The sequence below is a fragment of the Parasteatoda tepidariorum genome, chromosome 1 (assembly GCF_982258835.1).
Source record: "Parasteatoda tepidariorum strain Cologne lab strain chromosome 1, Ptep-v5.0, whole genome shotgun sequence".
NCBI classification, from domain to species: domain Eukaryota; kingdom Metazoa; phylum Arthropoda; class Arachnida; order Araneae; family Theridiidae; genus Parasteatoda; species Parasteatoda tepidariorum.
The window spans coordinates 113497647-113569735 of NC_141755.1; the positions used below are offsets into that span (position 1 = coordinate 113497647).

The 72089-nt window shown below is 29.5% G+C and overlaps 1 protein-coding gene and 1 long non-coding RNA gene across 2 annotated transcripts in view; both read left to right on the plus strand.

Annotated features, from left to right (window-relative positions):
* The first annotated feature begins 2888 nt into the window (after positions 1-2888).
* Positions 2889-37916, plus strand: LOC107444116 (putative ATP-dependent RNA helicase DDX5). Its single transcript, XM_087150541.1, has 15 exons — positions 2889-3225; positions 4614-4688; positions 6459-6702; positions 9011-9107; positions 10299-10432; positions 12676-12750; positions 14228-14366; positions 17337-17497; positions 18341-18513; positions 22042-22090; positions 23190-23254; positions 24596-24657; positions 30994-31050; positions 34235-34471; positions 37788-37916. Exons 1-15 carry the CDS (start codon positions 3209-3211, stop codon positions 37853-37855), a joined length of 1653 nt encoding a protein of 550 aa, XP_087006667.1. The 5' UTR covers positions 2889-3208; the 3' UTR covers positions 37856-37916.
* Positions 37917-70187: 32271 nt separating this feature from the next.
* Positions 70188-72089, plus strand: part of LOC147816741 (uncharacterized) — a 6952-nt gene continuing 5050 nt past the window's right edge. The window contains exon 1 of the long non-coding RNA XR_015428917.1: positions 70188-70888. This is a non-coding gene — a long non-coding RNA (uncharacterized LOC147816741). The remainder of the gene's footprint in view (positions 70889-72089) is intronic.

Below are 72089 nucleotides of genomic sequence, written 5' to 3' on the forward strand. Positions count from 1 at the left end.
GAAGCTATGTAGTAGCACAATCGCCGTGTAAGCGTGGTCCAACGGCTAAGACCATGTGCTTGTGAAATACGCCTGGAGCGAGAGAGGAAGGGTTCGAACCCCGGGTGTGGTCGATTTTTAAAATTTTTTCTTTTGTTTATTTTGCATTATATTATTTATTTAATGTGCTTTTCGATAAATTAAAGGATCCTATGTAAAAAAAAAATTTTCTTTTATTCGGGAATCTTCAAATAATGCTTAAAAACTGGAGAAATCCCGGAAAATAAGTTAATTTATATTATTTATTTTTTTTAAACTCGTTCTACAATATTTTCGCTTTAGTTTAGCATACGAAATGTGTTCTAAGTATAAAATCAATTGTCTTTCTTAGTGAAAGAACGCATAATGGACTAAAAAATAAAATAAAATAAAATGGCGGGAAAAAGTTTCAAATTTCAAGACGGCTTAACTCCCTTTAATATTAAGTTATAATTTTAAAACTCGAACCGAAGTTGGTCCTCTACAAACCAAAACACCCTTCCAAAGTATATTTTTATAGATCGATTAGGGGGGTCGTTATGGCTCCTTAAATCTTTTGTTTAGCTAGCCGGGAGAGGGTACTTGAAGCTATGTAGTAGCACAATCGCCGTGAAAGCGTGGTTAAACGGCTAAGACCATGTGCTTGTGAAATACGCGTGGAGCGTGAGAGGAAGGGTTCGAACCCCGGGTGTGGGCGATTTTTAAAATTTTTTCTTTTGTTTATTTTGCATTATATTATTTATTTAATGTGCTTTCCGATAAATTAAAGGATCCTATGTAAAAAAAATAATTTTCTTTTATTCGGGAATCTTCAAATAATGCTTGAAAACTGGAAAAATCCCAGAAAATATGTTTATTTATATTATTTTTTTTTAAACTCGTTTTACAATATTTTCACTATAGTTTAGCATACGAAATGTGTTCTATGTATAAAATCAATTGTATTTCTTAGTGCAAGAACGCATAATGGAATTAAAAAAAAAATATATATAAAATGGCGGGGAAAAGTTTCAATTTCAAGACCGCTTAACTCCCTTGAATATTAAGTTATAATTTTAAAACTCGAACCGAAGTTGGTCCTCTACGAGCCTAAACACCCCTCCAAAATATCTTTTTATAGATCGATTAGGGGGGTCGCTATGTCTCCTTAAATCTTTTGTTTAGCTAGTCGGGAGAGGTTGCTTGAAGCTATGCAGTAGCACGATCGCCGAGTAAGCGTGGTCAAACGGCTACGACCATGTGCTTGTGAAATACGCCTGGAGCGAGAGAGGAAGGGTTCGAACCCCGGGTGTGGTCTATTTTTAAAATTTTCTCTTTTGTTTATATTACGTTAAAATATTTATTTAATGTGCTTTTCGATAAATTAAAGGATCCTATATAAAAAAATAATTTTCTTTTATCCGGGAATCTTCAAATAATGCTTAAAAACTGGAAATATCCCTGAAAATAAGTTTATTTATATTATATTATTTTTTTAAACTCGTTTTACAATATTTTCACTATAGTTTAGCATACGAAATGAAATGTGTTCTATGTATAAAATCAATTGTCTTTCTTAGTGAAAGAACGCATAATGGAATAAAAAATAAAATAAAATAAAATTGCGAGGAAAAAGTATCGAATTTCAAGACCGCTTAATTCCCTTTAATAATAAGTTATAATTTTAAAACTCGAACCGAAGGTGGTCCTCTACAAGCCTAAACGCCCCTCCAAAGTATCTTTTTATAGATCGATCAGGGGGGTAACTATGGCTCCTTAAATCTTTTGTTTAGCTAGCCGGGAGAGGGTACTTGAAGCTTTGTAGTAGCACGATCGCCATGTAAGCGTGGTTCAACGACTAAGATCATGTGCTTGTGAAATACGCCTGGAGGAAAAGGGGAAGGGTTTGAACCCGGGCTGTGGTCGATTTTGAAATTTTTTTCTTTTTTTTTTCTCTTTTGTTTTTTTACTTTATATTATTTACTTAATGTGTGTTTCGATAAATTAAAGGATCCTATATAAAAAAAAATAATTTTCTTTTATTCGGGAATCTTCAAATAACGCTTGAAAACTGGAAAAATCCCGGAAAATTAGTTTATTTATATTATATTATTTTTTTTAACTCGTTTTACAATATTATCACGATAGTTTGGCATACGAAATCTGCTCTATGTATAAAATCAATTGTCTTTCTTAGTGCAAGCTTGCGCAAAGGAATAAAAAATAAAATATGATAAAATGGCGGGAAAAAGTTTCAAATTTCAAGACCGCTTAACTCCCTTTAATATTAAGTTATAATTTTAAAACTCGAACCGAAGGTGGGCCTCTACAAGCCGAAACACCCCTCCAAAGTATATTTTTATAGATCGATTATGGGGGTCGCTATGACTCCTTAAATCTTTTGTTTAGCTAGCCGGGAGAGGGTACTTGAAGCTTTGTAGTAGCACGATCGCCGTAGAAGCCATGTCCAACGGCTAAGACCATGTGCTTGTGAAATACGCCACGAGCGAGAGGGGAAGGGTTCGAGCCCCGGCTGTGGTCGATTTTTAAAAATTTTTCTTTTTTTCTTCTCTTTTGTTTATATTACATTATATTATTTATTTAATGTGTTTTTCGATATATTAAAGGATCCTATATAAAGAAAAATAATTTTATTTTATTCGGGAATCTTCAAATAACGCTTAAAAACTGGAAAAATCAGTTGAGACTAGTGATGTCGAAGTTCACCCTGACATCCGTTTGGTTTAGTGATTGATCTTTCTATCTTTATGTCCTTGTGTGAGTATACACAAGCAAAGGAGTGGATACAAGTTTCTATATTCATTGTCTACGATGTGTTTCGATTGGTTTGAATAAATTATCAAACCGAGCACGCGCATTAGTAAAAATGTGCCAAGCAAAAATGCCATTCTAGTATGCGTTACTAATCGATTAAGTGATAAATATGAAAACGATGGGGCAATTGAGCAATTAAATGTCTCTATTTATTAAAAATTCGGTCAGCCAAGCAACAGCTATTCACTTCTAAAAATGTAAATTCCTAGGGTCCATCATGTTACAAACCTAATTATAGAGCCACAGAGCTATAAGCTAAGGCAAAGATCCCTTCGCACTTTTCTACAACAATTCTACAATCATCTAAAGCCTGTACCAAAGTCAATACTTGACTTAACTTATTCGTGTAAAATATAAAATCTAGTTATATAAAGAAATGCTGCGACATTCATGGTGTGTTATTTTCTTTATTTATCTCTATAATTATTTTTACTATTTTACAAAGTACTTTTAATAAGCTTGTTATGGCTGTAAAGCGATGATGTGAACAATGTGTCTTTTTCCTGAATAGAAAAAAATAAGCTCTGTATAATCTTGTTTCTTGAATTCGTAATTATTTTCATCAGGGGGTTTATCATAAATTTAACTTTATGCATTTTTCTTATCATATTTTGCATATTTCAATCTTCATTTTATTATGTTGTGATTACAAAAATTTTAAAAATTAGTGCTTATATAATACAATGCTTCAGCTTATTTTTTTAATTGCTGTGCTCTTAATGTGAAAAAAAATTATCCAACTTTGACTCCATTTGAGTTTTATTAATTACATGAATCTAGCTTACATTGTGCATAGGAATTTTAAAAATAATTTTTTTTTCTATAAAAGTTGGTGTTTAAATAAAAAAAATCCTCAACTTAGTTGCATTTTTGTCGATTACTCAACCTAATTAAAAAATAACCATTTGCAACATGATTTACATTTATTATGTATAATGAGTCAAAATTTGAAGTAAATCAGTTATAAATTGTACTAGTCAGAGATGCAGCAAGTAAGAGAAACAAAGTTCCCAGTAAATTGAATTTAAAGTTTTGTGATCCTTGTACGAAAATCAATTCAGTATTTTGATACAATAATTTTGAAAGGATATTACTGTAGAAAAATACAATACTTTTTTTTTAATTTTATTTTTACTGTATTTTATTTCTTTAAGTAGAGCAAATTATGCTTTTTTTTTAGTTTGCTATTTGCAAAAGTAATCTGAGTTCTGTATATTGTTCTGTGGAAGAATAAAAGAATGTACTAATTTTTAACTGCTCAATTTTTTTACAAAAACCTTGGAAAGTGTTTATATTTACCTGGAAAATAACCTTATAATTGTCACTAACAGTAATCAGTTATGGATATTCGAGTTAAAAAATTCTAACATCTATTACTTTTATAAAATTCCTCTTTTTAATGAAATTTTTCCATGTTCCCATTTTCATTCTATTATGTTTTTGCCCTTAAACTGTAATATTTGACATTACAAATAAATAAAATAAAAAAATCCAAGTTTTCTGATGAAAAATAACATTATAAGATTAAATATGATATGAATTTTCATTAAAATTTATTTGATATACCTGGAAAAGTCTTAATTTTTGTTCTGAAATTGAGTGGAAATCGTGAGAAAAGGAAAACAAATATATTTACTTCCCTAAGAAAAAATCTTTCTGCAAGAACTCAATAACACTTCGTGGCAATGTTGCTGTGTTGTCACAATTCTGCCATGGGGAAATATAAATGTTTTGTCTCTGTTTATTTAATTTCACTATGTTAATCTTGTATTTTTTTCCAGTTTCCATGCTTGCAATGTCGTTGAGCTGTGTAAATTTTCTTCTTTACTATCAAAGCATATAGTCTTGGACAAAAGGTAAGCCTTCTTATGTTTCTCATTTTTATTTTTAGTTATATTTATCTAATAATTGTTTTCATTTTATTTGAAAACAGTTATTTAAAAGCTGGGATACCTTTAAAAAAATTACATACTTTATTATGGGAAGAGTGAAATAAAAATGGTGAATTCAGTCCATTCTGTGCCCGGGGGTAATATAGGGGACAAGTAGGTACCTATCCAACACGTCCTAGAAGAGAGGAAGCCTTAGCACGGATCTATTTAGTAGTCCGGCATAACGAACATAACAGCGCATTGGAGAAAAAATAAGAAAGATGTCGCTATGTTTGGATTACAAAACTGCATAGTGGAGGGAAGCTACAAAAGATGTTACGTTTAGATTACTAAAAATTGTGTGTAGCGTCTTTAAAAAGTGCTTATTTTCGTTTTTTAAAAGCCCTTAAAGAGGCTTTTTACATGGGGTGTTTTTAAAAAGTGCTTAATTTTCCCTTTTTGAAAATGTGATTTTTTTTTTCTTAACCATGTCAATTTTCACTGCATATTATGCAAAAGCATAGTTTTCACATTGTTCTATTCAAGATTTTCACTATTCATTCAACCACAATCCAGGGTTTAAGCTGAGTCTAAAAATTCATTAGCAAAAAAGCTAAAATCTGAAAAAAAGTTTTAGCAAAATGCTAAAATGCCATTAGGCTTATAAAATTACTTTATATCAAACAAGTACTGTAAGTTATCTGACAAAGAATAGCTTAATGTACAAGAATATCAAAAACAATACCTATAACAAGAAAAAACGCATTTATTATTTATCAAAACATTTTGGTTTATAATTAACAATCTTCCTTTCTTTCATGTTTGCCCATTTTACAGATGCTTCTTGAAAGTTAAATGCACTTTCAGGGCCCTCAATATTAATCATTAACAAATTGTTTACATGGTTGATTAACAACCTGTTTCGAATATTAGTTTTAATCAAATTAAGGCAGCTAAAGCCCCTTTCATAGTCAACAGTGTGCATTGGTATTGTTGCACAATACTCTATAACAGAAGTTATTAATGGGTACTGTTCAGACACATCATTGGTATATAAAATCTTGTCTGATCAATCCTTCTTGTTTGATCAAGTTTTTTTCATGGATGTTAGCGTCATGGTTTTTCGCGGAAGCTTTTTTTTAAATGGAATTTAGTAAAATCCTTTAGCAAAAATGCGAAAATGCTTTGTTGAATTTTAGCATTTTTGAGGGGTCTTTTCGCATTTTGCGAAAAAAGCTACCGCAGCGGAAACCCTGCCACAATCCATTTCGATGTACCATTGGTCCATAACCTATGAAAACGCCTAGTATTTTCCATGTTTGATGAAATACTTGTGAATCCGCATGTGCGTCTACCTAGCTGGGGTCGATGAGATTCTTGTAAGATAATTTCAGGCTTTGTTTTCCACCCGCTGAAATTGAACCGAAAAATCTCTTGATCCTATGGTGACTAATATAATCAATAAAAGGAGTTCTTTGTCAGAAACTAGTTATTTTATCATGATCATGTAAATTCTTTGAGAATTATTTTGTCCGTGTATATAGTGCTCAAAAAGTACTTAAAAGGTGCTTATTTTTTGTTGAGAGATTTGGCTACACACTCTGCTGAAGGGTTAAATTTCTTGCTTATTGTAACCTGCACAGAGGTCCTCTAGGAGGTATTGACTCATCCCAGGTCAATCCTTTGCAATAACATTTTATAAAATATGTTTCATTAACTAAGAATGTAACTTTATCAAAATTTCAATAATTTCAGATGTTTCCACAAATATGATGAAGATAATTCTTCTCGTAACAGTGGTTTTAAAAGGAGACAGTTTAATAAGCCTGGTTTCAAATACAACAAACAATCTGTGAACAGAAACTTTTTAAACGAAAATTCTAGATTCAATCAAAGTTTGGGACAAGAGTTAAAGCAAGCTACATTTAACGAATGTGATTTGGAGCCTATTGAAAAGTATCTGTATGTTGAACATGCCAATGTCACTCAACGATCTGATGTAAGTAATTATCAAGATTACATTTTTAGCTGTCAAAACTGATTTTTGAAAAATATCAAAAATAGATTAAAACAGTAAAAAACAAGTTTTTGAAGTAACAAGTTTAAAAGACCAGTTTAATAACTGTGGGAAACCTTTGATGATAGTCATAAAATCTTGCTTTATGTAATTTTCTTTGCAACATCTTTTAAACATTAAAACTTTACAAATGTATGAATATATAATCTATTTTATATGGAATATTAATGTGTTTATTGTCACAATACAGTGAAATAGGTCTTTTCTTACTACAAAATTCTGAGACAAATTGGACAGAGATGAAAGGTTAAAAATAAACAGGTTATGTAACCAAACGAAATATTCTGTATTTTTGTTTTAATGTATAATGCTTATGTGGGTAGGTAAATTTAGAGCTATATTTTAGTTGTAATGATTAACACATGAGTAAGCTTTATTTTATTTTATAAATAGATATCAATCAGACAATGTTATTTGTGATTTAATCTTTTTTTTAAAAAAAATCTTTGGTATACTTCTTTCAATTATACATGCCTTATGAGTTTTTCCCTCCATTTTTCTAATCTTTTGCTTTGGTTTTTATTCATTTTATAAGTTAATGTTAGAGTAAAGGACTCAAAACCAAACTTTGAAATCAGTAGTCAAAACTAAGCCGTTGCAACTATCATCATTTGTGGTTTTCGTCTCCATGTAACGCAAATATGGGTTAGTTCCATCACAACATCATCAGCTAAGCATTTTTTGAAGGGGGTACCACCCTGCTTGCCCTTTGATCCCCGTAAATATCACACTTTTTGTAAAAATAACCCATTCCCGAATAACACATTCCATTTTGGAGAAAATTAATTCACTGTTTAAATTTATAATTACACATGGGTAAAATTATATGTGTTTATAGGTTTAATTCTAAATACTATTACAAATATTTAATTTCTTGGGATTATTCTCAACTTGTTAAATTTTTACAAGTATCTCTTTTTTCAGGAGGGGATATTAATAAATTTTTGAAAAACTAATTTTTTTAATAAATAACTTTTTATTAAAAAAAATGCACCTTTAACTGTTCATTTTCTCATTTTACTTTAAATTATACAAAAAGACTTTCAGGGTATTTCTTAATTAATCATTTTTTTTGGGTAGGGGGGGGTTACATTTTTTTAAAAATATGCATAGAGATTATCTTTTAACATGCCTTTATTTATTTTTATAAACAATAAATTTTTCTCCTATTTAGATGAGATAGAATTACTTTTTGAAACATATACTTAAAAAAAAGAGTACGACGGTAATTTAAAAATTGTTGAGGATAAAATTAAGTTATTACATAATATTGCACATTTTGATGCATTTTTACAGTGTTAAGTAAGAGCCCTGCCTGTTTTGATCCTAGGAAGAACTCCGCTATCATAGTCGCTACTTTTTATTTTTCTGCTGTAATGTGCTTGTTTAATTAGTGACTGTAATAAAAATCCACTAATTTGTATTCAATTTAATGTAGTAAACTTTTAACTTAATTTCATTTCATTTATCAGCTATTTACACTAGCTTATGTATAAATGATGCGCAGTTAAAAAAAATAAACTACTTTAAATGATACAAATTCGTTTAGGTATTTAAGACTAAAAAATCTATATTGCGTGAAAAATAGTATTTAATTATTTATTTAGAAACATATTTTTATTTGTTTTATTATTTACTTATTGATTTATCTATTTTATTTACTGATGTATTTTTTTTCTAATTTTTATGTTTGAACTGGCAGACAATCACAGCTGTGGAGTTGACGTTAAAAATTGTGATTGTCTACTTTTCCTGTTAGTTACAAGATATTGGTTCAACAAAAAAGTTTTTGCTCTAATGACAATTATTTTGATAAACATTTATAATTTTTTCTACTAAATTATTTTGCTAATTATTTAAACTAGTTTATTAAACTAATTAACTTAAAATTGAATATTATTTATAAAAAATAAATAGATTTGCATAAATTGAAATACATAATTTGATTACATAAATTGATTGCATAAATGGTTTACATAAACTGAAATGAAATAAATTGAAAAAATTGAAATTGAATATTTACTTAGTTCTAATAAATTAATACTTCCTAAGAATCTATGAAAATTTTGTCAAGCTTAAGTAGGATCCCTTGCTCTGATTCATTTAAACAAATATTCTATTTGTAACAAATATCTTTTTTCATTACTTGAGAAGTGTCAATGTTACATTCTTTACTTTTTTATGTTCTTGCAAAAACAATAAGTAAATAAATATTACTTGTTAATTTTAGGAAGAAACTGCATTTTATAGAAAAGATTCCAACATCACAATTACTGGATCAGATGTTCCCAAACCGATATTAAATTTTGAAGAATTGTGCTTGCCTGGTAATTTTTAAATAATATTTCCTTTTCTATTTAAAATCCAGACTTATACTTTATTATTTTAGTTCTTTTTTGTACAGAGTATTGAAAAACTGTAAAGAAAAGAATATATGTGTGCGTGCAGGGATGTATGCATCTGTGAAGATTGAAAATTATTATGACAACAGGCCATTCTTCTTGGCCGTGCAAGCCCAAACAGTCCCTACAAGTTTTTTATTTATTTTCCCATCAGAATCTATTAGATGTTTGTTGTTTCCAATAAGTCACTTTTAATATTTTTAAATCTTTCTGAACTTTGTCAACCATCTGAGTTCTCTGTTTTTATCTAATGTTCAATGGTAACAAACCCTATGTTATGAATTTGTTCACATTAAAGCCAAAAAAAAAGTTAAATTCAAGCAGCTTTTTAGTTGAATTAATCAGAAAAGACAGAATTTTTTGGCAATTGAAATCAAGCTAATTATTTTTTTTTTAATTATTGATTTAAATCAATTGATTTTTTTTTTTAAAAAAATCTGTTGATTTAAAAAGAATTGAAGGATTTATGTAGAAAATATTTTTCTAATCTGATTGTATTGATATTGGGGATTTTTTTTTTCTTACTTCCCTGTTTAAATTAATTTATTCATCATTTGAAATCTAACTGACAAATATAGCATAAATAATGCTGTTACATAACAGCCAACTCTCTGGTAAATTTTGTTTTCAAATTTCTCATGGTTTGGTCAAAAAAATTCTGGTTTTTATGCGTTTTAGATAATTTTCTAAAATTAGGATTCCTCTAATTTCTAAAATATCGATGCTTGTTTGAGTATTTTTAAAGAAAAAGTATTAGTGCTAAATAATGAAATAAGCATTGTGCACTGTTACCAATTTACCAAATAACATCTAAAATGAATGGAATGTCTTTTATCTTTCAATGTTAGGTGTTCAAAAATATAAAGAACATTAACCATACTTTAGTTTATTTATTGTCAATCATAAATGATAATCATTAAATAATTTAGATGCTACACATTTCTATTCATATTTTTTTCCCTTTGTGTAGATTTCTATAAACTATGCCATTATAATTTATTATTAACTAATAAGTTAATAATAAATTTATGAAATAATTTATAATTAATATTAAATTAAATAATAAAAAAGTTGCTTATTTTTCCTTTGATGCTTAAGTATGTCAAATTATTTCAGAAAATTTGAAGCGAGTAATTCTCGGTCAGGGTTATTCTGAGCCCACTGCCATACAAGCTCAGGGATGGCCTATTGCGATGAGTGGTAGAGATATGGTTGGAATTTCTCAAACAGGATCAGGAAAAACTTTAGTTGTATGTTATTTTTTTATTTATAGATTAATTTGTAACATTTTTATCATTCTGTATGTTTTAAAGTACAGTCAGCCCTGCTTAAAGGAATACCATTGGTTCCAGCCAAATCTATTCAATTAAGCGGGTTATTCGATTAAAAAGGGAGTGCTTTATTCAATCTTAAATTATACATTTATGAGAAATTTTATTTTAGGATATTTAATGCATAGTGTAGTGTTTTGATTAAGTAGACTATATTTTATGATCAATAAACAATTGTAATTAAAATTGTCTGTGTTAGCATCATAAAATATAAATGTCATTAAAGTTTGTTTGAGTAGGCAATGATTTTTCTACTTAAAAGAAAGGCACACTGTACACTAGTGTGTTAGGTTTTTGAAACCTTTTCTTATCAAAGCTACTAGTGCACCCACCAGCAGGGGACTGTAAGTCTTGATATCATATATCAATACAATAGTGTGAGGAGCACTGAAAAAAAAAATTTTTACAAGAAATTTACAACAAATAAAACAGAACACATTAAGTAAAAATATCACATAAAAACAGAAAATAAAAAGTAAAGAAAAACTGATTAAAACATAAAGCGAGTAGCAAATTCAAATTAGCTTACACGAACGGAAAATTTTTCAAGAATGATTTAAAATATTTTCGGAGCAAGATTTCCAGATAATGAAATGAAAACAGAAGTGCAAATTGATTTAAAATCGTAAATAGAGGTGTTTTGTTTTATAGTGTGTTCTTACTGAAGTGCGTTTGATTTGTTAGTTACCAAGGATGCCCCCAAAAATAGATGTGCGCGAGCTAATATTATACTGGATAGTTTAAAGAAGCTAACAATTAAAAACTTAAGGAAATTAACTTTTATTTAAGAAAAAAATAAAATAGAAAAGAGAAAGAAACATGAATTGCTCATGGTAAAAATTATATAAATTAACAAAGTTTTTTTAGTAAATTTATTTGCAATAATATACAATGAACTCAATGATTTAATGTAGAATTTAATTACTTTAGTTGGGTATCCATTGTTTTTTTTTATCAAATTTTAAAAGAGTTTATCTATTTGCTTTTTGGATAAATAAACATTACTACATGTTCTTTAAATTCTATTCATTTCATTAAAAATGGTGTTTAAGTAGGTGTTATTAGTAACATTAGAATTCCTAGAAAAAAAGATCCTGGAAATCAAAAGTCGCAATAGAATTAATTTTATTATGTTTAATAAATTCTAAAATCTGTTGATTATTAGTGATAATTAAAAAAAACTTTCTGTAAAAATATTGTGAGTTTTATTTAAATAGTTAGAGAAAATGGTGCCAGGTTTACATAGGTAAGTATTAGACCCACATGTGATTGTTCTAGTTTTTTATAGGAAATCTGTGAAATTTAGGACTGATAATTAAGTAAGGAAATTGTATATTGCTAATTTTAATTTTTAACTTCTTATATAAAGCTAAAATTTTCTTGAATTGAAATTAGCAATATACAATTTCCTTACTTAATTATCAGTCCTTAAATTTCCAAAATTCCGATAAAATTTAGAACAATCACATGTGGGTCTACTACTTACCTAACTAAACCTGTCACCATATTCTCTAACTACTTAAATAAAATTATTAACAATATTGTTAAAGAATAGTTTTTCTTGGATTATCACTGATGATCACCCAATTATAGAATTTATTAAACATAATAAAACTAATTCTATGTGACTTTTGATTTCCAGGATCTTTTTAATAGCATTCTCCTTTCTGAACTAAAAGATGTCCTTTTGAACTATTACTAAGATTTTAAAAATATCCTTAATTACAACTTTGATTATTGGGAAATTCTAGTTCATTTTTGCCTTTTTAATAATTATCCTTACAATGGAAAAAATATTTTTCTTCAAATTGATGGAATATCACAAGGATCTAATTTTTCGTCTGTCTTAGCTAACTTATTTTTGCATTATTATGAAAAAAAATTATACTCTTAATATTACATTTGTTTTTGGATTTATTGACGATTTAATTATCTTTAATTTTCAAGATTTTACTGTGTTATTAAATAATATTTACCCCAAGGAATTAATCTTGCTTCGTCATCAGTACAATTATTACAGTTTTTTTTGGATCATTGGGGCATTTTTCATAGCATTAGACCATTGATATGTATTATTTTGCATTTTTGGTCAATCATCTAAAGTATTTTATGGATATCATCTATACTAATTAAGTGTATTTCATATTTTTGTTCTTTCATAGTTTATGATTCCTGCTGTGGTGCATGCTCTTAATCAACCCTCGTTTAAAACAAACTGCAATGAATGTTCTCCACAGGTAAATCCGTATTTGTTTTCTTTATTGTAAGTGATATAAAAACCCAATTTTCTTTTATGATTTATTTTTTCAATCACTTAACATTTCAACCAACAATCGTTGTTGCATCTTTTGTTTTCCTGTACACATCTTATTTTAACCAGATCCTATAATGTTGATGACACCCTAGCAGATTCCCATGTTCAGAAATGCTACTGACTATAAAAGAAATAGACAAAAGATGTGATAACGATTGTTGGTTTAATAAATGTTAAGTGATTGAAAAAGAAGAAAACATTTCACTTCTTGTGCTAATGCGGAATTGTTACTGTTTGATAAAACGCCTCAAACATCATGCATGATCTGTTTGAATTAATTTACATAAATAGACTATTCTTGCTTTTTTCCAGGCTGTTCCATATTTTCTATTTAAGAAAAATTCATAATAAAATATTAAGGAGGGGTTATATTTCATTTCATTCGACCATTTATTTGCACATGAATGAACAGGGACCACAGACCTCTTATTATTCCTTCTTTTCCTTTTATTTTGGCTTCCCTCCTTTTTTTTCCTTATATTTCCTACTTTTTCTTTTTTTTTAAAAAATAAAAACATTTTCACTTTTCCCCTTTTGAACATAGTGACAGCCAAAGAAATGAATTAATGACTCAAGATCAATTATTGCAACTACGCTTGTTTTTCAATTCATTCGTTTTGAATGAGGTGTGAGGAGGGGGTAGAACATTAATAATTTTAGTACTTCAGTTTTTGTGTGTGCTTGCCAATTCATGTTTAACTGGAGTCGAGAAGGAATAAAATCTCGCAGCATAAAGATTGTGATACGTGTCACGTTTTTTCTTTTACGTAAGTTAAAAAGTTTTCAATAAAATGGAACAAAATTTTTAGAGCAGTTTAAATTTAATTGCGAAAAATTTGATGCATTTTCTAAGCAGTTTTTGTATTTTTTTAAATAAAGTTCAAAATGATATGGGGTTTTCTACAAATATAATTTTGCATCATAAAATAAAATATGATTGTATAAGGCATGAAAACATGCAAACGAAAATATGCTTTAAACGCTGGTGTCAGTTTTAATAAATCTTGTTTAATTTAATAGAACAAATTAAAAATTTATGGAAAATTCCTTAATTTGCTCTCTCTCTCTCTTCCGCCCTTTTTTTTTTGAAAGTATGAAAGCTACTTAAAAAAGTGTTTGTTGGAATTTTTAGTTTTTTTTTTTACTATCTTTAAAGTTACAGAAAAAATAAATAAATTATTTAACGCTTTTTAGCTTCTAAAATCTTAACAGTGAACGAAAAAAAGCATAATTTGTTCCTTAGTATAATCCAGTTAACAGATACACAGTTATTGAGAACCTCAAATTTGGAATCGAGATAGGTTGAGTGATAATTAAAAATTGGTCAATCAAAACAAGGAAAAGTCTAGCGAATAATCAAACTATTTTGTGTTTTAATAATGAAACTCTATTTTTAATAGGTTCTTGTATTGGCTCCTACTAGGGAGCTTGTTCAGCAAATATATCAAGTGAGTGGTCCATTCTGTAGTGCCTCAAATCTTATTGCTGCTTGTGCATATGGTGGTGCATCTAGGAATGTTCAACTACAATGCTTAAGGGGTATGTTCTATATTCAACTTTGCACGCTTTAAATACTATTAAAAACTGCTGTGTGCTGACTGTGTTTTTACCTAATACATATCTATAAATATCAACTTAACTGCTTCCATTACCAATTTGTTTGAAAAAAATACAAAAAATCAACATATTTTTTATTTTATTAATAAATACAAGGAACTAAAGCAAAACCTAATACTCAAGTTTTAAGTTGAATTCTTAATTTTTTTACGTGTAAAAAACATTCAATTTACCATCCGTTTACTATCCCAGAGTTATCTCGTGCAAATAAACAAAAGTTAAATATGAGTCTTTGTATGATAGTTTTTAAAACAAGGGGCAACACAAAGCGATACTTTCCAAACACCAGTAAAGTGATACGCCATTATTTTTAAACTTTTTTTTTTCATGTCAATTCAGTAACCATTATATATAAAATAGCATAAAACACATGTGCACTCCCACAATCCAACAGCAAAACTCGCAAACAAAGCATGGCAAACTTCCGATCACAGCAGATTTTTGTTTTGCTACGGGGCCTAATAAAGACGTGGTAAGACAAAACGTACTGGCAAATTCAGCTGCACCTGATTTATCTCGGGATAATAAATATTTGCAAAATAAACATGCCCGATTTAACTTGGGGTAATCAGGGAAGCTATTAAAACAAATACCCTTTTCAAAATTTCAAATCTCATACAGTCAGAGATATAGCTAGGATTATCTTCAGAGAGTGAAAAAGAAAGTTTTTTTTTATAATGAAATTACTTTTAGATGAATGGAATTAAATAGTAAAACTACAATACTAACCCATTTCTCTCCCAGTGTTGCATCTCACGTGTTTGGTGTTTTTGTGTCCGCGTGCCATGAGATGGAGAGAAAGATTGCATCGTTGAAGTTGAATTTTTCCCTACTTGCACGATTTTTTTTTTTTTTTGTATTTCTGAACATGATGATGGCTCTACACAATTTCCTACCTTAAATTGAAATCATTTTGTAACTTCACTTTCATTAGTGTTTTGGGATAAATTTGGTTTTTTCATTCTTATGTCTAAGACTGCTGTTTTAACAGTAAGGTTTGAAAATCACTTTCAAAAATATTTTTAACCTTATTTTAATAATTATTATATGCAGATCTTGAGGTTAATAAATATGTTATCACATTTTTTTTTAAGATAGCGGGGATTGTAGGGAAAACTGGAGATCAGTGGATGGGACATCACATATTTCACCGCCCATACCTGCCAAGTCTCCTGTTTTGTAACGAAGACTCCTGTATTTTACAACTATTTCCTGTCTACTTATATATTCTCCTATTTCTACGTATTTGTTGAAGAAATTTTTAAAAAACAATTTAAAATGTAAAAGTTTTGGAGATAAAATATCGACTGATGACAAGAATACTTCTCTTATTCCTCAACAGATGGTGCCATTGCCAGTACTGCAGTATGTTGAGTGGTAATAATTTATGTAGAGCCGTGATGGCTCAGGGGACAAAGCATTTACCTTCCAATGAGGTGAACTGAATTTGAATCTCAGGGATGACTGGTCGATACAAATTCCGTATCCAACTTGCACCAACCACAGTGCTGGCGTAAAAATATCCAAAGTGGGTTAGAGTTCCCTTGCCGTCAGGTTAACGTGAGAGGTTTTTATGGTTTTCGTCTCCATGTAACTCAAATATGGGTTAGTTCCATCAAGAAGTCCTCCACGAAGGTAAATTTCTCCCATTACTTGATCCAACCATTGTCTTCTGGATTGGAGTTCAAAATTACAAGGTTACAGAGTTGAACATAAGTAGTTGTAAACCTGAAAATTAGGTCTGCTGTTCAATGACGATTACAAAATAAAATATCTCCATAAAAATTCAGAAAAGGCTGTTCAATGATGGTTATAAAATATAAATTAGTTTAGGTAATTATACATAATGGCTTTAAAAAATCTTCTTTAGATTAAGATTTATATACATATTTTTTACTTCGCTAAATGTAAATGCTTATATTATTTTCAATTTTGAATTTCTCATTTTCACTTACATGATTATGTAGGATGCATCAAAACTTTACTCGTAGCCTAAAGAATGTCGCTAATAAAATCTCTGTTATTCTATTTCTCCAATGTTGGCAGGCATGACCACCAATAAGTCGAGCAAAAGATACTGCTTGCTGACGAAAATAGTTTGCATTTATGAGAGAACATATATTAATTTTCTGCAATAAAAAAAAAAAATCTGACAGCGAAAGTTACACACTTCACAAAGATGATAATGTAAAGAGATTTATACTACTTTTTCTCATTTTAAGTAAGAAATGAAATAAAACACTTCAATAAAATATTGTATTTTCATTAAAATTTTAATCATTATTACATTTGAAATCACAAACAAAATTTTGTTCTTCAAGACAACAAGACTTTGTTCCCTTTCTGCAATTTCATTTATTAGTTTTTAGGCTGTTGAAAACTTTCTGTATTGTGTCGTATTGCTATAGGGGAGTTTAATACAATCGAGAAAATGTATCTGATTTGTTAATGCTTCGGGCACGCAATTAAGCCAATTATTAGTGTAATACATTTTTAATATAAATAATACTACTTGTGTCAAAAATGCAGAAGCTGTCAATGTGAAATTGGTCTTCTTACTTTTTACTCAACACTTGCCGTTCAAGCATAAAAATTTTCATGACATAGCATTTTTAAGAATGAAGGAAATAGTCCCATTTATGCACATGGGGATTTCATAAGGATTTATATATTTATGATGATATATATATATATAGAATCCTTGTCAAAAATTACATGGAAATAGTTTAATGAGGATCTCAAATTGTTATTTAAGCTAAAATACTATCTCAAATTGTTGAATTGTGCATAGGAGATAGTTTAATTGCCTGAGAAACTTCCCACTGACAATAAAACTCGGTCCCGCCTTCTTTAGTAGTGATTCTTCTCAAATATTTATTGAAATGATTTTAGGAGCTCATCTATGCATCGCTACCCCTGGGAGGCTGATTGATTTTGTATCTGAAGGTGTGGTCAACCTTAAGAGGTGTACTTATTTAGTTCTTGATGAAGCAGATAGAATGTTGGATATGGGTTTCGAGCCTCAAATAAGACAGATTGTTGGACAGCTCAGGGTAAGCTAATAAAAAACTTTATATATTCCTGATTTTTGTGTGGACATCCCATTTTCTACCAATGCGAGCTTTAAAATGACTAAATCAAGATACAGTCGGACCTCAGTTTGGCGAACCCCAAATTAACTAATTTTGCTTCCTACCCGACTAAAATGAAGGCAAAAACCTCAATTTAAGGAATAAAAAGCCCCTAACTAACGAATTATTCCGGCGTTCTGGAAAAAAAATTGGGTTAGAAAAACTATGGATTGCTTTTCAAATGATTAAAGTGTTCATCCTGTCGAAACACAAAACAACTTTTTTTTGTATTCATCAGTTTTAGACATGAGTTGTCTCTTTAAACTTCACAGTGCGTACGAATAACGATTGAGTGTAACCTGTGAGATCAGGAAATTCCTTTCTTATTCATCCCTTTCTATATTTCATTGAAGTAAAGTGTGTTGGACATTTATTTTTGTTAAACATTTGATTTTTCAGAGTTTGTGAAACGTTGTAGATTGTTGAAAACGAAAATGTTTATTTAAAAAAATTTAGATTAAGATTTATATACATATTTTTTACATTGCTAAATGTGAGTGCTCATATTATTTCCAATTGTGAATTTCTCTTTTTGACTTACATGATTATGCATGTTGTATCAAAACTTAACTCGTAGCCTAAAAGATGTCGCTAGTAAAATCTCCATTATTTTATTATTCCAATGTTGGCAGGTAATAGGTATGCAAAAGTAAACTAGCAAAGAAACAATAGGATAATTCAAAGCAAATTAACTTCTGTACAGTACAGAAATAAAAAAGTTATTTATTTATAATTTAGTGAGTGTGTATGAACTTCTAATTGCAGCCAGATCGACAGACGCTGATGTGGAGTGCGACGTGGCCCCAGGAAATCCAAAGTTTGGCCGAAGACTTCCTAAAAGATTACGTAAAAGTGACCGTGGGTGAGGGGAGACTCGTGGCAAATCCTAAAATAAAACAAAACATATACATTGTGGAAGAATTTGATAAAGAAGACAAGTAAGACATTTATTTTTCACATTTAATGAGACAATTAAATTTAAATTCATTGCGTTTAGTGTCCTTTTACACGAAAAGACATTTCCGCGAAAAAAATATGATAAATGTTTGTATCTTAGTTTGAATACGTAAGTATTTACCACAGGATGTGTATCGTTTTTAAAAAGTGCTTGAAGGTGCTGATTTTCGTTTCTTAAAATCCCTTGAAGGTGCTTTTTTCAATAGGTGTTTTTAAAGCTACTTAATTTTTCCTTTTCCAAAATGAGATATATTTTCTTAACCATGTCAATATCGGCCACAAATTATACAAAAAGCGTGCTTTTCATATAGTTCTATTGAACATTTTCACTATACATTCAACCACAATCCATATCGATGGACGGTCACTCCGTAGTGTATGAAAACGGCAATCATTTTGCATGTTTAATGAAATACTTGCATGTGCATATGTACTGGATTCAGTGGGAAGGATTCTTGTACTCTCATGTGCAACTCTGCTGCAGTTTGCAAGATTTTCTCAATTTCAGGCTTAATTTTTCACCCTCTGAAATCGAACCATTAAGCATCTCGAATTTTCGCTTATTATGGAGATTGACTGAACATTGTCAAATTCGCCATTGCAGAATCACGGTGACACAGCGACATTGTCGCAGAATGATACCAAATTGCAGAAAGATTTTATTTTTCGGAAGTAAAAAATTTTGTTTCCCAGAAATTTTCCTAAGATTTTCATTTTTCTATTCTCATTTAAGAATAGTGAGAAACAAAGAATAATGAAGTAAAAAATTTTCTTTTCTTTTCTGGAGAAATTTTTGTTCTACTTTTTTATGCAGTAATTGCTATTGATTTCCACATAGTTTTTAAAATCCTATATTTTTAATACAATATTCTTTACAGCTAAATCTCAGAATGAAAACATACATTTAGTATTGCATTTAGTGTAAATTAGAAATAACCCTTTTTTCAAGAATTCGATTCGCATGATTTTGCTCGATTCGCATGTCGATCTCGATCTTTTTCTTCAGTAATTGCAGCTGCAGATTTCCCAATTTTTTATTAATTTGATGAAGATATACAAAGGAGGGGAAGAAAATAATTAGTTTGTTTTCCCCTTAACAAAATGCAAGAAGATCGTTAATAATATTAAAATGAAAAAATATTACATATTCGATTAAGAAGATTATTTTATTATCCGACCTGGGTTTACAAAAATCACCTGGCACTTCTTTGGCCAGCCCTATTAATCAATACAATTACAGTTGACTCGCGTTATAACGACCCCATCGGGACTGCCCCAATCTGGTCGTAATATCAAATGGTCGCTATATCAAAATGAGCAAATTTCCTTTGAAAATCGGTCACATAATGGCTTTAAACGTCATAATGCATGCATATACCTACTATTTGTGGTATACATGTTATAAACCAAAAAAGGATAGGATGCATACATTAATAAAACATAATGACATTTTAACAATTGAATTACAACTGTTAACAATTAAGAATTTTATTTTAAAGTACAGATTAAGAAACATAGTATGACAAAAAAAAATCTAGTTTCTAATGAATTAATTTTTTGATGTACATAATTTGCGGTATATATAACGAATTTTTTTTTTATGTACATAATTTACAGCATTATAAAGAAGAGTAAACCGAGGAACATAAACGAGGCTTCATTAGACGAAGACATTAATTTTTTGATGTGCATTAATTTGTTGAAGTTACATGTTAAGAGGACTTAACATATGTGTGCTTGTTCAAGGTCAACCATTCAACCCCACTTTCCAATAGGAAGTTAGAAAAGAGCGATGTTCAAATTCAGAGAGGGTCGTTATATTAGGAGTTGACCTTTTTACGGTCGTTATAGCAAGAGTAAAATAATGTTATCTTTTATGGATGTGAATTGGGTTATATCATGTTGGTCGTTCTATCACAGGGTCGTTATAACACGAGTCGACTGTATATCAGTGTTTACATATAATAAAATTGTTTATTATTATTTATTTTTTTTACTTATTGATTTTTTTAGAAAGGTAAATAAATGGCACTATCACTGGTGGCATATGTATATTCAATGATAAATAATCATGCTATTTTTAAAATCCTTAATTTTTAAAAAAAAGTACTTAAATTTTTCACAAAAAAAAAGTGCTTAATTTTTGCTTTGTTAAAAGAGTGGTAACCCTGTATAAGGATTAATAATAATTATAAATATTATGCTTTTATCATTAATTTATTTTTTGATTAAAAGTCTGTTGATAAAAAGCGTTATTATTTTGTTATTTAACTTAATTTAATAAGTGTGGATTGATTTTAATTAAATATAGATTTTTTTATCTATTTATTTGTTAGTTTTTTTATAGAATGATTTGATAATTAGTGTTACAAATGTTTTTTTAATTGTTTTCTTTTTAAATTAATATCTCTCAAGTAAATTTTAAAATCTTATTGATGCTTACCTTCCCATGATTTTTAATCATTGCTAATATATTGGGTTTTATTAGTTGTTCATTGCATTGATTAAATACGATTTAACCTCAATTGTGCACAGATTATTTATGTATCATATTATTATTTTTTGTAACAAAAACTTTCTGCTTGTAAATAAATGCTTTTCCTTCAAAAACAAAAACAAATTATTGCACACTAAGTTTCCTTAGTCTTATTTTTCCCTTTCAGTCACATTTATAGTTCAAGTTATTTCTAATTATTTAAATCACCTGATTTTTTTTTTTAATAAAAATTATTTATTACTGCTTTTTTAGAGTTGTGATTTTATTTATAATTTTATATTACATGTTTATTAAGTGTAAATTTTGTTTAATTTTTTTTTTAAAGAAGCATCCTTCAATTTTACCTGAATCTACCTAGAAAAGTCAGGAAAAAAATTTATCTTCTTTTAGAGCAAGAACTCTGTTTATATTTTCAAATTAATTATTGTTAGTTTTTTTTTTTTTTTAATAGAATGTTTTAATCTTTTTTGATCAACTTAAAACCCATTGTCCGAAATAATCTATTTTCTAGACTCGTCAAAATCCCGACAGTTCGGAGTATAGGACTTTCCACTGTATCTATAATTTAACAATAAAATTAAAATACTTTTGTGCGTTGTCAATCTATCATTGATATAAATAATTTTTTTTTTAGTTATACAATTTTACTGTGGCAATAAGTCAAAGTAATTTAATTTTTACAAATTGAATTAATGCATGTTTTTAATATTGGCAAAATTTTAATGAATACATGCTTTATTAAAAGCCTTGTCTAGTGCGCTAACAGCACCAAAAAACACTCCTTGTGAAAGTTATGTATGAAATGGCTTTTTAGTTTTTTTTTTTTTTTTTTTTTTTTTTTTTTTTTTTTTTGCATGTTTTATATTTTATTGCTAATGCTTTAATCACTATCAATTTTCCTTGGAACAATGACTTTTATTAAAACTTTAAATATATAGTTTTAATCTTTGCTTTTTTACTGAGTATTTCTTATCAACTTTATGTTATATAATTGTTTCCTTACTAATTACAGGCTTGTGTCCTTATTAAAAGAAATTCACTCTGGAAAAAAATCAAATAAGGTATATTACTACTTTTTGAAGTAATTTGCTTTTATTACATTGCTTATCTAATACAGCTGTTGCAGTTTTCTTAGAAATATGCAATTTGTTTCAGAGATGTACTCTTTATTTGAGCTCATATTTTACTTTCCAATTATACAATTTATATGGTTTTGCTTTAATTGTGTTGCATTATCTTTAATGAGAAATAGAGTTATGGTTAAAGCTATTGACCTATATCTACTATATTCTTCAATGAAATATGATTTTTTATGTACATATAGTGTACCTGTAAGCAAAGTTGTTACATAGATATTTTAAGTATTGTATTTACACACGTACATTGTATTTACATACATATGTATATACATAAGTACATTGTTTATTCTTACTTACTATTATTGTACATTCAAACAATGTATGTACTTGGTTTAAATACATGCATGTATATGTGTATAAATCGTATTCTACATGCATACAAACCATATATGTATGTACATACAAACGTACATGCATTTTATTTAAAAAACTATGTCTATATAATGTACCTCTAAAGAACGTTCTTGCATATACTTACAAGCTATTACGATACATTAATACAATGTATGAACTTGCGTACATTAATGCATGTATATACATTATATGTACATACATTTGCATACATGTCTGCACGTATTGTACATAATCATGCATGTAAATATTGTACAGACAAACAACATTTGTGCATACCAACATTGCATATATATATTGAAATCTCAAATTGCATTTACATGTGTACATTCTATGTACATAAAAATATGTATGCCCATGCATACTTGCAAACTGTCTTTGCACATAGTGTGAATTATATTTGTTTGTAATCTTACATTTACAGTAATTAATAACAGTAATTAATTATTGTGGTCATTATAGCAGCTGTAATCAAATTTCTGATGAGCTGTAATCACAATTACAGCTGTAAGTAAAGTTGTGGTCATGATTACAAGTAATTAATTACTGTAATCGATTGCATTTTTGTCAAACTTTAATTAAACTTCATTACATTTTTTTTTTTATGTGCGCAATGTGGTTAAAAAGAAGAGAAAATAAAATTATCTGTAACAGAAATATTTCATTCTAGGTTTTGGTATTTGCTCAGACAAAAAGAACAGTTGATTACTTGGGAGCAAAATTAAATCGTTTAGGGTAAATATTTTCAAAGTTTATTAAATGATATCTTTTAAAAAATTACTTTAATTTGATTCATGTTCATTTCTCCTAATTTTAGAATAATTTATTATTATTAGATGATTCCCTCGTTTCTCTTAGTTAAATATTTCATTGAACTGTTATATATTTCCAGTGTAATAATTACACATAAAATTATTCTTAGCAAACTTTTTTTATCAATTTTACATTTGTTCAAAATTGTTACACTATGTATATCTACCAGTGCAAAAATACAATTCCAATTCACTAGTATATAAGACATGTTAACTCGATTCTATGTTGGGGTACCTTTTCATAGATCAGTGTTTTCATCATAGAAAAAAAATGGGTGAGAATTTCTCACCCTTTCTCAAAAACAGGGTGAGATTTCAAAAACTTAAGTGAGATTTCTAAAAACTAAAAAAACACAAAAACTCTTGAAAAAAAAATTCTTTAATTATAATACATTTCTAACGTCTTCTATTTTTTAAAGCATTGAATATTTTTGGTGCATCATCATAGAAGATTTAGCCTTTACAAGGTATTTGTCCATCTTACATTAGCACATAAAAAATTTGAACGTCTTACATGAAGAAACCTAACCTACGGTAAACACGTGGTTGCAGAGAAATGTGTTCTGAAAGGGGTTCTGTGGTTGTGTTCTGTTGTTCGAAAAGGTTTTTAACAATACTGGTAAATAGGGAAGCTAGATAACGGGGCAGATGTTGAAAATAATGAAAGATACAGGCAGAAAAGTGAAACGGATTTTATTCTAAATGGCGTAATTCTAAGCTTTGTTCGAAAATGCGAGAAATTCGCGAATTTTGAAATTGATTTATAGAATGCGCGAATTTCTGGCGGTAATAATTTTTTAATGCGAGAAAAGAAAAAAATATGCGAGATTCTCGCGCTGTAGTGAAAACACTGATAGATGACGGTTGACATTGTTGATTACTCCTCGCCCCACAATCCTGTATTATTTTAACCATTCATTTACTCTGATTTGAGTAGTAGTTAATTTACGTCGCACTAGAGCTGCACAATGGGCTATTGTCGACGGTCTGGGAAACATCCCTAAGGATGATCCGAAGACAAGCCATCACAATTTTGATCCTCTGCAGAGGGGAATACTCTGATTTGAATAGCTGAATATGTTTATTCAAAAGTATTCTATTTACAATTCATAACTTCACTTTTTATTTAAATTTTAAAACTTATTCTTTTTCATTTGAATATCATATCGATCTTTGCAAGGGAAAAAACATTTATGTATTACTTACAGATATTTGCTGTGTTAAATTTATCCTCTGTTTTGTTAAACAATTTTTCTTTTTACAGAATAAAGTCTTACACTTTACATGGTGACATCTCCCAAACAAAGAGAGATTTTGTCCTGAATCGTAAGTGTTATATATATTTTTCTGTACTTATATTTGTGTCGAACAATGTTATCGTATTGAAAGCATAAATAATTATTATTAATATGGTTGACTATCGTTAAGTTGAGTTCGTACTATTTTTTGTCCCCTTTTATGTAATCATATCTAGTTATTTCATTCGTATGAATGGCACATGATCACTCTTTTGGTTTCTATATTTAGCAAACTATACCATTTTCAGCTTAGCTTCCTTGAAATTTTTCAATTTTGCCATCATTAGTCGCCACCAAATCATTCTTGGTTTTCCCTTTCTTACGCAGGTTGTGTAACGTTTTTAAAAGGTGCTTATTTTTGATTTACGTTTTTCTAAAACCCTTAAAGGTACTTTTTTTATTCAGGGTTTGTAAAAAGTGCTTTTTTTTCTACCTTTTAAAAAGAGTTGTTTTTTTTTTCGTCGTGCCTATTCTTGTTCCAATTTACAAAAAATACATGATTTTCACAATTTTTTGTGCAATATTTATCAGAAACTAGTTATTTTATCATGATTATGTAAAGTTTTTGAAAATGTTTGTGAATTTTATTGATTTTATGTTTATAAATTAAGAACTTTAAACGATGGGAAAAAATTATTATTACTGCACAGATCTTAATTATGATTGTTTTTTTTTTTTTTTTTTGGAAAGTGGTTAAAAATATTTTTGGAGTGCTTAAAAAGTACTTAGCAGGTGCTTATTTTTTGTTGAAAAATCTGACTACACACCCTGTTACAGGGTTGCCACTTCACAGGGAAAACCTGGAAAAAAACAGGGAATTAAAAAAAATCACCTAAAGTAACAGTGAAACTGGTGGGAATTTCATGGTTTTCTTAACAAACTGGGAAAATACAGGGAGTTTTGTTTCTTATTTTAGTCTTTTAAAATAAGGTGATTACTCAGAGTGTAATCTATGGAATATTTAAGTATATTTTAGCTATATTAAACTATTTCATTTACTACGGCATTATTTAAGTATGTTCAGCTGTTCCTTTTTTTTTCTCTTAAGTTTTTCCAACAATTAAAATTAATATAGTTAGCTCAATATAGCTCACACAAGAGCATAATAATTGTGTTTCCTCTGAATATAGTGTATATAATGTGTACAGGGAAAGCATGTTTTTTCAGATTGAGTGTCAACCAGTCTTATTATTACCATTCTCACTATGTGTCCTGACTCTTTCCACTTTCTCTCTTATTGATTTCATCTTCTATTGATTCTAATATTGTTTAATTTCTAATTTTAACAGAGCAAGAGATTTCGAAAAGCCTCAAATTTTTGAATGTCTGACTTTCTAAGGCACCCTGTTTCAGAGTCATGCAATAAAATTGCTTTAAGTATTGTTTCATAGATATTTATTTTCATTCTGTAGAGAATGGTTGTTGAGGTTTTTTAAAAGAGACGTTCTTACATGAATGACTCTTTTTAATGTCTATTCCTCAATTTAATTTAATAAGTACTCCTCAACTACTGTGAAGGACAGAATTGACATAGATAAATTCTTTTAAATTTTCGTCTTCATCAATTTTTAGTTTTCTTTGAGATTTTGCATTAATTCTCATAGTTTGGGTTTCCTTTTTATTTATAAACAATATAATATTTGCCATATTTATTAAATGTGTCTTGTTATGAGGGTGTTTCTTGACGACATAAGCACAATTCCATTGACAAAACCTTGGTCTTCTAGGACAGTATCGTATCTCTCATGCAATTGTGTATGTCTGATAATCTTTTTAAGGTACAGTAGAAAATCGTTTCTCTATTTTTAATTGTAAATGACAAATACGGAAAAACAACTAATGCATTGTAAAAAAGATTTTAAAATTACTATGAGAATAAAATTTAAAATTACATACTTACTGCTGAAATATTTACAATAAACAATGTAGAAATTTTGATATGAACATTTTTATATCTTTCGCAACGCAAACGAAATTTTTTACTATTATTATCTTGTAATTTTTTCTTTGAAATTTTCTTTAAAAGCTTTGAGCTGTTGGCACTGGTTGTGATCGTCATTCGATACGTTTCACACTTGTTCAGTTTTAAAATTATGTAAATTTTGTAACTGGTGCATAAACAAGATGTTAGAGGCATTTTCTTCATCAGAAGTTAATTTGTTTCTTCACAAAATGAAATGAATCGATTTTTTTTTCCTTTGTAAATATCAGTAAGATTTCTTCACGATAAATGCCAGAGTTTAAAAAATTATATGAAGAAGTATTTTTAAGATTGACCAGCTAAATAAAAGATGTGGGTAGTACTCTAGGATAGCCTATTACAAATAGTAACCACTTTCAGAGTGTGGCAGGGTTGTTCATTTAATAAATTCTTTTGCGAAAAGATTTTACATATTTTAATTAAATCATTTTTTTTTTAATAATTTCTTAAAAATCACATTAATTTCAAGTTGTACAACATACTGGTTATTTCTTTTTTAAAAAAATACATAGTAAATGAACTTTTAAGGAATATAATAGTTTTAAAATATTTACAAACTCAATATATGTTCATACATGTTTGCTACCTCTTCATTAAACTTACTTTTCTTAAGTAAGATTTTTACTTGTTGAGGCAAAGTAAAGGGATAAAGTATTTTTTTAACTCATGATTAGGGTACACTCCAGCAATCAAATTTAGTGATCCAAAAAATTAATATAATCGACAAACTTGAGACAAAAATTTGAACAATTACGTAATCCATGTTATGGAACACATCAAAAATTATTTATTACCATTGTAGTGTATCTACCACTACAAAAATACTATTCTAATTCACTACTAGCATATAAGACATGTAAACTCGATACAATATTGGGATACCTTTTCATAGATGAAGGTTGACATTGTTGATATCTACTCTCCCCACATTGGTGACCGGGACGCGGTGTGAACAAACCTACTTCGATGGATGGTCCATGTTGAACTGCAACATTATCCATAGCCTCACACTGTTGCTTCTCAATCTCGATCACACATAAAGTACAATGTATACACTCGATTGCTTAAGGCAACGCCTGATCTTAATACTGCTCTTACGATCAGCTCTCAAAAAGTACGGTGATCGTAATACAGCTCTCCCAGCTTCCCACGAAATGGCAATGATTCAACTAGTGGTATCCATGCATCAAAATCTATCACAGCTATAATTCCGGTGGGGGAGTACTGTATTGTGCCATTACAAAAATACAATTCCAATTCACTAGTATATAAGGCATGTGAACTCTGTTCTATGTTGGGTTATCTTTTCATAGATTAAGATTGACATTGTTGATATCTACACTCCTCGCAGTGAATCACTGTGTAGTGAAAATTACGCATATTCACAAAATTTTAAAAATCACACTTCACATTTTATGGATATATTTTAAAGAAAATAAAGCTCAGTAAGTCTTCATTAGTTATCTGTGAAATATTGTTCTACAATAGATTTTATTCTGCTCAAAACGCATTACTGATATTCTGAAGTAACAAAATAGAAAATTTGATATTGAAACAGATATGTTAAATTGATAATTTATCTAATTATATACATTTCCTGTAACCTGAAATTTGATCTAACATATTTTTAAAAAAAGTATATTTTAATAACCGTGCAATTATGCAAATTTTATCAATTATTTACAATGCTTATTTGAAAGAAACTGAATGTATAATATGCGTTATACATTCATTCAGTTTCATTAATTCTAATTCACGTCATTAAATTTTTCATGAAAAGTTTCACTGATGCTAGTTTTCAAATGTTGGCTAGTATCCTATGTCAATTGGAGTTTTTTTTTTTGTTTTTGTCAATTGAAATTTTTCTAAGTGATTTGAAACAGCAATGTAACTATCAACCATTTGTATTATTAGCTGATAAATTTAGTAAAAAAAAAATTTGGTTGTCAAATATGCATTGTGATTTAAAAATATACAATTTCTGTTTCTACGTAATTGTAAAATCTGGTTGACATGTACTTTAGCATATAACAATAATACTGAATTGGTCCTTGAAAGTTTTGATTTTAGGTCCTTGAAAGTCATTGAAAAGTCCTTGAATTTTTAAAAAAAAAATTTGTGGGAACCCTGGTAAATTTAAAATTTCAACATTTAAAATGTTTTTGTACCTGACACTTACAGTTATTTATTTTAATACCACACATTTGAAATCCATACCACTCGTAGAACAATAAATCTTGTACAACAATTTTTTTCTTTTTTTTAAATGCATGAAATTAGATTTTAAAAAAAAACAAATTTAGTTACTTTTTTGTAAATTTCAAATATATTTCAAGGTTGTGCAAATTTTTCGTCCATGCGTAGGATTGCAGTGCATTTGTGGAACATTTGGCGATAATTGTCCCCATACCGCTGTGAACCCTTCTCATGATTAGTGAAAGTATTAGTAAAATACCTGTTTTGGTAGAAATAAAATGAAATTTCAAAGGAAAAAAAATATTGCAGTAGGATGCAGTAATATGTAAAAATATGATCTGTATACTATTGTAAATTTTAAAGTATTTTTAAATGAAAATAACAGAAATCTTTATTTGAGTAAAACAAATGGTAAGGAATCTGAAATTTTTTAATCGCTAGTTAATAACTTAAATTTAATAGAATTTTATGTTCTAACAAATTTCACATACTCAATGTCTTGTAATTTTAAGTTTGCATTTTAATTAAATTATGTTTTAAGCTGGATTGAATTTTTTCAACTAAAATAAAATCATTTTAATCTTAAGCTGTGCAAAAAGTCATTGACATGTTCTTAAGCCTTAACTTTTTGAACTGATTAAGGGCTGTGTCGCATGTTTTTAACCAAAAAAAGAATACAGAGCTTTATTCACCAAATGTTGCTTTTCAATAACTGCTAACATGAAAGTAAAGAGAAAAAAATTACTTTTTCTATAAAACAATTCAGTTCCAAGGGGAAAAAAGTGCCAAATTAATATACCAATAGAATTCTTAAGAATTACTTAAACAAAATCTTAACAAATAAATTCACTTTATGGAATCATTATTAATTTATAATTGTTGAATAATCATAAGATAGTAAAGAGTAACATACTCTTTAATAATTATTCTTAGCAATAACTTATTTATCTAAGCTTCTCCCAGATTAAGTAATTTCTCAAAAATTATAATATCATATTAAATACAAAAGTAAAACAATTAAAAAGTTTAAAATTAAGGGGATATTCTGAGAAAAAAAATTATTTTAAATGAAAATAAAATTATTGTTAATCAAAAGTGATTACTAAAATGTATGTGTGGTAATATTTTCATGTAACCCCAGATTTTAAAAACCTTGAGAAGATCCATTATATATATATATATATATATATAATATATATATATATATATATATATATATATATATATATATATATATATATATATATATATATATATATATATATATATATATATATATATATATATATATATATATATGACTGCTGAAAAAAAAATCTATAAGACCTGTCTGAATTAAGAATAGAATTGACATGAAGTCAAAAAGTTCTAGCTGACATATACAATTTGGAGTTCACATGGGGAAATACTATTGTATTCAATTCAAAACTTATTTTTTAAATGTAAAAAAAAAATAATGAAGATTTTAAATAAGCAATACAACGGTCATTTAGTAAGTAAATCATTGCAAATCAAGCAAGTAAAAAAATAACTACTCAGATCTCCTATTCGAAATTTGCATGTCTTAATACAATCATACTAAAAATGCCTGGGATATTATACATGGAAACAATAATTGCCAAAAAAAAAAAAATCATGAATTTACAATGGAACGGTGCAGTGTGTGTCAATAGCAAATTTAGAATAAAATCAAAATTGAATATAATCAAAAATTGATTTCTCAGACGCACAATTCGACAATTTATGGTAAAAGGTTTTGTTTATTGACATCTGTTATAATTCCTGAAAAAGCGAGTGACAAAGCTTAGTTTTCCTAAATCAAATTTATCAAACAACAATTGTTCAAAGATGCGATTTAATATTTAGCTGTTGTATTATCATATTATAAGCAGCTAGATTTTAAATCAGTGAAAATTCATAAAAGAAACTGCCAAATAAACAATCAAAACAGGACATGAAGTATGAGGATATTATATTCTTTTATAGTAGGATGTATAACATAGTCACCACTTTTGCCATCTGAAGTTTGTTATTTGGTAGCCATTTTCTATGCAATGGTTGCGACTGTTAATCTTGGTTGAACTATTAGTAGCAATAAATGCATATTTTTTTCTTATTTCATCAATTTCATGATTTATTTTGAAAATATGTACATATTTAATCTCTAATTTTATCAAAATATTTCAGAATTTCGATCTAGAGATTGCATTTTGATTGCTACTGATGTTGCAGCTCGTGGACTAGGTAATTAATATTTTAAATTACATTTCTGTTATCTGTAAAAATTACTAAATATCGAATAATTATTTATTTAATTCTAATTGCATAAACTCAATTCAAAAATAGTGTGCAAAATGTAGAATTCGATTGTAAAACATCAAAAAGTTACTTTTTAAAATTTTGAGTTTCATGTAAAGGTATCATTAACAACATTTAGCCAATCAGGTCAGCAAATTCTTTTTCCTTTTTTAAGCTGCTTTCTTTTTTAAAAAGTGGGAGAAAACTGAATACATTTTATAACTGTTTGAGAAAACATCATTTTATTATCTAATGTTTTTTTCTTAGATATCAGAAATAAATATTCATAACTGTTCATTTAAACTCTTTTTAATTCCAAATTTTCTTACTATAGGAATTTTTGTATTTACATATTCATACATTTTATGTTATAGAGCACATTTTATTCATAAAGGGGTGGTTGACAATCAGCCTATCTAAACGTGTACTCAATGCTGAAAAAGGTTTTTGTAGACTTTCATTTTCTTAACTCTCTATTAAAATGGAAATAAATTGAAAATAAGAAAGAAAATTTGTTAAAAGTTTATTTTAATACTTTTGGAGTATTACTAAATTTTTTAAAAAAAATACTGTTGCTATAATAATTGCTTATTATAACATTTTTATAGTCTAAATTTTAAATTGCTTCCATTCGAATGTAAACTAAAATGTGTCTCAATTCTACAATCAATTAATCAAAGCAATTACTTTTTAAATTATTACTTAATTATAACATATACTTTTTGAAATCGAAAATCTTCAAATCTGATTTTTTTTAACAGTTAGCTAAATAAGCTCTAAATTTTTCCTTACTTGTATCATAATAGCAGATTACTTAATAAATTAAATTATAATTTTTTTTCTTATTTGACTTTAGTAACTTGATGTGATTCAGAAAACAAAGTTTTTTTTAATTCTTTTTTACTATGGTAGATGGTTAAATGTATATGGTATGTTTTATTCAAGAAATGTATAACTTCTTCAAATAAATATTTTAAAATTATAACCTTCTACACAAAGAATGTATCATATAATTGTAATTAAATTTTTAAACATATTTAAATTTTTTCACCATTTTAATATGAAGTTATTGTCAAAATGTCATTTAAAAATTCCTGCAAAAAAAATAATAATATTAATAATTTTATGCTAGCTATGCAATGTTAAGAGTTTTAATAACTTCAGCATAAAACATTTTTAGAACAGTTATTACGCCCAAAACTTAAATATCATTAAATAGCTTTATTAAATATAAATTTTATTTAGTTTTTTTTTAAGGAAAAAATTCTGGAATTATACGTAAATTTACTTGGAAAAGTCAAGAAAAAAAATTTCTTCTTTTTGAGTATTTAGAAGATGTATAGAAGCTCTGTATTTCCTCTTTGCAAACATAGCAAAAGGGTTCCCCAAAATAGTGTTGTGTCGCAACTTAAGCTGCCTATTCAGATCTTTAAAAAACGTCACAAAAATAGGTAGTTAAGAACCTGTTTGTACTTATATGGTGACTAACGAAAGAAAATGAGAAATGAACTTAAAGTGAAACAAAAATTCAATCAAAGCAGTATAAACTTTCAAAAAAAAAACATGGAAAATGTGTTCTGATTGTCTCTCTTTTTCTGTCTCCAACCTTCAGGATTGTTTTTCCAGAAAATCCCAACCCCTGTGGGTTTTTCATGTTTGTTTTTTTCTTTCAAAAGAGAGGGCAGGGATAAGTACCTTATTTTAAAAAAGCTTATTTTAATATTAATAATTGAGTTTAATTTTAGGAATTGACTTAGCATATAGGTAATTAAAGTGTAATTAATACAAATAAATTGGTGCAAAAGTCTGAATAAAGTTTCTTCTGACATCACGATGCAAAATGTACTCACATACAATCACCCATTTGAAACTTATTTTGACAGAGGATTACTTTTTATATTTTAATTTTAAATGTTAGAGTATATATATATATATATATATATATATATATATATATATATATATATATATATATATTTGCATAGAAAGCGAATTAAAATCACTGACTAATCAATGGCCGTACAGTCAAGTCTAGGCAGCAAATTGACTCTCTAGTCTCTGATCACAGTTTTCTCACCGTAGTTTAATTTTTTTAGGCTAGACTACATATATATTTCAATAGAATAGCTCTTTAATATAACAGAGGATAAAAAAGAAATAAATTTTAGAAAACTCAATAAACCCACTTTAGGGTGGGTTTTACTTGGATTTTCAGAGTGGGTTTTACTTGGTAGGTGGGTTTTTTGCCACTCTGCCAGCCTTTGGTCGATATAAAAATCACCCCAAAAATAGATTTGAAGCTTGCGATGAATTAGCTTGTTCTTTTAAGGTGATATTCAGCTGGGATCAATTAAGAAAAATGAGAGGCTAGTTAAAACTTATAAAGGGAAAGCAATTAAATTCAGTCAAAGCAGTGCTCTCTGGTGAAAAAAAAAAGAAAATGTTGTAAACAAATTGCTAACAAAGGTAGTTGTAGTATTACAACAGTTTTTGTTTTTCCAAGCCTTTTTTTTTTTTTTTTTTTCTTCATTATCATCCAGCAAAAATAAATTTCGTGTATAAACTTTACAATAACCACAAAGAGTTGGAAGCATATGGTGAACCTAAATCCTGCATCTCCACTAGTCTAAGTGTTTACAGTACTATCTGCATCCCAAAACAGGAAAGATTCCCACCTCTTTTGTGTGCAGTGCCACAAATTAGAAAATTGAGTACCTTGAATAACTTCGGATCTAATTATTAAATTTTCACGTACATCTCAATGGTTCAGTGGCTCGATTCAAATATGCTCATTAATTTGTGCAGTCAATTTAAGTTACAAAATCAGACACAAAAACACACTTTCTCTGAATAAATCTAAATTATTTTACTATTCAATCTTCAGGTTTGACCCATGCAGTTTTCTTTACTTTTTCCTCTATAAAATTTCTAAGTTTTCATCCCATGGAGGGGCCTGAGCCTACAGCACCTGTCCCAGTTTTCTTGACCTTGGGCTATTGGGTGCAGTTGGGTGGTCAGCTGAGCTCGAATTTCTTATACTAAATGATGAAATATTTTATTATTTTCTTGTGTTGATAGAACATTTATTTCTGTTGTTGGATTTAACTAATATCTTTTCTTCCCACTCCAGATATTGTTGATGTTCAACACGTTGTTAATTATGACTTCCCTCCAAACATTGAAGATTACATCCACAGAATAGGACGAACAGCTCGAGGAGTCTCGTCTGGAGTTTCTCATTCCTTCTTCACTTCAGACAATGTTGGTGTTGCTTCTGAACTCGTTGATGTCTTAAATCAAGCAAAGCAAATCGTTGACCCTAAACTCTACTCGTTGATTGGGCAAAAACATCAACGTCACTACAGAGGTGAGTAAAAGTTTTTTTTTTTTTTTTAATGCAGCAACGGGGTTTGGAATTTTGATTTTTTAACCGCTTCCTTTATCAATTTTTTTTGAAAGAATTACATTGATTATTTATTTTTTGAAAATAAATACGAGGAACTAAAACAAAACATAATACCCAAGTTTAGGTTGAAATTTTATTTTTTTATGTGTAAAAACATTTAATTTACCATCACATTACCATCCCGAGTTATCTCGAGCAAATAAATCATTATTTGCACATTGCTTTAAAAGTGTCAATGTTTTAAATATGATACTAATATGACCTGTGAAATTGGAGGATAATCTTTCACTTGTTAATGATTGCTTATTAATGTGCTATAGTCTGTCATAAATTTAGGTCCTTCTCTGATAAATTTTTTCTTCTGTTAATCATTATTTTCACTTTGCTTTTAAAGTATCGTTGTTTTAAATATGATGCTAATATGACCTGTGAAATTGGGTGATAATTTTTCACTTGTAAATTTAAAAATCACTAAAATTGACATAGTTTTGTCGATTACCACAGATTTTTTCATAGGTTTTAAATTAAAATTATTTTAATACAATGTTATTCAACATGCAAAATTTTCAAAATGCAGGAATTTTGCACAGTTTCAAATCACTTTATTGAGTGTGCAAATGTATTACAACTTTTATAATTTCTGTTTAATTCAATTAAGAACCTTGAATATCATGAGTACCTTAAAAACAGCGCTCTGATTATGTATTAACCAGGGTTTCTTTTTATTTTTTACTGAGTACCTAAGATAATAAAATCATTTATTTATTCAGAAACTATTAATTTTCTTAGCAGAATAGTTAAATATCTCTCTCCGTGTATTCCCCATAGAAATAAAATGTTTGACTATACATTATTTTCAAGAAATGTTCTCCAAAACTCCTGATGTTTTCCTGTATTGCTCCTGAAAACTTTTTTACAATGTTCAGAGATAATTGTGCTCTGGAAAAATCCGAATTTCCAGATTATTTGCTTACCACTATCTGGAAATTTCCAGAAATCATTGATCACATTTATGTAAAAAAAATTCTTGTATATTTATATATTAGAACTAAAAATATTAGAACTAGAATTTATACTTGACATCATTTGTAAATATGTTTTTCTGATAGAATAATAAATGTAATTAGAGATAAAAGTAAACTTATAAATAGTTATTCATTTAAATTATGCTGCATATAATTTCATTAGAGTTTCATGTTTTGAAAATATCAATGATTTAAATTGATAAAGACTTAACTTTTTTAAAAGGCATCATTAATGATTTTCCTCAGGAAAGTTTCAGGAATTTTGAGTTTGGCTGACAATCACTCATGTGAATTGCTCCTGAAAACTTTTTTACAGTGTTACCTGCTCTGTTTTAGGCAAGGTTTGAATGAGCCCACCTCGGTTTCTTATCAAAAGCGCAAGTTTTATTGATTGATGAAAAATTCAGACTTTTTCAGAAATAATTTTTATTCCCAAGTTCTAGAAATTACTTCTAACATGAAAGTTCAGTAACTATTTATAATTTGTTTTGTTGCGTTGTAACCATTTTTTGGCCGGTTTGAGATTGCTATTTTTATTTCTTTACAACAAACAGATTGTTACATAAATTTAAATTATTTAATTAAAAGATTACAATTTTTTTATTACATTTACACGGGTTTAATTCAAAAGTCTATTTGAATAATATTTAGACTTATTCATTATTCTTGATTATCATTGTAACTTAATATACAACTTTGGTTTTTTAGATTCTTATTTGTGGTTATTGTAAAATTAGTTGAATGTTTTTTTTGTCAGATTGTTTAGTAATATTGTGTAAAGTTTATTTGTAATAACAGTTAAGCATTCATTATTTTAATTGCATATTTTGACTCGAAACAGTTTTATATAAAGCTTATTTAAATAGTTAACATAACTTATTTATTGTTTAATTATTGCAAAATGGTTAAATACAGTTTTCAATATATTTGTTATAAAAATTTATCTTTTTTTATGTTACATAATAAGGTAATATAATGAGATTAAATAAATGTATACCCCTTTTAGTTTTAATTATAATAATAAAAAAAATCACATTATAATAATTAAAAAAATCACATTGTAATAATTAAAAAAATCACATTGTAATAATAATTGAGAATAATATTAGCAAAGGATGAGAAATATTACTAGTAAATACTTTTAAATAATGAATAGATATATTGTTTATAGGTAAAAAATATTTTATATTAATTTTATGCTGATAACAGTTAAACAGAAATAAATCTATCAAAATATTAGTAGAGTGGAAACAAAAGATATGGTTTGTTTAATTAACTGATGAAACTTAAATGTTATTCTAATAGATTTGGATTCTGCTGTATATTAAAAAGTCTTGATTAACAATGATCAATTTGTAGTATAGGCCTAACATGAGTTTCATCCACCAGAATTTTCTTTGCCATGTTAATTTTTTCTTCATATTTTCTTTAATATGATTTATACATAAGGCCTGACCGTTACCAAACTATAAAACACCCCGAATAACTTTTATTCTAATGATCCGATCAGTACATACCATGACTCAATTTTAAGGGTTTGAAGGGGTGACCTCAAATATGATGATTAAAATTATTGCAGATGACATTTTAACTTATGAAATGAGACACGAAACATACTCTATCTGGATAAACATACCTATTTTTATGAATTCAAATTATTGGGGTTATCTATAATCTGTAAAAGATGGTCCTGGTTAGGAGAGAAGTCAAAAGGTTGAACCCCTTAATGTTAATGTATTTTCTATTATTTATTTTATGTATTTAATGATATGCATCTTTTTATGTATTTTACCATCTCAAACTTTTTATACAAATTGAAAAAATTTAGTAACAATTAAAAAATTCAATTATGCAAAAGTAATTCCATGCAATATATAATTTTTAATGATAGTCAAAATTTATTTAATGATAGTAAAAAAAGAATTTTGAATTATAAGGTATACAATTTTTTAAATCATTTTAATGAAAATACAAAATTTGAACCACCTAGGTTGAATAGTTCTCAAAATAGGACAAGAAAGGCAAAAAGTAAAATTAATGCTGAGGTGTTTATTCTTTTGATTGTTCACATTACCAAGTTATGGTCATTTCGTCATTTAAAATATGGTCTGCTGCACTAATTAAAATATTTATGATTAAGCCTTCAAACCATTAAAATTGAGTCCTGGTTTAAGAAAATCCAATCATTAAGAAACAGTTTCATGCACTTCAAAACAAAATGTAGATTTATTATTTGTTGTTTACATTTTTAGGTAACCAATCTAAACCAGGCTTCAATTCAAGACCATTCCAACGACAAAGATTTAACTATTCCTTCTGATATTGAATAGATTTTTTTAGGTGTAAAAAGATTTGTAAATAAAATCATTAATTATTGTGAATCATTTGTATTATTTCTTTTTCTTCTTTTTGCAAGTCGTTTGAATTAAGAAATTTATTTAATTTTGATTCAGCTGTTTTAAAAACAATGAGATGAGTTATATCTGCTCTATATATTTGAGTGACCGATTGTGTTATGAATTCTAAAATTTGTGCGGAAATGTCTTATACAGGGGGGGGGGGCACCTACCTGGAAAAGTCAGGAAAATATGGACAAAAAGCGGGGAATTTTTAAAGAAAAGCTGAAATTTTTTTCTTGATTATACTCATTTTTTTTTGTATTTAAATTATTTTACAGGGTGCGTAGCGTTTGTAAAAAGTACTTAAAGGTGCTTTTTTGGGGTTTTCGTTTTTAAAAGCTTTTAAAGGTGCATTTTTCAGCTGGCGTTTTTAAAAAGTTCTTTTTTTCCCGAAATTTTTTTTTTCTTCCCTTCAGTGATATCTGGTGGATCCCATGCATTTCACGAAAAATGGGATGTTTGCTACGTAATCATTCACGCGGACTTCATGTCGTACCCACGTTATGACTTGCGCATGCACGTACACTTGAAACCGAAACCCGAGTGCTCCAATTCGGATGGAAAATATCAGATCCTTATGAAATGTTTTACTTTTAATTTTATTATTGTTTATTTTATTTCTAATACTTTTTTGACGTAGGGGGTACGGGTACTTTTGTTCTAAGTTCAGTGTCATGTTGAATTCACTCGATGATGTGGGGAAGTACTGATTGTTTCGATTTACGTCTGTTTCTTTTTGGTTTTTTTTTTTAACGCTAAAACTGTTTATAAAAAGTTTGTTTTTCAATGATATCACTGATTGAATATAAATTTTTTGAGTGCTTGAAAAGTTTTTAAAAAGTGCTTATTTTTGATTCAAGGATTTGGCTACGCACCCTGTTTTATCATCCATTATATACCCACTTATTTCAGACGGAAATTTATCTTCAACTCAGCAATATTATGTTTGCATCAAAATTTTCTCCATTATAACGTTGTTAAACTAAAAAAAAACACATTAAACTCTCCTGTGGTTGCTAAATTAATGGAGAAACCTTTGACCTCTTTAGAGATAATGCAGTTTTAAGAAAGGCAAAGGTGGAGCTGGAAGAAGAGGTTAGGATATCTGTTTATAAGAATAGTATTTCTTCCAGTCCATTGACTGAATATCGTTTAAGTTTGTTCCGATGCTTTGGGGTATTTTTTTTCTTTTGACAAAATGTTTTAGTATCTTTTACTTTATAAAATTTTCCAAAAATTAGTAGGTATTAATTTAATAGCGAAAAACTTTATATTACACTCTTTTTCTGAAAACTTTACTTCTCCCATCCAATGAAATCTGTGAATTATTTTTTCTCAGCAAAGCCAACCAATCACACATTTTCTTCAGGGTTCCCGCGGCCTTGAAAAGTACTTGAATTTCATTTTGATTTTCAAGGGCCCCTAGAAGTACTTGAAAATGATATTAAATCCTTGAAAAATTCGAAATGACCTTGAAAAGTATCGAAAACTCAGGAAAACAGCCCTATTTCCAGTATTTCTATGTTTAACTTTTTGACGCGCGTAAGTGTGAGAGAATGACTTCCCCGTCTTTCAGATGATGACACGTACTGTTTGATTTTAGGATTTTATGTATGTTTGGCCGATTTTAGGAATTTTAATAAATCTCGATACTTATTCAGGCGATTTTAATATCAATCATCGATCCTCGTATTAGACTTATTTAAAAATTATGTATTGCAGGGATGAAAGACTTCCGCGAGAAAGCGGAAATCCGCTTTTTTTCTCCAATTTTGAAAATTTCCGACCGTGTTCCAAAAACTAAAATTTTTGGGAAGTCCTATTGGAGAAACCCAAGCCGCCCGAACGATAGTCGGATTACCGCGACTTCTGCTATAGAGTGGAAAGGAGTCTAAGCGTTTCGTTTCGAGCAACGATATTTTTTTTTTTTTTTTTTTTTTTTGTTTGGCTGATTTTTGGAATTTTAAATATTAGGAACTGTACCGGAATTTGCCAAAATCGCGATTTTTAATCAAACGATTTTAATATCAATCATCGATTTTTGTATTTAACTGATTTAAAACTTACGTGTTGCAATTTTTTTACGCGATTTAAAAATCGTACTAGCAATTCCTATTCACTCAATTTCAAAATCCAATATCGTGATTTGTATTTAAGCGTTTTTAAAACCCAATATCGCGATTTGTATTCTCGTGAGTTTAAAATCCAACGTCGCGATTCGTATTCACGCATTTTGAAATCCAATTTTGCGATTCGTTATCACGCAGTTGTAATATCAGATATCGTTTTTCGTATTTGTACGCTATTTAAAAAGAACTCACTGCGATTCGTATTCACGTGATCTAAAAATTATGTATCGTGATTCTTATTTACGCTATTTAAAAATTCAATATCGCAATTTGTATTTTCGTGTTTTTAAAATCCATCAGCTCGATTCATATTCACGGGATTTTAAAATCCAAAATCGCGACTCATATTCACGCGATTTTAAAATCCAATATCTTTATTTGTATTCACGCGATTTTAAAATCCAATATCGTGATTTGTGTTTTCGTGTTTTTGAAATCCAAAATCGCGATTCATATTCACGCGATTTTAAAATCCAAAATCGCAATTCATATTCACGCGATTTTGAAGTCCAAAATCGCGATTCATATTCTCGCGATTTTAAAATCCAATTTCGTGATTCATATTCACGCGATTTTGAAATCCAAAATCGCGATTTATATTCATGCGATTTTAAAATCGAATATCAAGATTCATATTCACACGATTTTAAAATCCAACAGCACGATTCATATTCACGCGATTTTGAAGTCCAAAATCGCGATTCATATTCTCGCGATTTTAAAATCCAATTTCGTGATTCATATTCACGCGATTTTGAAATCCAAAATCGCGATTCATATTCATGCGATTTTAAAATCGAATATCAAGATTCATATTCACACGATTTTAAAACCCAATATTGCGATTCTTGAAAGTTGCTTTTATAAATCTCAGTATCATATAGAGCACCCCCCCTCCTCCTAGTGACCTGCGTTGTAAAGGTTCAGCTTTTTTTATTTTTGTCCACTTTAATGCCTGGTGTTGCAATTCGTTTTCGCGTGATTCAAAAATCGCACTCGCAATTCCCATTAAAGCAATTCAAAAATCTAATGTCGCGATTTGTACTTAAGCGGTTTTTTAGCGCAATTACTTTTTTCGCGAGTTTAAAATCCAATGTCGCTATTCGTATTCACGCATTTTGCGATATCAAACATCGATGTTGTAATATCAAACATCGATTTTCGTATTTATACTCGATTTGAAAACTACTCGTTGCAGTTCATATTCACGTGACCATGTCAAGTGCGTATGATCGATGCTACTGAAAAAAAGTTAATTCAAGTATGAGTGGTTAATTAAAAAAAGTCAAAGTGACCAAAATTGTTACTAAGAATCTATCAGAAGGTATTGAGGTGAAAGTTGGCAACTGTTTCAATTTAAAATGGTTGACTGGTAATAAATTTAAAATGATAATCAAGCCGCAACATCCAATAATTGATTAATTTTCTTAAATAGAAAAGTGGTCGAAATTTCAAAATTATATTTAAGAACAATTTAAATTTCACTGTCTAAATGCTTCTGCCACTTTAAATATTAAATAAAAGTCTCCCCACAGAGTTGTTTTTAAATATCTGATTGATATCACAGTATTATATAGAACATTCCCCCCTACCCCGTCTTCTGCCCAAATCTTTGCTTATTCAGAGGTTGTATACCTAGCTTAAAATAAGCCTTAATACAAAATTCAAACCTGATGTTTTTATGCATCATGAATTTTATTCTCAGCTTGATGCCAATCACCCTTGTTTTTTTTTTATTTTTTACTTAGATCACTTTCCGAAATCAAGAGAGAGCAATGGAAGTCTTATTTTTCAGTACTGCTATTATCGACTAACATTTATCGTCAAAAAATTTTAGTTTAAAATGTTAAATTTTAGTCTATCTTTAACTAAAATTTAAGTCCTTGAGAATTTTATAATAAGTCTTAAAAAGTCCTTGAAAAGTACTTGAATTTTATTTTTATGGTAGAGCATGAACCCTGTTCTTACACTTGCTAACAGCAACGTTTGTCGTCTAATAGTTACAACTGATGCATTGATGCAATTTCTCTCGATTCCAATTACTCTTTTGTTGGTAAATTTTCGATTTTTTATTCAAAATTCGAATTAGTGTAGTAATCACAACGTCGAAAGTTCGTAAATATTGCTTGCATTCCAGAGATATTTCCGAATCTTTTTCTATTTTACCCTAAAAAGCTGGCAAAAATTAAGCAATGTACATGTTAAATGACGTATAAACATTAATGATATATAAAATGTTATATGATGTATAAACATAGAGTATAAAATTTTTTATTCATATGTGTTTATTATTAAGAAGGAAGACGAAACTTTGTTTTCCATTGTACAATATGTTAAATATTTTTTTAATTATTTAATTAATTTTGTTTTTTAAAAAAATAACAAATTAAATTAACTAATATATAGTTATGAAAGAATAAAAATATGGTCACAAGATCCCAAATTAAAATTAATAAATAGAATTTTTAATGATTTTCAATAGCAATTCTGTACTAGGTACCAATAGAAATTACAGAAAGTGCTTCCTGTTTAAAGCATTCTGAAATTTTCTGTGTACCAATAACTAAGGTTCAAAATGTAAGATACTTGCAAATCTGTTGGAATGTAATGCCTGTTTCTAAAATTCTGTTTTTTTTTTTCCACTAATTTTATTAAAGAGGCAAAATATTAAAAAATCTCCTTCACTTTGAATCAATACTATCCTTAAACATTGTTTTAAAGTAAATAATTTTACATACAAATTAAAACATCTAAAAAAAAAACAAATTTAAAAAAAAATTAATACTTATAATTTTGGTTTATTTTAAATATTTTTAATAATACGTTGAAAATTATTTCATGTATTTCTTATTTTTAAATATTTTTATAAACCTTTTCTTTGTTTGAGTAAAGAAAAAATGTTTTATTGCCAAATTAAACTATGAATTGTACAATTTTTAATTAGAATCAAGAAAAATTTACGAAAATGTTCAATTTTGTTTGTTTTTATAAAATTCCAAGTGCAATGCAAAACCGGAAGCTTTTAAAAATTTATATATGTAAATAGATAAAAAAAATTTTTAACATAGAGCAGTTTTTTTATATATATATATACATTATTGTGCGGAAAAGCACTATACCGATTTAAAAAGAAAAACTACATTTTTTTTTCGGCCCACCATACCCTGCAGTTTTTACAAAACAATTTTTTCTGTCTACTAAACAAAAATTGCTTAACAGCATTGGCTCTCCACTGGGAAATTGAAAATCACCTAAAATAACAGAGAATGGAGGGAATTTTGAGTTTTTTCTTACAAACTGGGAAAGTACAGGGAATTTTATTTCTTATTTTCGTCTTTTAAAAAGTGGTGATCTCTCAAATTGGGGAATATCGTCCTTAAATATCCCTTGTGGGTTATTTTAGGATGATATTTCTGCTACATTCAACTATTTCATTTACTATAGTATTATTTGTTTTGAGTAGGTTAAGATGTTTCTTATTTCTTTAAGTATTTCCACCAATTAAAACTAGTATAGCTAGACTAATACAGCTCACGCGCAAGGTCACGATGATAGTGTATAATAATTTCAGAATTTCTTTTTTCTTCCAGTTTAGAGGGGCAATCCTGATTTATTAAGTACGCTAATTAAGGGAAAATGAGGCTTTTATATTCAAGACAATTATTAGAAACTATTTAACCAATTTATTTTGAATTTTAACCCTTCGGCTGTTAAGAGATGCTTTATTAACGCGAGTTGCTGAATAATTTTTTCCACTCAGTATGAACTGTTAATTCCTTGTAAAACTAATTCCTGTTAATTCCTTGTAACTCGACGCTTTCCTTGTAAAAAAAATTTCTACAACTCATTTATAACAAGAAATGATAAATGTTAGAATAAACGAATTTTTCTGGCAATCTATGAAACGAATTTAAGACAAACTGTCTCTTTGATAAGAGATTTCAGCCAATGACTCAAGAGGGGGGGGGGGGGTTCTCACCCTATATATATATAAATATAATCGGGTCATAATGATCTGCAAGATCAAGAATTTGAACATGCAATTTCAACTTTATGATTAAGGAACAGCTACATTAATCGGTTTTCGATGTATTTATATTACAAATGTAATTGTCAGTAATTATGTGCAAAACGCGATACGATTTAAGCAGTCTTTTTCAAGTAGCCTATTTTCACGGACACGCTGTCTCCTCAAATGCCATATTCAATCCAATAAAATACTAGAAAGACATCGTCGCAGAAAGATATATATAAAAATCGAACGTTTCATTCAGCTTCCATATCACGCCAATAAGAGTCGATCATCGGGGCCCTGCCCGCCCCTCGATGCCCCTTTGCCAGCACATCATGCCACCCATTCCCTGTTCTAAAGAGGTTCCAATAAAGAATGAAAGGAAGAAGAAAAAAAAAGAATAAACGAGGGTTGATTTCATAAATCAACTTACGGAAGGAAGAGGGCCATTGTTGAGCAAAAGAGCTCTTTTCGACACCCGCGGTGAGGACCCTTTCCACAAAAGGGACCCCGCACAATGGGTCCGGCTCAGCGGCTTGTCATCGCCTCAACAATAACTTCCCCAACAAATGTGTAATGTAAGAAAGTGTTGCTTTAAAGTGGATGACTCTTGAAATCTGAAGTGGTGCCTTTACAAAACATGTCTTGACCTCTCTGAGGGGTATACCGTGGGACGATTCAAGTCGAACCATTGAAATAGGTGATAATCACCGCATTTAAATCAAACATGGGTGCAATTTACATATTAATTCGGATGAAATTCCAAATAAAAAGTGTTCCTAAATGAAAACGTTTGATTGTTTAAAAAAAATTATCCGCAGTAATCAGACGATCAGAAATAAAAATTTCATTTCTAATTTCTTTCTTATCTTATTTTAAATGCCGAGAAGACCTCTATTATTCCTCACGTTTATTTATACATACCTTTTGACGAAATTCATTTCCTGAAATATCTTTGCTCAGCTATTTCGTCAAATATGAAGAAAACTTCGCGAATTTTGGATTTATTTGTGTCCTGGGAATAGATCTCGGGTGTGGTTTGCAAAATTGAAATAGATAAGATCCCTTCCTCAGTAGTTAGGCTTGGAAAGTTTTATAAATGCAGAGAAATAAGTATATACAGTCCCTGGCCTTATTTATTAGATGCATTACAAGATTTTATGTAAAATCTTAACTATCAGGTGATGCTATGCAGCTTTATTGTTTTTACGCTACTTTGCACTTGTTTACGTTCGTATATCAATTGGTTAACATTGTAAAGCGATACGCTAAAAATAAATACAAATAGAAAGTATATAAAAGATCTCCTGTATAAAAACCCATTACATGTATGTTTAAATATAAAAGTATTGCCTATAGATTCGTGCAAAACATGAAATTATAAAAAATAAAAAAAAACTTTAGGGCGTTTAACAATTTGATCGAATTATTACAATATAATGCCTGATATAACAAATGTTCTATATTTATATAATATATATTCTAATTCATCCAATCGTCGAATTTATATTGTGTTGTTGTTGTTAATTTACGTCGCACTAGAGCTGCACATTGGGCTATTGGCGACGGTCTGGGAAACATCCCGGAGGCTGTATCGCCTCATTTAACGAATTGATACTCGAACTTAATCAAGTGTAAACCGGTTTCAGTCGCTTAAAAATAATAAAGCTGTATAGCAGGGATGGCGAACCAATGGCACGCGTGCCATTTATGGCACGCCACATAAAATATTTTGGGCACGCCACCAATCACGAAGTTCGCTGTGAAGCAATTTACCAATTAAAATTCACAAAAACAAACGTAAAAAAATAAGCAATTATTAACAAAAAAATTACAATTAATGCCAAAAAACAATTAATTACCATAAAAAACAAGCTAACAATAAATAACTAGCAAAATAAAATTAACAGACCTGCTTAAACTAACATCTTACGACCTAATGTAAGTTATTTGTCATCTAATCTGCAACAACAGAAGTCACACTGATGTTGCTTTAAGTTGAATTACGGAGATAACTGAGATATTGCGAAATGTGTTCTTTTTTATAGTAAATAAAGAGCTTCGAGTTGATAGTATTTTGTGTTATTATTTTCCCAATAATCACGAAGTCAAAATTGTTTGACGGCACGTCTATGACCAAATTAAACAATTTTTTGGAAAAAAAATGGCACGTTGGTGCATAAAGGTTCGCCACCCCTGCTGTATAGTATCTCCTGCTAATTAGGATTTTATATAGAATCTTATAATTTGGCGAGGGACTGTATAGAGGTAACGTTTCTATAAACGGGGAATTCAAAGAGAGGTTCAAAGAAATAGAGTTTTCAGCTGAACCGTTAAATTTTAATTTCATACCCCCAACAGGAGAGGATTCGTCTCGCTTAGATTCAGATTAGAAGTCATTTAGTAACGCCTGTCATGGCTGCTGCACACTCACTTCGTTTTTTAAGTTTTTTTTCTTTCATTTCTCAAAAGAAAATTTTTGTAGTTTGGGGGGAAAAAACATACATTGTCAACTTTTCACATTGCATTATCAACTAAAAACTGGTACAAAAAAAACTGCGTGTTTTTCGTAGGTTCTTTTCACGAAAGTTAATGCACTATTTAGCACCATTTTTGAAAAATAAAGAAAAGAAAAATGTTTTTGTAAACAACGCAGTGAATAATCAATAGGAATATGAATCAAATTTGATTTTTTTTTTAACGCTATTTTAAAAACATTGATGTGCAGACATTTGTAACACATTCGTTAAGACAATGCAAATAATAATAAAAAAAAAGTTTTAATTTCCTGTCTGGTGATAATATTTCTCAAATTTACTATGCTTCTGAACAAAAATACGCTTATTCAAAAAAATGCGGAATAAAAATAAATAAATAAAAATATAAAAAAAAATCAAAAATTTTCTTTCATTTATTTGATATTTGAATAAATTAAAAGTTAATTTAAACTTTTATAAGTCTTTTAACAACAACAACAAAAAGTTTTTAAACTTTTTATCTAAAAACTTAATTAATTTCAGTTTAGCTAGATCACTTTTCTTTTGCTCCCAAGAAAAATTTCGTTGTTCGTATTTGTGTCAACTATTTACACAGTATTCTGCACTAAATACTATAAAAGTTGTTCTCATTTTTTAGAAGTGTTAGTTCACTGTGTAGTAATGGAAGCTGAAATGGTTTTAATACCAGGGACAACAGATGGTTATTACTATTTATCATAGTTCGTTCAAAAAGGGTTGCCACTTGGATCTAACTCATCGAAAGAGGAGTTCATTTCTGCGCGGGAATAAGAGAAGAAACGTGTTCGCGCTTGAAACTAAAACAACCCTTAAAGTGCGCAAACAGTGAATTCTTTTTCAGTCACTTTGCTTTATCATCTGCTCTTATACCTTTCGTCACTCTAGCTAAATAAATATATTGTAGCAAAATGTTTCAAAAAGGGCAAACTATTTACTCAAAAGAGAGAAATATCATCAAATGTATGAAATTTTTAGAGTTAAACAAATGCACTAAAAGATTGCAACATCAATATTTTTGTCATACGATCGCCAAATAGCAACCATGTTTAGGATTGTTCATATCCTTCTCCCCAAATTCCCCCTGATTAATGGACATTTTGGGGCATCCAAACCACGTTAGAAAATTCGAAAAACTAATTTGTGGAGAGAAAAAATCTTAATAAATAAATAAACATTGAAATTCCTAAAAGCTGTTGTAGTTCATTTACGTCGCACTAGAGCTGCACAATGGGCTATTGGCGACGGTCTGGGAAACATCCCTGAGGATGATCCAAAGACATACCATCACAATTTTGATCCTCTGCGGAGGGGATGGCTCTCTTGCTTCGGTAGCCCGACGACCTGTACGCGAAATCGAGCACTTTTCGGTAGAACACTTTAACGAGGACTCATACTGCACACCCTCGGTCTCTGCGCAGACTGATCCAAGTGGTCACGCACCCGCACTCTGACCGCAGCCAGTGATGCTTGACTTCGGTGATCTGCTGGGAACCGTGTCTTTACGTTCAGTTCACTGTGAAACAATATTCAATGTTAATCTACACTGTTATTATCGGAAATCTTTAAAACTCTTAGATTTTACTAAACTTGAAAATCCCTGATAATTTAGTTAAAAACTATGCTTGTGTTGACTTCCGTTAATTTCAAATTAACCATTGTAGGAGTAACGATACTGCGGGACTGAAATTCCTAAAAGAATTTGCCTCGAAGGATTAACGAACAGAATCATCACAAAAGTGTTCAAATTCTTACAGCAAATAAATCAGCACAATTTAATTGTCTCAGATAAGTAAACAAAACATGAAAGATTTTAAATGAGACTAAGCTAATTGTTTCGCAATAACTGTTATTTCTTAACATAAAACAGTTTTGTTCCACGTACTTACTATAAAGAATTCTGCTTGTTTACGCTTTCCAACTTTAATTAAATGTTTATTTTGAGTCTAATTTGATTGTTTAATGGTATGAAAGATCTCGTATATTGTTCTATTAAGATCTGTTAGTGAACATTTTGCTTAGTAATCATTTTTTGAAGGAAAAAAAGTAGCATTTAAAATGAAAGGTAACAAATCTGTTATAACAAATTTGGTGGAACGAGATAGCCTGGTTGTCAGGACACTGGCCGAAAACTCCCCGCTTAGTAAACGTTGACTGGTGCACGTTAAATCTGTCGGGTCACAAAGTCCTCCATGTTTTCATAGCAAATCATGTCTCTGGGGTACTGAATTGGAGATGGATCTTTCTCCGGTTCATGTCAAAATTACGATCTGTGGATGAATGAATAAATGTGTGAATGGATCCGCATTTTAAACTGTTGTGAATTATAGATGTATCAAAAGTCGAATTCTTGACTATAGATAGAGCCACTGGAAAACAAGAACCGCACCCCCTCTGCCTTAATGACCGATGACTACTACAACAATAAATTGGGTGAGTTCACATTTGCAATTCAACATTTTCGTTTATGAAGCAGTATGATGCATTAATATTACAATTTGTGCATGCGTCACATTATGCATGAAGCTGCTAAAACATGAAACGAATTTCCTGGGCGGTCATTTATAATAGCATATAAATGTAATTTACACCAAAAAAAATTATATGGTTTAATAAGTTTATAGACACCGATTCAAAACTTTAAAAAAAAAAAAAAAATTTATAGTAATATCATAGAAGTACGTTATGTTAAAGAAACAAATCTTTCTGTTCTTAATTCTTAATTTATAAAAAAAAAATCAGAAGAGTAATAATCCAGTAAAATAAAAATAAAAAGTATACATAATATAAATCATATATTACCTTTAAATTTGGTATACAAAAATATTTTACAGAAAATCATTAACTTTTATTAATTTTATGTTGATGAATCCCATAAAAAAAAAATTTAAAAAGACTGGCTATGCGGGTGGGTGACCACTTGGATTAGTCTGCGTAGGGACCGAGGGTGTGCGGTATTCGTTCTCGCTAAACTGTTCTACCATAAAGTGCTCGACTTAGTAGTACCGTAAACCGGGGCGAGTCTACCCATCCAGGGGCGAGTCTACCCATTTTAGTTTTATTTAATTTTCACTATTTTAAATTGCAAATAAAAAAAATTTTACCGACGGAGGACTTAGTTCAGACTCTAAGGAAGATGGCGCTGTAGTAGTTTGATCCGTTTTTATTTATTTGGTGTCTTTTTAACCGACCTGTTCAAACGTCTTTTGAGAGATTTGTATTGAAAATCAGCAAACTTTTAGTTGGTGCTCCGTAAGTATATTATTATTATTACTATTTTCACTTTGGTTAAGTGATAAACTTATCTAAGACTAAGATTACATTATTTTATATGAAAAAAAAAACAAAAAGAATGTAAGTTTTGCTGTTGTAAACAAAAAGCCAGAATTCACGGGGCGAGTCTACCCATTCGTATTTAGTTTTAATAAAGCATAATAATATAATTTAGAACTTTGTTTATATTAAAATTAAGTCATTTTAAATGAATTTGAGTATATTATTTTAATTCTGCATTGATAAATTTATCATTAATAAGAAAATTTATAGGTTAAATGCAAATGTAAATATAAAATATGTCTATTTTACCTATTTTTTCAATTTTTATATTACAAAATTAACTTTTTTTATTTAATGCAAGTTAAATAAATTATTATTTATTATTGCAGATGGTTCGAAATTATATTCGCAAAACAAATGGATTTAAATGTTACAAAAAATGCCATGATTTTGTTAATAATCTTTAATTATTATTATTTATTAATTATTTAATTGTAAATTTATATTAATTTTAATTTATTTTCATCAACAATAATCAGAAAAAATTTTACTTTATAATGTTAATGATTATAAAAACAAAACTGTGATCAAAATGTGATAATCGATCAAATACTCAATTTGTGTTATTTTATGAATAAAAAAATCGAATATATAATAAAGTTATGAATTTTACTTCATAAATATCCTATATTGTAACTAAAATAACAATTTAATAGTAAAATTTGATTATTTACAATGTTAACATTCATTTTAGTAGAATGGGTAGACTCGCCCCATACGAGAGATTTGTCAGCAGTTCCATAAAAATATACAGTAACAGCGTAACTGTTAATATTTTATAAAATCGATTTCACAGCTTTAAAGAGGGATAAATAGCGATTCCGAAACACCTATTAAAAGCCTTTTTTCTTTAATATTTACAAAAGTTTGACCACTTGAAAGTTGACAAACTAAAAAAATGGGTAGACTCGCCCCGGTTTACGGTAGGTCGTCGGGCTACCGAAGCGGGGGTGCTATCCCCTCTGCAGAGGATCAAAATTGTGATGGCATGTCTTCGGATCATCCTTTAGGAATATTTCCTAGACCGTCGCCAATAGCCTGTTGCGCAGTTTTAGTGTGACGTAAATAAACTACAGCAACTATCATACAGAATCGATGTATTGTAACAACCTCAGGAAAACCTTGTTTACGAAACATATGAAAGATAGTGTATTTAATATAAAGAGCCACTTACGAACAGTTGATTATTTAAGAAAAACTTATCACAAAAATTAGAGATGATGGACAGCCGATATATATCTAGGGTTACAGCGGAATTCGAACCAGATACTCTTTTAAAGCGGAGTGTGGACCAAGAAGGCTCTAAAATCAAGAGGACAAACATTAGCCTTTAAGCCGTAGGTTGAATCAGATTTAATTCAAACGAGAGAAGAAAAAAAACACTGACCTATCGCATGGAGGTAGTTGGTTCGTTCATTCTCTCTCTTTGGAGATTGCCTTTCAACAAAGTGTAACGCAAATAATGGAATGTTGCTGCCACTTATGATGTGTTTCAAACTGATGAAGGCTCACGACTACTGATACTCAATTCAGTAGCCTTGTCATTTTGAACCACTCCAGAAGACATAGAAACTTCTGAATCAGTAACCACTGAGGTATGATTTGTTACGAGAACATGGAGGAATTAGTGACTCGACAGATTTAACGTGCATCAGCCACCATTTACTACACGGGTAGTCTTCCGCCAGCTGGGATCGAACCCACGATCTTTTGGACATGGGTCTAGTGCCCTACCAACCAGGCTATCCCGACCTTTCCGAACGATATTCAAATTGTGGGATTTAAATTTAAAAAATTTGGTTTAAAGATCCCAAAATGTTTTATTGTATTAAAACATATTTGGTTCGTCCTAACACATCCCGTTAACGCAGAAGAAATGCCAGAAAATATCAAACTTTCATTAGTCTTCCTACTCTATTTGGATTTCGTACTCGACCTACTAATAAATAAAATTTTCCTTTTAAGGAATTAATCAGAAATGTTTAAGATCGTTTCTCTCCAGCCCACCAAATAATGTATTTCAATTAGTATAAAAACACAAAAGAAAAATCGATTTATTTTATACTTTCTTTGAATAAACGAATAAGTTCCCACCTTAGATGTCCCCACCCAGAAGAAGGTTTCATAACTTTTAGCTCAAATAACCTTTTTCATTCGTTTTTATTAAAAAAGATCTATTATAAAATTGAAGACAGTAAGCTATTAAATTATATTGAATTAAAAAACAGTTTGATATGGTGAAAAACTTCCAAACTTCAAGGTAAATTAAAAACGAAAGCACCAAGAATATTATATAATTGGTTTTGCAATTGTCATTAAATCTAACATTAAAAATACAATGGTTAATTTGAAATTAACAGGAGTCAAATGGGAGTCCTGATAATTTAGTTTTCAACTAAATTATCAGGGATTTTTAAGTTTAGTAAAATCTAAGAGTTTTAAAGATTTCTGATAATAACAGTGTAGATTAACATTGAGTATTGTTTCAAAGTGGACTGAACGTAAAGACACTGTTCCCAGCAGATCACCGAAGTGAAGCATCACTGGCTGCGGTTAGTAAGCAGTTGGGTGACTACTTTGATCAGCCCTAAACCGTCGCCCATAGCCCATTGTGCACTAATAAAAGTGCAACGTACATAAAGTACCTACCTACCGTATTTGGTTAGAGAGATTTAGTTTCGATTTCCATTAGGAAAACTTAAACATTTTAATTGGTTACTTCATCTAAAATTTTGTTCTCGGAATTCTTAATTGTTGGTTACGATAAAAACTTGTTTAGAGTTTCTCACCCACAAGATTATCCAAGTTAATTTGCACTCGTGTATTCATTACTTTAGTTGCATTTTGTGTTCATTGCTTTAATTCATTAGCTTAATAATCCCCTCTCGAGGATGATTTTACGAGGCTTAATGGTCAACCATATAAAAGTGTCTTTTATTCAACATTGAAGTAAATTTATGCAAGAAATTAAAATTGAAGTAAGTCGTAATTTACGTTACAAAATGCACTTTTGTCATTCAAAGTACACCATATCCTAAAAAAGAATAACTTCTAGGTATTTAATAAAAACAAGTAACAAAAAATTCTTACTCAGGTCAGCAACAAAAAAAATTATTTTAATTATTTTTATTAAATAAATACAATTTTTCTCGCATATCGAACTAAAATTGACTAAATTTAATGAATTAATATTAGAAAAAACTGTATTAACGTGTTATCCACTACAAGTTTTAAAAATAATGTATCTGAATGGATGAATAAAAAGTATTTTATTAACGATTGAAAATTTGAACAGCGGTCTTAAACGGTCACAGGGCCGGCCCCAGGGCAGGGCGATCCGGGCGGGCGCCCGGAGCGCAATGATCTAGGGGCGCCAAAATGATAGTTAACAAGATTGAGAAGCGGCAGGCGGAATTTATCATTTTTATTTCTAAGCACATAATTCAAATAATATAATATATTTAAACATTAATGCAAAACCTAGTTAATTCAATTCAACATGACAAAACCACTCAAGAATTGATTGTATTTTATGTAATATTTTTGGTCTAAATAATATTTTGGTCTAAATAATACTTTGGTTTATATAATATTTTGGTCTTTTTGTATAATAATTTTGGTCTAAAAGACATGCCCAGAAATGAGCTACTGGCTCATTGCAAAGATTTGGAAATAGTTTTAACTGATGGAAATTCAAGTGATCTTAATGCCCTGGAACTAGCCGATGAAATAAGCATTGTTTCGTCATTATGAACAAAAAAGGAAACCCCTGTTGAAGTTCTCAAGTTTATCGCTACACTTAAATTAGCACCAAACCTCAGCATAGCATTCAGAATCCTACTTACATTGCCAGTCACTGTGGCTTCAGGGGAAAGAAGCTTTTCAAAACAAAAAATAATAAAAAAATTTCTCAGAACGATGCAGACGCAAAATCGACTCAATGGATTGGCAATGATAGCTATAGAACACCAAATTAGTGACAAATTAGACTTGAAATCACTGGTTCGTGAGTTTGCCGAAGGAAAAGTTAGAAAAAGGGTATTTTAATTACTTTGGTTAGTTAGAATTTATTTATAATATGGGATATTAGTTTAGTAAGCATTACTACACTTTAATCTTTGTTATTTTGCCTTAAATGCTAATTTGCTTATCTTGTTATCTGATGATTGAGTTTTTAATAAAAGTTTTTTTTAATATTTTTCTTCAATGTTTTCTTGATTTTCTGATATGGTCGCATGAGATTTACTTAAAAAAAAACGGGGGGGGGACGCAAAATTAAGGTTTCGCCCGGAGCGCCAAAATGTCTAGGGCCGGCCCTGACGGTCATATCACCGGTATGTTTAGTGACAAGATCTCGGTTGTGTCCAGTGATGCTATTAGCAGTCTAGTGTGTGTAAATGAAAAGCAACATGACACAAATAGTTAGTCAACTCTTTGAATGAGAACCTATATACCATCGAAGATCACAGGTCAACAAAGTGGGGAGGAATCGATATCTGTCAAAAGGATGGAATAGAGTGTCTCGTGAATTGATGTTTATTAATTGCAGTTACTCCACAACTTCACTGAAACCCCTACCTTAGTGTGAACAATAAAATATTTGCAATCAAACACATAACCTGTGGTCTGAAAAACTACATTATTTTTGTAGTTTTCTACAATTAAAACTACTTTGCTACAAATGTATAAAACTACTTTTTTTAAATATAGTGATTACAAACTACTTTAAGAATACGAACGAAGTGTAGAACTTAATTTACACCAAAATTGCTTTGATTAAGGCTTACATTAAATATAAAGGAATAATTAAGAAACTGGTTTACACGAGTCAGTTAATCTCTCCAAAACAATGTGTTCATATAACCTTCATCTCCTTTCTCAACAGCTATTATTTAATTCAAGAGATTATCAAATACTTGCAATTTTTTTTTATTGTTTTATGCACTTTTATTTCGTCCAAGAAATTAAGTACGTTCTTTTCCTTTGAACTAACAATGTTTCACATCCGAAAGTGTGAACAAAGTGATTATCTATTTTTCGAAACAGATAGTTCAAATACTAGTTATAAGCGATTTTAAATGCGAAATTTACATTAAACGCTCAGCTGCAGCCACAGGATCATTTTCATTGTATTCGTGGAGAGATCCGTGAAGATTTGTACCCATCAACAAATTAATTTTCTAAATTAACCTTAAAAATAGTTTCCAGGCATCGCTGTTTACTAAACTACAAAAAATAGCGACTACAGTAGTTTTGCTATTGCAATGAGTTGCAAAGCAGTTTGTTCTAAGTGTTGAATTGAGTTTGTTGTTTGTTCTGAGGGCCGCAGAAATTTGCATGGCGAACAGTAAAATCATTGAACATTTTGAACGTCAAAAAAAGAATTTAGTAATTTTAGAAAATGAAAAATGGATGAAGATTTTAATTTTTTTACAAAAGTTAAAAATAATCTAAGCCTGGGTAATTCAAGTTCAATAATTACTGAGTAACCAAGTTTTACTCAAACGAATTACAACAATCTCGCTTTTTACAATTTCTCATTATATCTTATTTAAAAGTTCGCCTTTAGACACAAGTTGAGTTATTTAAGGCTAGGAGGCGGACAAATTTTGTTTGAATTTTACTATATCACTTACCAAATATTTCGCAAAAAATCACAAGAAATAATTTATGAAGTGATTTTTTAACTTAAAACTTTAAAAACAGAGGAAAATTGACAAATTAAACTAAAAGTAGTAGACTAAAAAAAGATGATCGACTTACAGTACAAGTGAAAAGTTTTTTATTGAAACAAATTGAAAATTTTTAAACTCATAAGGAAGCAGTTTAGAAATTTATATCACGGAAATTCACCTGACAATTTAGCTAAATGTGAGGAACGAGCCAAAGGACCTGAGGTGAGGAACCAAAACTTTTTGTTTGACTTTAAATTATGCAAATTTACTTTTTTTTTAAAAAAAAAAACTTAATTATACCAATTTCGACCAAGTCAGAAAAGTTCATTTAAGAGAAAAATCTAAACTTTGAGACAGTTTAGAGCCACATTAAACACCTAAGCTTAAATGATTTAGAACAAAAATATTTTGAAAAAGCTTAAGTCTCAGATCCAGAATTTCTTGTGTTCCTTTATATTTCATTATTAAAGCTGCCCTCACAGCTTTTTGCGTGCAAACATCCAGAGTTTCCGAACATTACATTTATTTCAAATTTGCACAAACTATTTTCATGTGAAAGCAGATTTTTACAGAAACCTCAAAAAATTGTATTTTTAGCGAGAGTGTTAAGTACAGAAACTTCTTTATCTTAAAATAAAGGCTAAATCCATAAGTAAAACAGTTTTATTTATACTAAATATAAATGCATAGAACAATTTCTTAAAATAAAATAATTGGTCTAAGACAAATTTAAAAATCTAACGCAAGATTTATGTAACCAAAATACATTTATTGAACATAGTATAGATAACTTAGTACAATTTCTTTCAATTACAGCAAAAAGTTTCTAACACTAGTATATTACAATTATACAATGTAAGCATTTGCCACTAATTTGTTTCGCGAAAAAACTCAGCAAAATCATTATCAACACTTTCTTTACTATAACATTTCAAGTTTAGGAAAAAAAATCAGGTGATTAATATTTTAAGTCTTAAACCATCTGATACTTGAACTAAACTTTATCCTACCTTGTTAAACAGTTTGTCTCGTTTAATGTAGAACTCTACTGCATTTAATAATAATCAAAGCTCCAGAATCCTTTAAAATATTGTAGTGGGCAATAGAAAGTTAAGTTTATTCTATGAAAGTTACGTTATGAAAGTTTATTTTAGTTTAAGTTTTTAAACAAATAAAATCTAAACTATAATTTAAATTTTGAAAAAACTTAAAGAGTTAAAGCTGAACTTATCATTTTGAAAAGGGGATTTCTTCATTGGATCCAAATTGAAGGTGATCCCCTTTTCAAAACGATCCATTCAGTTTTGAGCCTTAAAGTAGTATTATATTTTAAGTCCAAATAAAACTTGGCCCGTCTACATTTGTCAAATCAAAAATGCTTTCAGTAAGTCATTTTTATGCGTATCCCTTTTATTAAATCAAATTTTCGACATTCTAAGCTTATACTCCATATCAGATCTAGCCGGATGTTCGTCGTATCGTTAAGAAATTTCGCGATTAGAATGTTTTAATGTTTTGAAAATTTAAAACGTTTGTTATATTTTAATAACTAATTATTTAAACTCTGGCATTTTTATTCAATAATCTCTTAAATATTATATGCTTAACTGATTTGGATTAATTTTATAGTAACAAATAGTTAACCGGAATAGTAGAGCTCTATATTAAAGTTTGTTTTCTATTTATAGTTTAAGAGTTAATGACAGGATTTTTGCACTAATAATTTTTATTTCATATGTATACTTTTAGTGGCAAATGAGCCCTACTAATGACAGAGTTCAAAATAAAAATACAAAATACAATATATCTTTCCTAATATAGCATTTTTGCGACGACACACATAAACATTACACACTTGATACATTCATTAATTTTTATATTTATGAAAAAATATAAAAATTAATGAACATTTCCAAGTACTCATGTTTGGTAGTATTAATTTCATTTTACACTATATGCAGAGATTACACATTTGATATTAAATACGGATTATATACACGATATCTAAAAAACGACAGGAAACGCCACTAATATACAGTTTAGGTTGATGTCAATTTAACTGATATTTAGGAAAAACTAACGTTTAAGATTTCAATAATTCCGTTCGAGTTGGGCATTCAACTAAAACAGTACAACTAAAATAGTACAAGTTAATGCAAGTTATAAAATTTTGCTTTTGTTATAAAATTTAGGGTTCGAAAAACTAATACTAAAAATATGCTGGTCCAAAAATATAAATTTGACACAAAGAAATATAATTTATTAAGGTAGACATATTTCATAGTTAAATTAAAAACTTAGAATTTAATGAAAACTATTAAATGCTATTTCTAATTTAACTCCTTTCGGTAGGTAATATATTTTTTTTTATTAGATTTAAATAAAAGTACGAGTTAATTGTTTATTTCCACTGAAACTTCGCAAAAATTTTAAGATTTACGAAAATTTTATTATCATTTTAATGCAGACTTTTAGAAATCGAGCAAGTATGACAGCTTTGCTAGTTAAACTTTCGGCATAAAACTCTTAAATATTTGTTTAGCGATATCTAGAATTTTTTTAAAAACCAATTAGCGTCAAACTTAAATTAGTATCATTCCAAATAAACCCAGTTTGAAACTTTTTAAAAAGAAATATTAATGGATATCAATTACTATTGGCAAACTCAATTTTATATTATAACCGTCGTTGAATAGCAGACCTAATTTTTGGATTTAAGACTACTAATGCTCAACTCCATAGCCTTATAATTTTGAACCCAATTTAGAAGAACTCCTGGATCAAGTATTGGGGAAAATTTGCCTTCGAGGACGACTTCTTGATGAAACCAACCAGAATTTGCGTTAAACGGAGAGGAAGACCATGAGAACATTCCACGGTTAGTGTCACGACAAGAGGACTAACCTATAATCCGTCTACCACTGAGGATATTTCACGTCAGAACTGTGGTCTGTGCAAGAGCCGGATGCCCCTGAGTCATCACGGCTCATCTTCCGCAAGTTGAAAAAATTTTAGCAGTCCAAGTTAATCATAGATTTCAAAGCACAATGAACTTTCTAGTTTTAAATTTTAAGTTACTTTAAACCTCTAATTTTTCAGGGCTCAAATCTTACGATTCAAAGAACCTTATTCATAGCCATTCCAGCTATTTAAAAATTAATTGCAAATATTCTATTGCAAGCATATAGTACCTAATTTAACAAAAAGGAACTTTTACATGTTAGTCAACAGTAAGAGCTGGGCTTCTTCGGTTTACGAACATACGACTAAGTCCAGGTCCACCCAGTCTGTTAGCCTACCCCATCCCTTACTTCTGGTATATTTCATGTACAGCAATGCACACGAAAGAATCTAAAATTCTCGAAACAGCTGAACAAGTGTAGAGCTCGAAGAGGGAGCAGAACGGCCGTTTACCGATACCAACTTGAATTCCACACTTGTTCAGAGATTTCAAAAAATTTTAGTCTAGCACATCTGTTCTTATATGGTATAGAAATCGTCGAATTGAAAAGAAAGTTTTCGATGAATAGTAATCAAGTTCACTGTTTAGAAACCTATGAATCTCTAAATTTAATATCAAATCTACCCTGAATTCCGTAGTTTATTGTGTAAAGAATCTAGTTAACTCTTTTTGAATATATCAAATTGAGATTGCAGACTAAATCGATGAATACCTGTACACTATTCCCTACTATCAAAAAGTTCTAACATTTTGAGGGCGTGAGATTCTACTTTCGCCTCCAAAAGATCTCTCCCAAGGTCTATCCATATAGTCTGGTTACAATGCTCTGTAATTAGTCTATTGTTCTAAAATTTGACTTTTCTGTTAAAGCTAGTATTTACTCTGTTAAAAGTTCAGCAAATTGGCAAAGTTGGGAGAATGTTCCTCCTTTATTCACTGTTTTCTTATTTAACTACATGGAAAAACTGGCTTTTGCTAAGCGGAGAAGATTGCAGGTTAAAATAAAACTTTACGTGCAGAACCATCCGTGGGTAAAAAACTGATTAAGTAAAAAACTTGAAGTTTGCGTAAAAAGTCCTTGATCATTTTACTTCGGAATTTCCTTATCATTAAATTTGCGATGAATTTATTGTATTTTACAAACTAAATTATAACTCGTACCTTTATTAAAATAAAAACCGCATTGCCTGCCTATTTAAGCAATACATAATTGCAACTAAACACATCAGGCACACAGATTTACACAACAGACAGAGTAGAATTTAAGTAATGTAGAAAATTTGTATGAACTGTCGAAAAATGCCGAGCACCTTAAAAAAAAAAGAACTCAGTTTACGTCAAATATTTACGTTTATAATTTAGACTAAAATATTTTTCTTAATAATGCAAACCAGAATCTTCAGGGGTCTGTCCAGAGATTGTGAAATTTCCTGTTTTTTGTAAAATTGTGAAAAAACTACTCAGAATTTGCGAGTATAAAATAAGCATTAAGTCACATTCTTTCTACCAGGGTCCTGCTTTTGTGAATTTGTGCAAATAGGGTCCTGTCATTGCAAAAACCCTTTTCGAGAAATTTTTAAATTGTAAATCGATACAAGATTCTGCTCAACAATTGCTGCTGCTAAATTAGAGTTTCAACATACAAATATTTAGTATTTAGCCTATACTGCTCAAAGCAGAATATTCATTTCGGACGAATAATGGAAACAAAATTACTCACATTTTTAATATTTTCAATAACACAACTTTAGATATCAAATTTATATTATTTTCTTTAACTGATAACCAACTCATAATATCGGAAACTTGCAAGCTGTCAACAAGGGAGATTCGAAAAACCTCAAATAAAGGGTGGGGAGATAAAAATTTATAACTTTTGGTTAACTGCCCTGACAGCTAATTGACTGGTCTGTTTCAGCCTTTAAATCTGATGTTTTGCTTTTCATATAATTGCTTGTTTATCAGTGTGATTTCATAAAAGCAGATCTCTTTTATTCTACTTTAAATTGCTTACTATGCTAATTAATTTATTCAGCCTCTTAAATATTTTGTTTCCGTATAACCATTTTAGAAGCCATTAATACTTTGTCTTATTAGGAATCTACACCTTTTTTTCCGCTTAGGAAAGGACGCTAATTTTTTTTTTAAATTAACACAATTTCTAATGGATTGCATCATCGAATACGGCAAAACCTGGCGTGTATTACAGGATAACATTGTATGGTTGTGAGTTAAGAGAATGTACACTGTCTTCGTAAACTACTATTGTGGATAATTGCTTGTGTTTGTCGATATTTTCTTTACATTTCGTTTTGACTATCTCTTAAAATTATTAAGCTTTTAACAGTTAAATTTTTTAAAGTTGATAGGACTAAAAGATAACTTTATTTCCAGCATAAAACTAACTTAAACTTCTATATATTTTTACTCTTTATTTACGATGAACTTCTCGAATTGCAAAAATGAAGTCTGAAAATACCGAAGAACGGTACAAAGTACAACACGGAACTTTCACAATAAAGTAATGAATTATTTCTTAAGATATTAAGTATTTGTTTCTTTGTAAAAAATTAATTGTTTTATTAAAAATTTGTCTCGAAAAAAGTTTAGATTTTGTAACTTTAAACTGTTAAGTATTTGAAAGAATTCATGATAATGCATTCGTTAAAATAAGCTGACTGTTCTACATACTACTATTTGACTTTTAATAAGCCTCATGTATTGTAATTGTTAAAATTTATACAAAAGTGATTATTAAATCTCAAAAATTCTAGAAAACTAACTAAATACGGCTCTTATTCTGAAAAATCTAATTCATTTATTTCTGCATGATAATGCTCTAAACAAATCTAAAGATCTTATTTCACTACTGAAGCAGCAAGTTAGTGTTAGGGTAATGTTAAAGTAAGTTAAGCGATTAGTATATTAGGAGTTATTTGTTACTGCAGCAGCAAAAATAAGACGTTTAACTTTCTAAAACTTATGAAAATTTGTAAAGCTTAAAATTTAAATTTCATTAATCTTTAAGAATATGAAATAACACTTAAGTACTTTAATAAAAAATTGCACGAAATTTGTAAAAATTTAAGAAACTTGGACATTTTCTGCTTTTTAAAGCGCAATTTCTAAAATTGTTTTAAATTATGCATCCCGATTAATCTAAAAGCAATTTATATTTGTATTTAAATTTTATGTTTGACGTAAAGTTTATAAAGTATATTAATTTTAATGTATATATATATAGCCATTTTAATTTCAAGTTACAGTATGTAGAACAGTAAACATGTTTAATTATTTAATGAACTCCCTCCTATTTAGTCTGTCTATTATTTAGCTCTAAATCTTGTTTCGTATAATATATTTTTTAAATCGCATATTAATCGCAAAAGTCTACTAATTCTGTATTTATGAATGGAAATTTTTTAAATTTTATTTCATTCAATCATTAAAACTTATATATAATATTTATGTACATTACAGTGTGTATATATCCTAGTCCTGTCTAAGTATTTAATTTCAATCTGTAGATAATTCTGAGCTATGAATTAGTAAAACATGTAAATATGGGTGATTCTCACGAAACATGACATTCACTGTCCTTTGCTCCAAGATCTAATACTATAATACTAAAAGAACATTTTTTTTTAAAAAAAAATAATAAATAGCATTGCTGTTAGCAATTCAAAATGACTTTGCACTAGCATTGACTGTTTTGTATACTTAAAAAATTTAATTGAATATCAAAATGTCATTTTCCTGGCATGTTCCAAACAATAATATATTCAATAATAACTAGCTTCAAAACTTCCCATACATTTTTAAAAATCTAATTTTTTTTTATCTTATCCTATGTAAGCATTTCTAGAATATACGCAAAGGGTATTGTTTACTGAAACTTTGTTTAAAAGAATTTTTTCAGTCAATAATTTGTTTGTCCCATGAAAATCTGTCATTTTCCTGGCTACTTTTATTTAGTGATTTATAACCAAAATAGATAGCGTCAGGAATCAATATCTTATGTTAATAGATTGATTAGATACCCTCCTATATGAACATGTCTTGTTGCATGAATAAAGAACCAATTTTCTGGTTCAAAATCTATTTCAAAAAATTTTTCAAGATGAGTAGGGTTTTGTGTTGTCATTTTCCTGGCTTCTTGAAATCATTAATAACAAAAACTACATAGATTTATCAGAGTTATTTTAAGAAATACTGTTGCTTTCTGCAGAATATAAACGTCTTCTGCCAAAATATTAAATTAAAGTAAAGTTATATGCTATAAAATGACGAATTTGTCATTATCCTGGCTTATGAATGCCAGGACATTGAAGTGTTACCAGAAATTCTTTTTAACTGCTAATACTGTAAAGGGAGAAAGCAAATATTAACCTAATACCAAGTTTATGCATGGTTGTAATATGCTTGGATGTAATCAAAGTTATTTATTTATTTAATGATTGATTATTATACACAATTTTATTCTGCACATATCAGCAACAAAAATTTGTTTCTTTCTACAGTGGATAAAAAGAATTAATTTAAACAATTTATGGTCCATCTAACATAAAGGCTTAAGTTGAGTTACTTACTATTAACTTAAAATGACTGTTTTTTAAACTTCTAAGGTAATATGTCATTTTCCTGGCATTCAAGATTTGGTGAATTTCTATTTTATTTTTTTTCTCGAGCAAATGTCAATAAACTACACTACTGTCTATAAGATATTAATAAGTGTAGCTAAAGAAGCATACAAAAAATTTTTAGACTATTTTGAAGACTTTAAATTTGAAGAAATTTTTTGGTCCGAATTGGCACGTTTCGTGAGAATCAACCATATATTATTTTGAAATGATTTTATTCCTCACAATTTCAGTGTATTAATTCTTTGTGCGGCAAAAGTAGCATCCGTTTGGTATGACGGTTCGTTTGACTCCGTATGATGTATTACATTTACTATTTACAACAAAGCAGTACAACAAATTGAAGGGAAAACCAAACAAACGTGGAAACTTCTGCACATGCAGTTTTGAATTTTTAGCTTGAAAGCCAAATGTTGTGCAAAAAAGATTGAACTAGCGCAAAACACATCCATAAGTTATGTAATTAAAGTTTTCGCGATTACGATGTTGAATTTGAAAGTCTTGTATTTAATTCACTTTTCTTCAAAATAAAAGCTAGAGTTCTTAAAAATTGAATTGTACCAACTATTTATGCACTATACATAAATTTCGTAATTTCAAAGTGATGAGATAATTCTTTAGTCAAAGTTATTGCACTAAATTATAATTGTTCTTTATTTTAATGTTTTCTGTAATTAAAGTATTAGACACAAAAATATACTACACAGCTAGGCAGTTCTCGAAACTGCTAATGTTGTTTTTGATCATTTCTCACTTGATAATTTTTAAATATCTATGCTTTCAGTTTCATTTCTTATACTTTAAAATAGAGACAACCTAAAGTAAGACTTAAAACTTAATGGAAATTTGAGGCAATGCGTTATTGAACTTCAGAAAAACGAGATCACTGACAAAAAATTGTTTTCGCTAATATAGGCCAAAATTACTTGACCCCAAAAGAAAAAATAAATTAATAAGTTCGAATCTAAATATTTCTACATCAGAACGCACCTTAGACATTCTAGAAAAGTCGGTGCATAAGTTTTACAAATAATGTGTTTTATTAAGAGAATGAAGCCCAGGTATAAGTATTTTTCAAAAAAAGGTGGCATTTGTTTATAAATATAAAGCTATGCAATTAAACTAAACAGCGTGAATATTCTACTGTTGAGGATACTGTGTGCCTGAAGATGAAACCGATTTCATAAGATTGTCAATCAGCAGAAAAGTCCATAAAACCATATTCATTTGTTCTTAATTTTGATAAATTTGAATAGTAGATATAAAAAAATCTTTATAAAGATAACTTTTCTAAAAGTTATTATTACAAAAGCTGCTAAAATATTAAAGCCAAAAATGAAAATTTTCTTAACTGAATATTTTTTTAGCTCAAGTTTTTAAAATTTAATTTAGATTTCAAACAGAAAATAGAAATTAATGTTTAAAATATCCGTATCAGTAATTGACATCTTACAACAATCAAATTTGTGAAAAGCATGGAAGATATAAGAAAAGTCAATAAAAACATGGAAAACCTGATTGAAACAGTTTCAATTGAGACATCTGGTGTAGCAGAATAACTCTTGTTATCGATGAAGGAACATTTCAGTGGTGGCGGTAATTTCTAGCAGCAATTCTGAAAACGAAAATATTGTTCACTTAATTTATGTAAGGGAAAAAAAGGTTAATTTAAGTGTACAATACACTAAAAATTTTAATGTATTGCAAAACCAACAATGATGGCAACTATTTTACAGATAAGTGGTGCAGTGAAACACCATACGGTGTTGCATTACACCAAAAACATTCTTATACACTACTTTGTGTAAAGTATTTATTATTCAGTAACACTAAAAAGTAACTTCCAGAAAAGATGTAGCTACCACCTTCATTTACGACCACTTTTGGGAGGAACGGAATTTTCCATAGATTGTGTCGAATAAAACCTTTAGCAGAGGATATTAAAACCTCTCCCACAGACCGGGCAAACCTTTTGCACCAAATGCCGAAAAGGTTAAATAGGGAAACAAAAAATATTAACAAAAAACTGTCACATTTACACTTTTTGTGTAATGTAAAAAATTTTTTTTATTTAAATCTTAATTTTTCATTAAAAGATTTTAATAAAAGAGAAAATTGTTACATTACACAAAGTGTAAATGTGACAAAAACAAATGAGTAAATTAAAATTTAGTCAAAATATTTGAGTGACGTTCTCATTTAGAGCACTTTTTGACGATCTCTGAACAAGATGTACAACTTACAGTCAGAGTGCACTAAAGACTTCAGAGTTGTTTCATTCTCTTCTAGAATTGAAAGTTCAATTAAAAAAAGAAATTTTAGAAAAAACTAAGTATCTCACACAAGCCAAACCTTCTCATATTTTAAAGCTAACCAATTTTTATGATATAATATTAAATGCAAGCTTCAAGAAAAAAAAACTATTTAAAATAGTTCTATTCCTTATAATGGGAAAATTTGTTTTTGCACATAATTATATCAATAGAGATCATTTTTATTGATGCTAAATTTTATCCATCTACTCTGTTTTCGTGAGGCCAACACAAGTGGCCTTTTTGCATCAGGAGATGACACTGGCTAAAATTAATTTGAGAAAAATTGTGTACCTTCAATAACATTTTGAAGTCAATGGCAGTAACCCCTAAGAAAGCACATCACCATGGTCAGTGCGGGCTTGTTGCGGAATTCGTATCAACCAGCCATCGCTTGGATTAGAATCCAGTTCACCTCATTCAAAGGCAAACTCTCTATCCTCTGAGCCACCATGACTCTAATTAAATTTAAAGTATTTTTATCAAATTGTTTAGAAGATAAGATTTCATACGAGCGTTGTAAGACAGGATGGAAATACTGGTCTTTATCGTACAAAACTCTTGCCAAAACCTACATTTTTTAAGTAATACAAAGAGGTTTTTGCTAACAGTTTTATTAAATTTTATGCATCTTAAATGATTTTGAAAGCACATTTAAAAAGAAAGAAATTCAAAACAATTTGTTTTATCTACAGCTACATACTTAACCGAACATCAAGCATTAAATTTGTCATCATTTTGTCAATATTTAATGTTTGTAACATATCAGGAAATACATAAATGTTACATGTTCGTCAAAATATTTTAATATCACATCGCGATATATAAAAATAAAACATATACATACAGTCATACATACAAAACTTAAATTAATTTCCAAGTGTTAAATGTGTGAAATTTGAAATGTGATTCAATTATTTGTCAAAAACCTTTAAGAAATTTAAATATTTGCAGGATCGGTAATCTGCAACGTTTGAATTGTATATAACGTTAGTGATTCATTAAGTCAAACGTTTTAAATATTTTTTTTACAATTCATTGTTTTCCGAATACTATAAACTATTAAAAGAGTCAATCTGTACAATAACATCAAGTTTTATACGTCAAATTGAGAGAAAAAATTGAACTTATTTCACCAAGTCAAAAATGCAAATATTTTATGCCTAATTGAAAAATATCTGAACTCTGACAGTTCTTGAAAATGTGACAAATTTAAATTATTGCTTCGTCATTTGACAAAAATATTTTAGTCAAAAGTGTGACAGTATTACTGATAGTTTATAATTAATCAGATAATACAACTGAATTGATTGGAATTTAAATTCATAAATGTTTATAGGCTAGGTAAAGAGAATTTTAAAAATTAAAAAATTCATCTCAATTGTACCTCTTTTATTATCTCAAATAAATTTATTACGAATAAAAATAGAGATTACCTCCTAAATTAAATCAAGGTGAAACTTGATAAATCGATAATTTTTAGTTTCTTTTTCAGATATTTCAGCATTTCGAGCATTAGGAACTACAATATACACACTTTAAAGACTAATTTTGAAAAATAAAAATTTCAAATGTAAGTTTTTCAAGCAGACTGAAGAAAAATGTCATGTTTGATCAAAAAAAAAAATTATTTTTAAAAACCACGTTTTTGTAGTGGAGAATAACAAGTAAAAAATAAAAATTTGAGAAACGAAAAACGTGGGGAGCATAACAGTAACAGTATGTGTGCTCATGAGCATATGTGTATGTATATCTGTAATTGTATCTGAATGTGGATGTGGCTGTGCATGTGTATGAGGAAGAAAATGTGTATATGTACTGTTATGTATTTCATGCTCATTTTCAAATTTTTTAAGTTGTTATTCTCCACTACAAAAACGTGGTTTTTAAAAATATTTTTTTTTTTTATTTTTTTGTACTCACTTCCAAAATCTCAATTTTTTCACTTACTGTACACAAAACTTTTCGACTGACATGTGACACTAATTTGAAATAATCGAATCGACAACAAAAGACAATCGCGAAAAAATTAATTTTTCTTTAATTTTACTTTACTTTGTATGTCTTCTTTCTCTTTATTTTAATGCATTATCATCTAATTCTGAACTATGTGCCAAATTTGAAGTCCGTAGCTAGTCGGGAAATTAGTTTAAAATCGATTACAAAATTCCACCCGAACAGACATACACGAAGCAGGCTACAGCCACTTGGATACCCCTTTCTCGTCTACCGAACTGGAAGCAGCTATTCATCGAACAAAGAACACGGCACCCGGGCCAGACCGCATTCCGGCTATTCTCATTAAATTTATTCACTCCCATTACCCAACTAAGCTCCTTAACTTCTTTAATGTCATTCAAGATACAGCCCAACCTCCATGTTCATGGACCCAAGCAAAAATCGTTCCGATCTTAAAACCAGGAAAAAACCCATCAGAAATTCTCAGCTACAGACCTATTGCTCTCACCTCGACTTTCGCCAAGGTCTACGAACGTATGCTTTTACAAAGGCTCCTTAATTTTTGCCTTCAACAAAATATCTTCCCCCCCCCCTCCCACACTGGCTTCCTCCCCTTTCGTGACTGTAATACAACTCACTCAATACTCTACCATGACATACGAGAAGCACGTGAGCGGAGAAAATTTATCGTTTGTGTTGCACTCGATCTAGTTTCGGCATACGACAACGTATGGATTGATGGTCTCCTCACCAAACTCCTCTCGGTCGGCATATCTGGAAAAACAGCGCTTTTCTTACAAAACTTTTTGTCCAATAGAACCTTCTACATCTCTTGGCGCAACACCCGGTCTAAAGATTTCCAGCAACCCCAGGGCCTCCCGCAGGGCAGTGTCCTCTCCCCCCTTCTTTTTATGTTTTACCTTAAAGACATTCACAAACACCTTCCCACTGGAGTTCAAATTCTTGTGTTCGCTGATGACATCTACATTTACTATGTTGCAAAATCTTTTGACAGGGTTATTGCTAAACTTCAAGATGCCCTCATCACCATTCAAACTTGGTGCACAGAGTGGAAAATGGCTATTTCACCCTCAAAAAGTGCAACTATTAATTTCTCTAACAAACGTCTGTCACCTACGATTCAGTTAACAATTTTTAACGAACGAATTCCCCAAGTTAATTCCATCAAAATTCTCGGCATCCATTACACTGCAAACATTTCTTTCCTCGGTCATTTTCAATACCTAAAAAAGAAATGTTTAAAAAAAATTAATGCACTCCGCTGCATCTCTAGCACTCAGTGGGGGTCTCGAACCTACCACCTCATTCAGATTGTAAATGCCACAATCAGAAGTATCTTAGAGTATGGCAGCCCAATCCTCTTCTCTGCGCCAAAATCACATCTCCGAGTAATTGAAACAATCTACAACTCTAGCCTCCGCGCAGCAACGGGCCTCCCACGATGGACTCCAATTCATATCCTCCACAGAGAAGCCGGCACTACCTCAATCTCACACAGACTTGTTTTAGCAGCTAAAAAATTCTACCTAAAAATTCTCCGTCACTGTTCCCTTGGCTCTCACTCCCCAATAAATCGCCTTTTGCATAAATTCCATTTTACTAGACTTAAAAAGAAACCCCACCTTTTCCTCAAATTTCAGGACATCTTCAGCCAAAAAGGCATAAGTAAATTCAATATCATCCCCTTCCACATTCCAGTTTTCCTCACAGATCTCCCGAACCTCTGTCTTTTTGTACACGATCTCCCTTTTCAAACTACGAAAAATCCCAACGAAATCCTCCCTCTCTATCAGGAAACCCTCCACACCCTTTGGAAAGACTTTGTCATCCTGGCTACCGATGCCTCAAAATCCAGTACGAACACAGGTATTGCGGCTATCAACTCAAGGAACAACATGTCTTATATCTCTCAAATCCATCCTATTAACTCAGTTTTCACCGGAGAAGTTTTAGCGATTTGGTTAGCAGTCACAAAATTCACTACCGAGTATCTAGATTACGTTATTTTATCGGACAGTAAGTCCGCAATCACTGCCCTCATCTCAGCCACCCATAAATCCCCTCACAGCATCCTCCTCTTACAAAACAAGATAGTTTCAGCAAGTGCAAAAGTGAAATCAATCACGATCGCCTGGACACCAGCACACGTTGGCATCCCCCCCAATGAAACCGCTGATAAGCTGGCCAAACACGCCACCAATGCCCCTCGAGCCATCTCTTTTATCTCACCTGAAGACTTGTCATATTCAGCAGTTTTAGACTCAAACCGCGAACTCAGTAACCTCCGGACTAATTCAAAATACCACAAGCGTTTCCCCTTTGATCACCCTGTTAATAAAACTTCCCTCAATCAACTCCCAAACCGAAAATACGATATCTTAATCTCGCGTCTCCGAAGCAACACAATCCAACTTAACGAAATTTATGCAAAAATAGGGCTCGTAGACTCCCCTTCGTGCGATCATTGTCAACTTCCAGAATCTGCTATCCACCTCCTCTTTGAATGCAAAAAGTTCGAGCATCAGAGACAAACACTGCGCGCCTCAATCGGAGTTTTTCCACTCTCCCTTTACCGTCTTCTTAGTTATAACCAATACGATAATCTTCTCAAAAATTTAGTGGATTTTTTAATTTCAACTAAGTGTTTCTAGCCTCCAGTTTTCAAATCCATAATTAAATGCAGTTACTAATTTTTAAGTTTTAGTTTAAGCCTCTCTGAGCGCCTGGGAAAAAGAGTATGTTTTTCTTATTTTTTTGTTTTGATGAACGTGTTTCTCCAAAAGTATTGGAACCACCAAATGCTAGTTTTTAATTTTTTCTAATCTTCCTCTCCAAAAGTGTTTTGGAAAATATTTAATTTTGATCTCTACTGTAAACTTGTTTCGCTTCTTCAAGAACAGCGTGTACTCTCATCACCTCATCGTCATCATCTTCAGCATCAACAACTCAACTCACAAAAATACACCTTACAGCAAGGGGGATAAAAGCGAGTAGCAGAGATCCCCCCCCCCACATCATCATCATCATCAAACCGCGAAAGTTGTTTTAAAAGGCAGCTGAACAATAAATGCGGTGTGAAAGTCGCTGAGTTTGGATGATTTAAAATTACTTAATTTAATTTAACGTGTCACGTTTCTCACAGTTTATTTTTTTTACTAATTTTGCTTCTTGTGTTAGTTTTTATGTTAAATTTTAACTGGTTAGATGAAAAAAAATTAATTTTCAAGATGTTTACGTCAGTTGACGTTATATTCGTCGAAAGGCTGCCGGCAATTGTGGACACTGGATTACGTGTTGCCCAAGTGTTTTTGGTTTGCTAAGATAATTTTCAACTCTGCCATAAGTGGATTCCTAACCAGTTGATTCCTTGCTGTCTTCTTAAACTTAAACTTACGGTAAGTCAAACTTCAAATTGTATGATTTGATTTAAAATTAATGTTTTTCTTGTGCCATTATTAATAGGAACATTTTATGTTTTTAAAATACATGATGATAATTTTGTATTCTTGATATTTGTTTTTTTATTGACTCTCTTTTTTAGTTAGTATTTGAGTTTACTTTTGTCTTTACTAAACTCTATTACATTCTACCTTCCATAAATCTGGTACATTCTACCATCGTTTTTCTTCAACAAAAAAAAAAAAAATTATGCTTGTTACACTTCCGAACTATATGTGTAACATTCCGAACTATAGAGTAAACTTTAAGCCATTTAGCTTTTTCATTACGTGCTTTATTTTATTGTATTTCTCTATTGTAAATGAAACTAGGACAATCTTAAATTATCTACGATAAATGCTTCTTTAAATTTTTCAAGTGAAGATAAATATTCTACTTATTAAAACTTATAGTTCCTTATTGAATTATGTGCGAATTTTAGTTTAAGGGTTTATACTTGTGCATTGCTTCAGTTTAAAATCTTAAATTTTTGTACTTTAATTCAAAAATATATTTATATTAAAAGTTCTCAAAAAGAAACTTAATTTTGAAAAGTTGTATATATAGCCTGTAAAAAAATTTAACCAACTTTTGCTGTTTATTATTTTTATTACTAAAGTGTTTTTCTGTAATATACCGTGAAAATATGCAAGACTTCAAGACTTTTGAATTAAAGTAAAATCCTAAACTGCCCTTATTTTAACTCTTATAAATGCATAACGTGAAACATTTAATTCTGAATTTTTAAACAGTCAGTTAATGTCTATATCAGGCTTAATTATTGAAAATTCGTAACAAATTTTGGGGGTTTGAAAAAGTTTCTCAAACAATATTTTCATTTTCTCAGAATAAAAACTCCTCACAAATGTGTATTTTTGTAAATATATCTCAATAGGCATATACAGTCAAACTTCTATTAAACGAACTTCCCTTTTACGAATTTCTCAATTTTGCAAATTTTTTCGAGAAACCAAGAACATTTTGGAAATTTATTCGTAAAATAACTTCCAAATAGCAAAGTGAATTTTATACTTAACGAACTTTTTTTGAGATCCACTTTCCCTGTTTCCGTAAAAATTCAGAACATTTTAAACTTGTTAACGCATTTTATGGGGAAAATGCCCTTTAATTTTTTGAAGCCACTTAACTTTTAGAGAA

What these genes read in the sequence shown, in the direction of transcription:
- LOC107444116 (XM_087150541.1), top strand. An exon ending in GATCAGGAAAAACTTTAGTT is followed by an intron (nt 10,433 to 12,675) that starts GTATGTTATTTT and finishes GTTCTTTCATAG; the next exon opens with TTTATGATTCCTGCTGTGGT. An exon ending in CTGGAAAAAAATCAAATAAG is followed by an intron (nt 22,091 to 23,189) that starts GTATATTACTAC and finishes ATTTCATTCTAG; the next exon opens with GTTTTGGTATTTGCTCAGAC.